General features: G+C 41.4%; 1 protein-coding gene across 1 annotated transcript; it reads left to right on the top strand.

The window, feature by feature from the left end:
• The first annotated feature begins 16,595 nt into the window (after positions 1 to 16,595).
• Positions 16,596 to 69,438, top strand: LOC140068103 (low-density lipoprotein receptor-related protein 2-like). The gene is made up of 35 exons (XM_072113975.1): positions 16,596 to 16,754; positions 18,981 to 19,094; positions 19,713 to 19,832; positions 21,934 to 22,161; positions 25,186 to 25,299; positions 25,540 to 25,659; positions 25,804 to 25,929; positions 27,290 to 27,499; positions 30,282 to 30,450; positions 30,907 to 31,075; positions 31,287 to 31,515; positions 32,252 to 32,377; positions 32,466 to 32,684; positions 32,860 to 33,165; positions 33,841 to 34,050; positions 34,128 to 34,247; positions 35,148 to 35,324; positions 35,456 to 35,671; positions 36,494 to 36,729; positions 48,112 to 48,241; positions 52,421 to 52,599; positions 53,026 to 53,212; positions 55,802 to 56,020; positions 56,122 to 56,305; positions 56,620 to 56,821; positions 57,111 to 57,275; positions 58,042 to 58,242; positions 58,436 to 58,979; positions 59,129 to 59,254; positions 60,081 to 60,188; positions 61,625 to 61,861; positions 62,865 to 63,306; positions 64,237 to 64,375; positions 68,273 to 68,303; positions 69,359 to 69,438. The coding sequence occupies exons 1-34, from the start codon at positions 16,673 to 16,675 to the stop codon at positions 68,282 to 68,284; spliced, it is 6,366 nt and encodes a 2,121-aa protein (XP_071970076.1). The 5' UTR covers positions 16,596 to 16,672; the 3' UTR covers positions 68,285 to 68,303; positions 69,359 to 69,438.
• The last annotated feature ends 2,651 nt before the right edge of the window (positions 69,439 to 72,089 follow it).

Genomic DNA, 72,089 nt, shown 5'->3' with positions numbered 1-72,089 from the left:
TGTGTGCGCATCATATCCGCCAGTCACATGACAGCCGGTCATGTGACCCGAGGATAATAATGCCGCATGCCGCAAACCCATTGTGAGAAACCGGCATCGTGCCGAGTCACATGACAACAGGTCATGTGACCAATAAACCGGCGCACGGCAAGGTATCTGAAGCGACATATATATGGCTGAGTAATATGTGAACTAAGGTAAAAAATACATATTTAAAATGCGTAAGTGCAAATATAAAAAGTAGTAAAAAAGGCCAATTCGGGAGATTTGGATCAAACCCACTTTCCTACACAGGTGTATATATATTAAACCCAAAAAGTGTCAAAGTATTTTTCACATGCCATAAAAGAACATATTATTACAATATACATCTATATATATATATTAGAAAATAATAGAACGAATTCACACGCTTACAGACACACATACATGGGCCCATGTACGCACACACACACATACAAAACAGACCACACAAATAAATAACTGTATACAGGTATCTATATCTCTATGTCATTAAAGGCAAATCCACAATTTTTTGATGTGCAGGCAGATCCTCAATGAAGGCTGAGAGGGACCCCTGGAGGGCCATAGAGAAGAATCCAGATATCTTAGGTAGATGTGACAGCGAGGACAATCTAACATGCGGGAACAAAAGGAAAAGGGGACATCCTATGAAGAGATGAGGGAGACGATGGTCCACCGGACAGGAGGAAAATCATGCTGCACTTTATAGTTATAGACCGTATATAATCCTAGGATGAAAGACGGTAGGTAAGTAGGTACATTTTACTAATTAAATGTATAAAAATCGTGTAAAAAGTGACATGCCAATGAAGTGAATAGACGTGAAAATGCTAGTGAAAAGTGAGTGAAGTAGAAAACGCGAGTGAGTGTGTGAACAGGTGTGGATGTGTTAGAGATGAAGAAGGAGAAGATGAAGAGAAAGAAAAAGAAAGAAAGAAAGAAGAAGGAAAAACAAAGTGAGAAGGACTGGGGATGTGGAGGTGTGAAAAGGATTGTGAGCAACAGTGAGGTTAAGGAGTCACAATAAATGCCAACCACAAAATAAGAGGAGTGACCCATAGAGTGAAACGTGAGTCAAAGTGTGAGTGGGGAAATGAGAGAAAGGGGACGTGACAGAAGACAACATATTTATATGTATGGAATGTGTAATGAGGTAGAACATGTGAATAGTGTGTAAGGGTGAGCCGCGTGTACCTTATTGTTTGTAAAATCCAGAAAACAACATGTCTTCATTAAGTCCTTGAGGGGACAGTGTGCCCAACCGAAAAATCCATCTTGCCTCCTGTCGTAGTAGTAACGGTGTTATGTCGCCTCCCCGGATATTGGGTTGCATTTTTTCTAAGCCCACTACCTTCAAACCGGTTGGATTGCCACGATGATAGGTATGGAAGTGCTTAGCCACCGTGGTCAGTTGTCTGCCATTCGCAATATCTTTTTCAACAGTATTGATGGTGGAAATATGTTTCTGCACTCTCTTCCGTAGCTCTTGTGTCGTCTGACCGACATACATTTTTGGACAGGAGCAAAGTAACCCATATATAACCTGACGCGATCGACAGTTAATGTATGACCGCAATGTGACTTTTTCTTGGTTGACCGGATTCTGAAAAGTACTCCCCTTAAGAATCAGGGGGCAAACTGTACAGTCCCCACAGGGGTAGGAGCCCAACAATTTGACGCCCCTACCAAGTGTCTGACTGGGTCTTTGGAAGTGGCTTTGGACGAGAGAGTCCCGTAAATTTCTGGCTCTTTTAGCAATCATCTTCGGTTGAGCTGTGATGTGTGGATATAACCGGGGATCACTTCTCAAGATACCCCAGTTCTTTTGCAGCAGTTTATACACGTCAGACCATTGATTGTTGTATGTTGTTGTCAGACATGATTTCCCATCCATTCTTTTAGTTTTGGGTGTGAATGTGTCCTCTCTTTTAGTCTGTTTGGCCCGCATATATGCTTTGGACACCACCTTTTTGGGGTATGCTCGATCGCGAAATCTTGTCGTCAAATCCAGACAGTGTTGCTGGAAATTCTCCTGGGTACTACAATTCCTCCTCACTCTTAAAAATTGTCCAATTGGGATCCCATCCCTCAAATGACGCGGGTGAAAGCTCGAGTAATGTAGCAAGTTATTAGTCGCCGTCTCTTTTCTGTAGAGTGTTGTCTCCATATGTCCACTCCGGTTGATGATCTGGAGGTCCAAGAAATTTACGTCTGTCTGGGAAAAAACAGGCGTTAAATGAATCTGCAAGTTGTTAGTATTCAGATCCGAGACAAAACCCTGGCAGGTCCCGAGCGAACCCCTCCAGAACATGAGCACATCATCGATGTAGCGATACCACCCAATGACGTGCTCCTGGAAGGTCCGCGAGGGGTACACGCTGGTCTCCTCCCACCACCCCAGAAAGAGGTTGGCGTAGGAAGGAGCACAGCGTGCACCCATCGCGGTACCCGAGACCTGCCTGTAGAACACCCGGTCAAAGACAAAATAGTTATGTTTAAGGACAAAATCCAGTAGTTCTAAAAGGAAGGAATTGTGCCGACAGTCCCCATATTGGTCCTTTCTCAAAAAATATGCCACAGAATTAATACCAACCTCATGTATGATATTGGTATATAATGACTCCACGTCCATCGCCACTATCCACACTTCTTCGTTGACTGCCCGTAAGTCCAATTTGTCGATTTGCCCTATAAGGTGTGAGGAGTCCCGTACATATGAAGCCAGCTTTGTTACCCGATTCTGTAGAAAGAAATCAATATAGGTACATGCCTTTTCACAGAGCCCTCCTATGCCGGCCACAATAGGTCTACCTGGTGGGTTGACAAGTGCCTTGTGCACTTTTGGCAACATGTAGAATGTTGCTACAACTGGTTTTTTAGTTGTCAAAAAGTTTTTCTCCTTGCGAGAGATAATCCCCGAATCATGGGCTGCTTTGATCAAACGATCCATCTTGCCCTTAAACACCTCCGTAGGGTCTGAAGGCAAGGAAAAATAATATTTTTGATTACTTAGTTGCCTCCTTGCTTCAGCCACATATTGGTCAACAGGCCAAACAACCACATTTCCGCCTTTGTCGGCTTCTTTGATAACAATAGTTGTATTAGAGCGCAACTTACTTATCGCTTGACGTTCCATTTTTGAAAGATTTTCGTATTTATACGGTTCCTCCTTCAACTCTCGAATGTCTGCCATCATGCACTCAAAGAAAATCTGTATGGCCGGAAAGAGGCGTAAATTTGGAGTAATTTGTGACGGAAGACGTTCTGTGAAATTAGGCCTACCTAGTAATTCTTCATTCTCATTTTCCCGCAAAAGGTCCAGCAAGTCCATAAAGATTTGTCGGTCCCCTTCTGGCATATTGTCTGCAAGTGATGGTTGATGGTACAGAAGTTTAAAAGATAACTGTCGACGGGCCGAGGGTTTTTGGGGCTGGGTAGGGAGGGGTTGTTTTTTCATGGACCGTATCATGGGTCCTAACCTCCCTTGGGTTTTGTATAGAGGACTTTTTTCCTTTTTAAATGTTTTTATTGGTTTTTTGGTTTGGTGTGCAACTTCTATGTTATGTTTATATTAAATAAAGATCACATATATTTTGGAATAGCACATGTTTCTTTTGCATGATTGTACAACTAGTTTCTCATGTGCCCAGCTTGCTACCTCTGTGTAGTTCCCCCTTATCTACTTTTACTGATGTTTGGAGGTTAGCCGTGTGCTTAAACCTCGTTGGTGGAGCATATAGCGTACTTACGCTTATTTACTGTTGGATATATATTGCAGTATTTTTCCTTACAGGAAGAATTTAATAATTTAATAATTCCTTTATTGGTGCTTTGCACAATTTTTTTCAGGCAGATATGGATTTGGAGGCTAGGGAACTAGCCTGGAGCAGTCAGACCGCCTCTCTTTTTGGCACTACTGACAGTGGTAATGTTAATTTGGAGTTTAAAACTATATCTGATGAACTCTTAAGTGCACATAGGAGTCTGACGCGGACATGGTGGAATATTCGCAGCCTTGAAGAGTACAAAAAATTACACATCATACCAAGAGGTTTGAGAGTTCAGATATTTCCCTCTTGGGAGGTCCAGGACGACTTTAAAGCCACTTGGGAAAATGGGCTTTTACAATGCTCCACCATTCTTATTGATATGCTCCTGACACATGACCGAGAGGCTTTGACACACATAAAGGAACGTATCCGAGCTTGTGAAACTCAATTGTCCACTTTTGATCAGGCTACTCTTGTCCAACCCTTTCGGACACAGCTCAAGGAAACAATTGAGAAGTATGAAAAAGATGTCATACAGAAAAAGCGCTCGAAGTTTAATAGAGACCAGGGTGACTATGATCGCAAGAGAGCCTACAGATGGACTCATGCTGGGAATAGAAGGAGATTCACTAGACCATCGGCAGCACCGACAATAGCCAATGAGACCTCATCAAGCGATTTTTTATCATCGGACACGAGCGATTTGGACGGAGATCCAGGAGGCACAGGAGAAAATGGACCCAATATGCGCAAGAGGGGCCTAAAAAACAGATGGTCCCCCAGCTACAAACGAGGTCGACAGAAATACAAAAAGAGCAACTAGGCCAGCAGGAGGAACAGGGTAAGGAGAATTTACAGATTATCAATTTATCTGACTATGTTTTGTCTGATGCTGAAAAGAATGTTCTTAATCGTGGTCTGAGCTTTTCACCGATGCTAAGACTTGACAAATTTACCCTAGTCAAAGATATATATCTGTTTTGTCGACAGTTATCTTTTAAACTTCTGTACCATCAACCATCACTTGCAGACAATATGCCAGAAGGGGACCGACAAATCTTTATGGACTTGCTGGACCTTTTGCGGGAAAATGAGAATGAAGAATTACTAGGTAGGCCTAATTTCACAGAACGTCTTCCGTCACAAATTACTCCAAATTTACGCCTCTTTCCGGCCATACAGATTTTCTTTGAGTGCATGATGGCAGACATTCGAGAGTTGAAGGAGGAACCGTATAAATACGAAAATCTTTCAAAAATGGAACGTCAAGCGATAAGTAAGTTGCGCTCTAATACAACTATTGTTATCAAAGAAGCCGACAAAGGCGGAAATGTGGTTGTTTGGCCTGTTGACCAATATGTGGCTGAAGCAAGGAGGCAACTAAGTAATCAAAAATATTATTTTTCCTTGCCTTCAGACCCTACGGAGGTGTTTAAGGGCAAGATGGATCGTTTGATCAAAGCAGCCCATGATTCGGGGATTATCTCTCGCAAGGAGAAAAACTTTTTGACAACTAAAAAACCAGTTGTAGCAACATTCTACATGTTGCCAAAAGTGCACAAGGCACTTGTCAACCCACCAGGTAGACCTATTGTGGCCGGCATAGGTGGGCTCTGTGAAAAGGCATGTACCTATATTGATTTCTTTCTACAGAATCGGGTAACAAAGCTGGCTTCATATGTACGGGACTCCTCACACCTTATAGGGCAAATCGACAAATTGGACTTACGGGCAGTCAACGAAGAAGTGTGGATAGTGGCGATGGACGTGGAGTCATTATATACCAATATCATACATGAGGTTGGTATTAATTCTGTGGCATATTTTTTGAGAAAGGACCAATATGGGGACTGTCGGCACAATTCCTTCCTTTTAGAACTACTGGATTTTGTCCTTAAACATAACTATTTTGTCTTTGACCGGGTGTTCTACAGGCAGGTCTCGGGTACCGCGATGGGTGCACGCTGTGCTCCTTCCTACGCCAACCTCTTTCTGGGGTGGTGGGAGGAGACCAGCGTGTACCCCTCGCGGACCTTCCAGGAGCACGTCATTGGGTGGTATCGCTACATCGATGATGTGCTCATGTTCTGGAGGGGTTCGCTCGGGACCTGCCAGGGTTTTGTCTCGGATCTGAATACTAACAACTTGCAGATTCATTTAACGCCTGTTTTTTCCCAGACAGACGTAAATTTCTTGGACCTCCAGATCATCAACCGGAGTGGACATATGGAGACAACACTCTACAGAAAAGAGACGGCGACTAATAACTTGCTACATTACTCGAGCTTTCACCCGCGTCATTTGAGGGATGGGATCCCAATTGGACAATTTTTAAGAGTGAGGAGGAATTGTAGTACCCAGGAGAATTTCCAGCAACACTGTCTGGATTTGACGACAAGATTTCGCGATCGAGCATACCCCAAAAAGGTGGTGTCCAAAGCATATATGCGGGCCAAACAGACTAAAAGAGAGGACACATTCACACCCAAAACTAAAAGAATGGATGGGAAATCATGTCTGACAACAACATACAACAATCAATGGTCTGACGTGTATAAACTGCTGCAAAAGAACTGGGGTATCTTGAGAAGTGATCCCCGGTTATATCCACACATCACAGCTCAACCGAAGATGATTGCTAAAAGAGCCAGAAATTTACGGGACTCTCTCGTCCAAAGCCACTTCCAAAGACCCAGTCAGACACTTGGTAGGGGCGTCAAATTGTTGGGCTCCTACCCCTGTGGGGACTGTACAGTTTGCCCCCTGATTCTTAAGGGGAGTACTTTTCAGAATCCGGTCAACCAAGAAAAAGTCACATTGCGGTCATACATTAACTGTCGATCGCGTCAGGTTATATATGGGTTACTTTGCTCCTGTCCAAAAATGTATGTCGGTCAGACGACACAAGAGCTACGGAAGAGAGTGCAGAAACATATTTCCACCATCAATACTGTTGAAAAAGATATTGCGAATGGCAGACAACTGACCACGGTGGCTAAGCACTTCCATACCTATCATCGTGGCAATCCAACCGGTTTGAAGGTAGTGGGCTTAGAAAAAATGCAACCCAATATCCGGGGAGGCGACATAACACCGTTACTACTACGACAGGAGGCAAGATGGATTTTTCGGTTGGGCACACTGTCCCCTCAAGGACTTAATGAAGACATGTTGTTTTCTGGATTTTACAAACAATAAGGTACACGCGGCTCACCCTTACACACTATTCACATGTTCTACCTCATTACACATTCCATACATATAAATATGTTGTCTTCTGTCACGTCCCCTTTCTCTCATTTCCCCACTCACACTTTGACTCACGTTTCACTCTATGGGTCACTCCTCTTATTTTGTGGTTGGCATTTATTGTGACTCCTTAACCTCACTGTTGCTCACAATCCTTTTCACACCTCCACATCCCCAGTCCTTCTCACTTTGTTTTTCCTTCTTCTTTCTTTCTTTCTTTTTCTTTCTCTTCATCTTCTCCTTCTTCATCTCTAACACATCCACACCTGTTCACACACTCACTCGCGTTTTCTACTTCACTCACTTTTCACTAGCATTTTCACGTCTATTCACTTCATTGGCATGTCACTTTTTACACGATTTTTATACATTTAATTAGTAAAATGTACCTACTTACCTACCGTCTTTCATCCTAGGATTATATACGGTCTATAACTATAAAGTGCAGCATGATTTTCCTCCTGTCCGGTGGACCATCGTCTCCCTCATCTCTTCATAGGATGTCCCCTTTTCCTTTTGTTCCCGCATGTTAGATTGTCCTCGCTGTCACATCTACCTAAGATATCTGGATTCTTCTCTATGGCCCTCCAGGGGTCCCTCTCAGCCTTCATTGAGGATCTGCCTGCACATCAAAAAATTGTGGATTTGCCTTTAATGACATAGAGATATAGATACCTGTATACAGTTATTTATTTGTGTGGTCTGTTTTGTATGTGTGTGTGTGCGTACATGGGCCCATGTATGTGTGTCTGTAAGCGTGTGAATTCGTTCTATTATTTTCTAATATATATATATAGATGTATATTGTAATAATATGTTCTTTTATGGCATGTGAAAAATACTTTGACACTTTTTGGGTTTAATATATATACACCTGTGTAGGAAAGTGGGTTTGATCCAAATCTCCCGAATTGGCCTTTTTTACTACTTTTTATATTTGCACTTACGCATTTTAAATATGTATTTTTTACCTTAGTTCACATATTACTCAGCCATATATATGTCGCTTCAGATACCTTGCCGTGCGCCGGTTTATTGGTCACATGACCTGTTGTCATGTGACTCGGCACGATGCCGGTTTCTCACAATGGGTTTGCGGCATGCGGCATTATTATCCTCGGGTCACATGACCGGCTGTCATGTGACTGGCGGATATGATGCGCACACACGCGCACTGCACCGGATATGACATCACGCGCCACAATTGCAGTCCGGCGCTCCACACCTGGTATCATCCATTTGCTCAGGTATTTATACCCAGCGATTTCCACACACCAATCACCCCTGATGAAGCCACTGTGAGTGGCGATACGCGTGGGGCTCTCCCAGCCCCTCACCCTCTGAGCCTGGTAATTATATTGATTATTCTTTTTTGTATATTTACCACATCCTCTTACTCTAGAGATCTTGTTTGATTATATACATATATTTTTCGGTGTATAGTTGTCATCTGACGGGCCGAGGGTTTTTGGGGCTGGGTAGGGAGGGGTTGTTTTTTCATGGACCGTATCATGGGTCCTAACCTCCCTTGGGTTTTGTATAGAGGACTTTTTTCCTTTTTAAATGTTTTTATTGGTTTTTTGGTTTGGTGTGCAACTTCTATGTTATGTTTATATTAAATAAAGATCACATATATTTTGGAATAGCACATGTTTCTTTTGCATGATTGTACAACTAGTTTCTCATGTGCCCAGCTTGCTACCTCTGTGTAGTTCCCCCTTATCTACTTTTACTGATGTTTGGAGGTTAGCCGTGTGCTTAAACCTCGTTGGTGGAGCATATAGCGTACTTACGCTTATTTACTGTTGGATATATATTGCAGTATTTTTCCTTACAGGAAGAATTTAATAATTTAATAATTCCTTTATTGGTGCTTTGCACAATTTTTTTCAGGCAGATATGGATTTGGAGGCTAGGGAACTAGCCTGGAGCAGTCAGACCGCCTCTCTTTTTGGCACTACTGACAGTGGTAATGTTAATTTGGAGTTTAAAACTATATCTGATGAACTCTTAAGTGCACATAGGAGTCTGACGCGGACATGGTGGAATATTCGCAGCCTTGAAGAGTACAAAAAATTACACATCATACCAAGAGGTTTGAGAGTTCAGATATTTCCCTCTTGGGAGGTCCAGGACGACTTTAAAGCCACTTGGGAAAATGGGCTTTTACAATGCTCCACCATTCTTATTGATATGCTCCTGACACATGACCGAGAGGCTTTGACACACATAAAGGAACGTATCCGAGCTTGTGAAACTCAATTGTCCACTTTTGATCAGGCTACTCTTGTCCAACCCTTTCGGACACAGCTCAAGGAAACAATTGAGAAGTATGAAAAAGATGTCATACAGAAAAAGCGCTCGAAGTTTAATAGAGACCAGGGTGACTATGATCGCAAGAGAGCCTACAGATGGACTCATGCTGGGAATAGAAGGAGATTCACTAGACCATCGGCAGCACCGACAATAGCCAATGAGACCTCATCAAGCGATTTTTTATCATCGGACACGAGCGATTTGGACGGAGATCCAGGAGGCACAGGAGAAAATGGACCCAATATGCGCAAGAGGGGCCTAAAAAACAGATGGTCCCCCAGCTACAAACGAGGTCGACAGAAATACAAAAAGAGCAACTAGGCCAGCAGGAGGAACAGGGTAAGGAGAATTTACAGATTATCAATTTATCTGACTATGTTTTGTCTGATGCTGAAAAGAATGTTCTTAATCGTGGTCTGAGCTTTTCACCGATGCTAAGACTTGACAAATTTACCCTAGTCAAAGATATATATCTGTTTTGTCGACAGTTATCTTTTAAACTTCTGTACCATCAACCATCACTTGCAGACAATATGCCAGAAGGGGACCGACAAATCTTTATGGACTTGCTGGACCTTTTGCGGGAAAATGAGAATGAAGAATTACTAGGTAGGCCTAATTTCACAGAACGTCTTCCGTCACAAATTACTCCAAATTTACGCCTCTTTCCGGCCATACAGATTTTCTTTGAGTGCATGATGGCAGACATTCGAGAGTTGAAGGAGGAACCGTATAAATACGAAAATCTTTCAAAAATGGAACGTCAAGCGATAAGTAAGTTGCGCTCTAATACAACTATTGTTATCAAAGAAGCCGACAAAGGCGGAAATGTGGTTGTTTGGCCTGTTGACCAATATGTGGCTGAAGCAAGGAGGCAACTAAGTAATCAAAAATATTATTTTTCCTTGCCTTCAGACCCTACGGAGGTGTTTAAGGGCAAGATGGATCGTTTGATCAAAGCAGCCCATGATTCGGGGATTATCTCTCGCAAGGAGAAAAACTTTTTGACAACTAAAAAACCAGTTGTAGCAACATTCTACATGTTGCCAAAAGTGCACAAGGCACTTGTCAACCCACCAGGTAGACCTATTGTGGCCGGCATAGGAGGGCTCTGTGAAAAGGCATGTACCTATATTGATTTCTTTCTACAGAATCGGGTAACAAAGCTGGCTTCATATGTACGGGACTCCTCACACCTTATAGGGCAAATCGACAAATTGGACTTACGGGCAGTCAACGAAGAAGTGTGGATAGTGGCGATGGACGTGGAGTCATTATATACCAATATCATACATGAGGTTGGTATTAATTCTGTGGCATATTTTTTGAGAAAGGACCAATATGGGGACTGTCGGCACAATTCCTTCCTTTTAGAACTACTGGATTTTGTCCTTAAACATAACTATTTTGTCTTTGACCGGGTGTTCTACAGGCAGGTCTCGGGTACCGCGATGGGTGCACGCTGTGCTCCTTCCTACGCCAACCTCTTTCTGGGGTGGTGGGAGGAGACCAGCGTGTACCCCTCGCGGACCTTCCAGGAGCACGTCATTGGGTGGTATCGCTACATCGATGATGTGCTCATGTTCTGGAGGGGTTCGCTCGGGACCTGCCAGGGTTTTGTCTCGGATCTGAATACTAACAACTTGCAGATTCATTTAACGCCTGTTTTTTCCCAGACAGACGTAAATTTCTTGGACCTCCAGATCATCAACCGGAGTGGACATATGGAGACAACACTCTACAGAAAAGAGACGGCGACTAATAACTTGCTACATTACTCGAGCTTTCACCCGCGTCATTTGAGGGATGGGATCCCAATTGGACAATTTTTAAGAGTGAGGAGGAATTGTAGTACCCAGGAGAATTTCCAGCAACACTGTCTGGATTTGACGACAAGATTTCGCGATCGAGCATACCCCAAAAAGGTGGTGTCCAAAGCATATATGCGGGCCAAACAGACTAAAAGAGAGGACACATTCACACCCAAAACTAAAAGAATGGATGGGAAATCATGTCTGACAACAACATACAACAATCAATGGTCTGACGTGTATAAACTGCTGCAAAAGAACTGGGGTATCTTGAGAAGTGATCCCCGGTTATATCCACACATCACAGCTCAACCGAAGATGATTGCTAAAAGAGCCAGAAATTTACGGGACTCTCTCGTCCAAAGCCACTTCCAAAGACCCAGTCAGACACTTGGTAGGGGCGTCAAATTGTTGGGCTCCTACCCCTGTGGGGACTGTACAGTTTGCCCCCTGATTCTTAAGGGGAGTACTTTTCAGAATCCGGTCAACCAAGAAAAAGTCACATTGCGGTCATACATTAACTGTCGATCGCGTCAGGTTATATATGGGTTACTTTGCTCCTGTCCAAAAATGTATGTCGGTCAGACGACACAAGAGCTACGGAAGAGAGTGCAGAAACATATTTCCACCATCAATACTGTTGAAAAAGATATTGCGAATGGCAGACAACTGACCACGGTGGCTAAGCACTTCCATACCTATCATCGTGGCAATCCAACCGGTTTGAAGGTAGTGGGCTTAGAAAAAATGCAACCCAATATCCGGGGAGGCGACATAACACCGTTACTACTACGACAGGAGGCAAGATGGATTTTTCGGTTGGGCACACTGTCCCCTCAAGGACTTAATGAAGACATGTTGTTTTCTGGATTTTACAAACAATAAGGTACACGCGGCTCACCCTTACACACTATTCACATGTTCTACCTCATTACACATTCCATACATATAAATATGTTGTCTTCTGTCACGTCCCCTTTCTCTCATTTCCCCACTCACACTTTGACTCACGTTTCACTCTATGGGTCACTCCTCTTATTTTGTGGTTGGCATTTATTGTGACTCCTTAACCTCACTGTTGCTCACAATCCTTTTCACACCTCCACATCCCCAGTCCTTCTCACTTTGTTTTTCCTTCTTCTTTCTTTCTTTCTTTTTCTTTCTCTTCATCTTCTCCTTCTTCATCTCTAACACATCCACACCTGTTCACACACTCACTCGCGTTTTCTACTTCACTCACTTTTCACTAGCATTTTCACGTCTATTCACTTCATTGGCATGTCACTTTTTACACGATTTTTATACATTTAATTAGTAAAATGTACCTACTTACCTACCGTCTTTCATCCTAGGATTATATACGGTCTATAACTATAAAGTGCAGCATGATTTTCCTCCTGTCCGGTGGACCATCGTCTCCCTCATCTCTTCATAGGATGTCCCCTTTTCCTTTTGTTCCCGCATGTTAGATTGTCCTCGCTGTCACATCTACCTAAGATATCTGGATTCTTCTCTATGGCCCTCCAGGGGTCCCTCTCAGCCTTCATTGAGGATCTGCCTGCACATCAAAAAATTGTGGATTTGCCTTTAATGACATAGAGATATAGATACCTGTATACAGTTATTTATTTGTGTGGTCTGTTTTGTATGTGTGTGTGTGCGTACATGGGCCCATGTATGTGTGTCTGTAAGCGTGTGAATTCGTTCTATTATTTTCTAATATATATATATAGATGTATATTGTAATAATATGTTCTTTTATGGCATGTGAAAAATACTTTGACACTTTTTGGGTTTAATATATATACACCTGTGTAGGAAAGTGGGTTTGATCCAAATCTCCCGAATTGGCCTTTTTTACTACTTTTTATATTTGCACTTACGCATTTTAAATATGTATTTTTTACCTTAGTTCACATATTACTCAGCCATATATATGTCGCTTCAGATACCTTGCCGTGCGCCGGTTTATTGGTCACATGACCTGTTGTCATGTGACTCGGCACGATGCCGGTTTCTCACAATGGGTTTGCGGCATGCGGCATTATTATCCTCGGGTCACATGACCGGCTGTCATGTGACTGGCGGATATGATGCGCACACACGCGCACTGCACCGGATATGACATCACGCGCCACAATTGCAGTCCGGCGCTCCACACCTGGTATCATCCATTTGCTCAGGTATTTATACCCAGCGATTTCCACACACCAATCACCCCTGATGAAGCCACTGTGAGTGGCGATACGCGTGGGGCTCTCCCAGCCCCTCACCCTCTGAGCCTGGTAATTATATTGATTATTCTTTTTTGTATATTTACCACATCCTCTTACTCTAGAGATCTTGTTTGATTATATACATATATTTTTCGGTGTATAGTTGTCATCTGACGGGCCGAGGGTTTTTGGGGCTGGGTAGGGAGGGGTTGTTTTTTCATGGACCGTATCATGGGTCCTAACCTCCCTTGGGTTTTGTATAGAGGACTTTTTTCCTTTTTAAATGTTTTTATTGGTTTTTTGGTTTGGTGTGCAACTTCTATGTTATGTTTATATTAAATAAAGATCACATATATTTTGGAATAGCACATGTTTCTTTTGCATGATTGTACAACTAGTTTCTCATGTGCCCAGCTTGCTACCTCTGTGTAGTTCCCCCTTATCTACTTTTCCAAATGACATGTCTACTTTATTCTTTGGGTTGGGACGATTATGGGGATACCATAGGTACTGTAGGTTTTATAATGTTTTCATACATTTACAAAAATTAAAACTTAAAAATTAAATTTGGGGGATTTTGCTGTTAATAACTTTTTCATACTTTGGTGTACGGGTGGAGTGGTGTCGTTTTTTGCAGCATTTGATGCCGTTTACAATGATATCATTTTTAGGACTGTGCGACCTTTTGATCACTTTTTATGGAATTTAATTTTTTTTTTAAATGTAAAAAAAGTGCCGTTTTTGAATTTGGGAGCGATTTTCCTTTACAGGGTTAAATGCAGTGAAAAAACGTTATTATATTTTGATACATCAGGCATTTTCGGAAGCTGCAACACCTAATGTGTTTATGATTTTTACTATTTATTTATATTTATATCAGTCCTAGGGAAAGGGGGGTGTTTTGAGTTTTTAGGTTTTTTTATTATAATTTTTCTTTTAAACTTTTTTTTAATTTTAATTTTTACTATTTTTCGGACTCCCTAGGGTACTTTAACCCTAGGTTGTCTGTATGATCCTATCATATACTGCCATACTACAGTATCGGAGTATATGGGGATTTTACTCCTCATTCATTACAATGTGCGGCTAATACATTGTAATGAATAGGTTAACTCGAAGACCCGAGGCTGCCATGGCAACGGATCACCACAACCCGATGACGTCATGTGGAGCGACGATCCTCAGAAAGATGGAGGCGCCGCCATTTTTATGAAGCCGCCAGCGGAGTTCAGCGCGAAAACACCTGCGATCGGTGCTGGAAACGCCTGCGATCGGGAACGAGCCGCTGGTGTTTTGCGCTGCTTTCATGCAAAACACCGGCGGCTCATTCCCGATCACAGGCGTTTCCATAAAACGCTGATGCGAACAGGCCACGGACCACCCTGGTGGGTGTTGTTTTGTCTGCGTTTGCAAACGCAGCCAAAATGCAACGTGGGACAGCGCCCTTAAAGTGTCTTAACTTTTCTCCCCTACATTTTTTTGTCTGTGTGGCCGTGGTCACATGATCCACTAGGTGTCTGTTCATAACGCGGCACTAGCGCACAGGTAGCGTACAGGTCCTCGGCCTGAACGCACATGCATTTTGCATGGGATTAATGAGCCGATCATGTGCGTTTCTCTGGAAACGCATATGTGTTCGGTCCGAGGACCGCCCCCTGTGCGCTAGTGTCGTGTTATGAACGAACACCTAGCGGATCGTGTGACTGTGGCCTTTTTTTTTTAGGGCGCGTTCACATGTTCTGCTAGCATTGCATTCATAACGCGACCCTAGGGCCCAGAGGGCGGGGCTCGTGGCGATCGCATATGCGCTTCCAGAGAAACGCATGCTATCGGGTTATCAATTGCATGCATTTCACGGGAAACGCATATGCGAGCGGCCCGAGCCCCACCCCCTGTGCGCTAGCGTTGCGAACGCCACACTAGCGGAACGTAGGAACGCACCCTGAGGGCGCGTTCACACGTTGCGTTTTGGTCGCGTTTTCATTGCGTTTGGAACGCATATACAACAGCTGATGTGAGGTGATTTGCCTAATTACATTACCGTTTATGTTTGTAAATGCAATGTTAACGCATGCGTTAACGCGTTGTTAACGCATGCGTTAACATCGCGTTTACGATGCATTTTGTAAACGGAAATGTTACCAGTGATGTAATTAGGCAAATCACCCCTCCTTAGCTGTTGTATATGCGTTTCCAACGCACTGAAAACGCAGGTCAAAACGCAACGTGTGAACGCGCCCTGAGGTCTGTTTTCATTGTGATTTTCAAAGCGGTTGCGTTTTTGAAAATGCATGCATTTGTGGTCTGTGTTTTGCAACACATGTGATTACACACACAAACAGCAGGGAGAAGATCACTGCATTCCGCTCGCAACGGTAGCAGAAAGTGTAATTGCAGCCTTAGGGTGAAGACACACATGGCGTTTTTGGGCCGTTTTTGGGCCGTTTTTACTAAATGCGTTTTCAGATCGTTAAAAACGCATGCGTTAAAAAACGCATCCGTTTTTGTCCGTTTTTCCGAAATTGCGCAATGAAAAACGGACAAAAAACGCAAGCGTTTTCAAAAAACGGATGCGTTTTTTAACGCATGCGTTTTTAACGATCTGAAAACGCACTTAGTAAAAACGGCCCAAAAACGGCCCAAAAATGCCATGTGTGTCTTCACCCTTAACATATTCCAAGAGACACAGTCTCTGCCTGCAATTACTGCACATCAAGCATTGTGTTTTTAAAAAAGAAAACACAAGCAAACATTTGAAAAATGCATGTGCAAAAATGCATCTGTTTTCAATGTGTTTGAAGTTGCAACAAAAACGCCACGTGTGTCACAGGCCTGAATAGATGACAACATATAAGTGAATGAAGCTACTGCTCCACTTTTCTTTAACGGTGATGCAACACGTGACGTTTTGAACACGTTTTTGGCCCGTTTTTAAGCAGTCCGTCAAAAAACGTATGTGTTTTTGACCAGTTTGAACAAAGATAATTGGTCAAACCTGTCAAAAACGTAAGCGTTCTTTTAACAGACTGCTTAAAACCGGGCCAAAAACGCCACGTGTGCCATCACCCTAACACCACTACGGGTTTGGATATCAAAAACTGCATTTGAAAACCTGTGGGAATGCAGCCTTGGAAAAATGATCCCGGGATAACTCTAATCATGTGTGACAAATCTTGGGCTAATTGCCAGCAACTCCCACAAGATAAATTATTGTGCTACTAGGACAAACTTGCTTTATGATTCTTTAGTTCAGTGTCACTTATGTCTGTCCTCTTTCTATGTTTGCATGCAATCTTGGAAAACCATGAGGTGGACGTATGTGGCATTGAGTTTAGTCCTATTTGCTGGATTACTGGGATGCTTACAGGGTAAGTAACTGTTTATGTTGTCTCTTGAAAACGCATCCGTTTTTGACCAGTTTGAATTAAGATAATTGGTCAAACCTGTCAAAAACGCATGTGCATCGTTTTTTACGATCTGAAAACGCACTAACTAAAAACGACCCAAAAACTGCGTTAAAACGCCACTTGTGTCACCACCCTGAGGCCGGTGCCACATGTACTGCTTTGTCTGCGTATGAAAACGCAAAGGCCGACAAAGCCGCACCCACCGTGGCGGGCCGGTCGCATCGGCGTTAACACAAAACACCGGCGGCTCATTCCCGATTGCAGGCGTTTCCATAGACAACCGCAGACAAAGCGGTACTTGTGGCACCGGGCCTTGGGGTGATGCCACACATGGCGTTTTGAACTCGTTTTTAAGCAGTCCGTCCAAAAACGCATGCGTTGAAAAACATATCTGTTTTTAACCAGTTTTAATAAAGATAATTGGTAAAACCTGTCAAAAACGGATGCATTTTCGAAAAACGCATGCGGTTATTTGACGGAGTGCTTAGACTGACCAAAAACGAGTTCAAAACGCCATGTGTGGCATCACCCTTGTCCTGCGTTTTCATTGCGTTTGAAACGGCTGAGGAGAGGTGGTTTGCTCAATTACATTACTGTTTACATTTGTTAATGTAATTTTAACACATGCATTAACAAAACACCTGCGTTAATGCATTCTTAACGCATGTGTTAACATTGTGTTTACAATGTTTTGTAAACTGAAATGTTAACAGTAATGTAATTAGGCAAATCGCCTCATCTCAGCTGTTGTAATCTAAAAACGGCCCAAAAACGGCCTAAAAACGCCATGTGTGTCTTCACCCTTAGGCCGGTGCCCGCGGCCCGATCGCATCGGCGTGTCTATGGAAACTCCTGCGATCGGGAATGAATGTTTTGCGTTAATTTAATGCAAAACACCGCCGGCTCGTTCCTGATTGAAAACGCCATCGAAACGCCGATGCGATCGGGCCGCGCACCGCGGGGGGGGGGGGGGCACGGCTTTGTCTGCATTTGCGTTTGCAAGCGCAGACAAAGCGCTACGTCTGACATCACCCTTAAGGTGAAGACACACGTGGCGTTTTTGGGCCGTTTTTAGTTTTCAGATTGCTAAAAAAAGTCATGCGGGTTTTGAAACGGCATGCGGGTGATGTCAGACGTGGCGCTTTGTCTGCGCTTGCAAACGCAAATGCAGACAAAGCCGTGCCACACATGGCGTTTTGAGCCTGTTTTTGGTCCGTTTTTAAGCAGTCCGTTAAAAAAACGTATGCGTTTTTGACAGGTTTTACCAATTATCTTATTAAAAATGATAAAACCCGCATGTGTTTTTAAAACCCGCATGTGTTTTTAAAACCCGCATGTGTTTTTAAAACCCGCATGTGTTTTTAAAACCCGCAGCTTAAAAACGAACCAAAAACGGGTTTGAAACGCCATTCATGCGTTTTTGAAAACCGTATGTTTCTGTAAACGCATCTATTTTTGACCGGTTTTTCCAATTATCTTAATCTTATCTTAATCTTTAATCTTTAACATCTTAAAACTGGTCAAAAACTGATGCGTTTTTCGAAAAAACGCATGTTTTTAACGGACTGATTACAAACGGACCAAAAATGGGTTCAAAACGCCAAGTGTGGCATCACCCTTAGGCCGGTGGCACACGTGGTGTTTTGAACCCATTTTTGGGCGGGTTTTTTGGGGGGTGGGGTGTTTTGAAAAACGCATGCGGTTTTTGACCGGTTTTAACAATTATCTTAATTAAAATGGGTCAAAAATGGATGTATTTTCAAAAAAGCATGCATTTTTTTTTTTACGGGCTGCTTAAAAACGGCCCAAAAACGGGTTCAAAATGCCACAATCCGACGCCCTTGGGGTACGGTCACTCATACCGCTAGCGCTAAGTTTACAATCGATATGCTAGTGCAATGGGTGCGTCTGACGATTGCGTTTGCAGTGAAACTGGAAATTCTAATGAGAACGGGCTGAGGCACAGAACCTTGCACTTGTAAACGCAGCACTAGTGGTATGTGTGACCGTACTCTAAAGCAGGTCTGCGAGGTAAGCTCTGCCCAGGACAAATGCCGCCATAGGGGCTGTTTTTCCCTGTCCCTTTTATAGTTTGTTTTTTTTAACACTGGAGAAGATAATTTGTTTATGCCAACAAATCTTAGTGATTTTTAGAAGTAATGAAAAATATTGCTATTTGTTTCCCAGATCCTTTGATGTGCAATGAACTGCAGCAGTCTGTATGTAAAGATCGGTGCATTCCAGTTTCCTGGCTGTGCAATGGAGAAAGGGATTGCCCTGATGGCACTGATGAGCAATGTGGTGAGTTCTATATATGGATTTTGTTATATATTTATTTCTCTTATGAAACTACCCTAAGGAAAATGTTTTTTTTTGGTGAGGAACATTAGGTATCCCCTATTCACAGATCACAGGGGATTTTGGGGGGGGGGGGGGGGTGTCTTGGCTGTTGAAAACGCTGCATTCAAGTGAATGGAGAACAGTAAGTTTTGGACTGCTTTGTGCAAATACCTGAACGGCCAGTACAAGGATCTCTCCAAAGATCTTTTTATACCTAGGCCTGTGACCAGGACAAGAGGGCATCCTCTGCACCTAGAGGAGAGGCAATTCTACCATCAACATAGACAAAGGTTCTTTACTGTAAGAGCAGTGAAACTATGGAACTCTCTGCCGCAGGAGGTTGTTATGGCGGACTCTATGTACGTGTTCAAGGGGGGCTTGGATGCCTTTCTGGAGAGAAAAATATCACAGGGAAAAAAGCATTTTGTTTAATTCCTACAGGTTGGACTTTATAGACTTTTTTTTTTTTTTTTAGCGCTGCGTACTATGATATTATATATTTAAATGATTACTGGGACACTGAATGTTTGAGATTTGTTTCATGTTACATTTTTGAAGCTTTTTTTTTTTTTTAAACAGATATCCCATGTCGAGGTGATATAAATGCTTGGCAATGTGACAATGGAAAATGTATTTCTAAAAGTTGGAAATGTGATGGTGTTAATGACTGTATGGATGGCTCTGATGAAATGGACTGCGGTATGTATAACATGTCTTTTCTAGTGTGTACTACTCTTGGACCCCATTCAAATTCCCATACGGGCCCTGTGATCCATCTGTGGTGAGCACAAAGCTGCTTGGATTTCAATGGGGTGGGGTGAGGAGCTGTGTGCTATGCCCCTGAACCCATCCGGGCAAGCATAGGCCACGAGAATAAGACCTAACCCTTTTATTCTTTGTTTACAAGGTTAAAAAAACTTAAATCTTTTTATAAAAATTGGATTTAATCCTGAAACATTAAGCACAGGTTACTGGTAAAGAAGACTTGTGTGTCAATGACTGCTATATTTTTACTGTGTGCTGCCCTCCTCTAAATTCACTTTTTACAGCCTATACCAATCAAATGACATAATTGCATATCCTGGCTAAAACAATCTTCAATGCTATAGCTCAATAACAGACTTAACCTCACAATAGTGTGACTTCATTAGATCACTATCCTTAAACATGCAGTTAAGATGAAACTCTTTTAACGTGTTTTACACAACATTTTTTTTTCTAGTTCAATTTTAATAACTTTAAGTGATTCTCTCCCACAGTTGGGGTTAGAACCCCACCACCTGTCCACCAGGCTTCCACTGTTATTTGCACTTTCCCGCAAATGTCCTCTTCCTTGATATGTAGGCTCGCCTTAACTCACAAGTGCTTAGTGTTCTAACAAGACTTCATTGGGCCCTGTAGCAAACTTTTGATTGGGGCCCTGTATAAATAAACCCCCACTGCCCTTATCCTACACATTACTTAACCCTTTCACGACCCGTGACGTAATCGGCCGTGGGTGCATGGAGAGGGCTCACGGCCCTCAAAAGGTTGTATGGTCCTAAAAATAACATTGTAAATGTCTTCAAAAACACGACACCTCCCAAAGCTCCGTATACCAAAGTATAAAAAAGTTATTAGCGCCAGAAGATGGCAAAATCCCCCCAAAAAATTTTGTACAGGTTTTAATTTTTTGTAAATGTATGAAAACATTATAAAACCTATACAAATTTGGTATCCCCGTAATCGCACCAACCCAAAGAATAAAGTAGACATGTCACTTAGGGCATACAGGGAAATCCGTAAAATCCAAGCCCAAAAGAATACGGCACAAATGCGTTTTTTTTTTTTTTTAAACAATTTCACTACATTTGGAATTTTTTTTTTCCCCCTTCCCAGTATGCGGCATAGAATATTAACCCCTTACCAACATGTGATGTAATATTACGTCACATGCCGGGTGCATGGAGACTGCTCACAGGCTGAGCCCTCTCCATAGCTGGTAAGTTTTTGCTGCATATTGCAGCAAGGGTTTACCGGTAACAACTGCGATCGGTGCCAGCACCGATCGCGGGTGTTCTCCCGTCGCTATGGTAGTCTCGGGTCTTCCGAAGACCCGAGGCTACTTCAGATTAACCTATTCATTACAATGTGCTACCAGCACATTGTAATGAATGAAGAGTAAAATCCCCATATACTGCCATACTGTTGTGAACTTTTCCTGCTTCCCAGTACACGGCATGGAATATTAAATACCACCATTTTGAAGTGTAATTTGTTACTCAGAAAATAAGCCATCACACAGCTCTGTACATGGAAAAATTAAAAAGTTAGATTTTTGAAGGTGGTTAATGAAAAATGAAAACGCAAAAACAAAAAAGGGCTCTGGGCTTAAGTATAGTTAGTGTTAAAATAAAAAAAATGAACCCTTGCTATTGTAGGTGCTAATACAGCATTTGTTCTAAATTATTTCATTAATGTGACAGATTGCCTCCAAAATCAAAGGAAATGGCTTTCCATCTTGCAATACTGCTGTGTTACCATGATCTTTATACAAGTGCATAATATTGCAATTTCATAGAGAGGACTTCTAGAATGTGCCCAGAGCAGCTGAATGTGCCCAGAGCCAACACCAATATGCCTTATGGCAACAGGGGGGCATTTGAGGCTCAGTACTACTATGGCTATCATGGAAACATGAGCACATCATAGAACTATTATTCTGTATTTATGATTTGTGGTAAGGTTACCCTATTTTTACTGTGAAGACAAGATCTTGCAACATAGTTAGGTAGAACTTTAATAGATATGTCTGTTCTAGCTTGCACAGGTAACAAAATCCAGTGTGCCAACAGCAGTGAATGCATTGATGTATGGGAAGTCTGTGATGGTTATCAGGATTGTGAAAATGGTTCAGATGAACAGAACTGTAAGACCCAAAGTTGTATGGAACATCAGGTGCAGTGCAAGAATAAAGTATGCATTATGGCGTCCTGGCAATGTGATGGAATAAACAGCTGTGGTGATGGATCTGATGAAGACTCCTGTGGTTAGTATTTTCAGATGAAAATTTTAGATTTCTGTAAAGTTATTTGTGAGCGCCACTATTATTCCACCCATAAAAAAAAAACAATACTTTTATCACCTTTAAACTTAAAGTTCACAAAATGGTATCAACAAAAAGCATCAGCTTGTGTGCTGCTAATACAGCTCTATACACCCATGTATGAAAGTTATGAAAATTGTTTTTGAAAAGCTTATAATATTTCTTCTGTAAAGGACTTAAAACTCTACAAATTTTGGTATATCTGTATTTCTTCCTCCAATCCGTAAAGGGACCATCTTAAATGGATGGGCAGGTTCATCAATTATTTAGTGTGGGTCTGGGAAGGTACGGAGCAAGAATTCAATGATGACACATTATAACACTAACCACATGAACCTCAAGTTCACACATAATTTTGTGGGGGAAAATTGTATCTATTCCTTACAGAAAAGAAACGGCAAGCAACTCTATTCTTCTGGCTACATCTAACCACACCAAGCATGTTGTTAACGACATATCGTATGGAGAAATGGTGAGAGCCAAAAGAAAAGGCACTAAATAAAACCTGGATAAAAAGATTAAAATGATTAGGGAAAGATAACTTGAAAGAGGATATGAAGAACAGGTCCTCAATGCAGTGGAGAGGAGAATCAGAAAACCACTAGAAACAGTCTATTACAGGATAAAAAAGGGAAACAAAGTATAGTGAGGGTAAAAAGAAAAAAAGCGCCTATCACCTTTTGTCACAACATTTAGTAGACAAAATTTCTCCTGATAATTTGTTTATTTTATCCCAAGACCCTGAATTACAAGAGGTAATATCAACTGGAATCTGATTTGTCTAGAAGGGCCCCTCTTTAGGATCGACAGTATCCCCTAGCCCAGTGGTGGCGAACCTATGGTACTGGTGCCAGAGGCGGCACTCAGAGCCCTTTCTGTGGGCACCCGGGCCATTGCCCCACCACACCAGACAGAACTCAAAGAATCCTCCTGCAGTTCCAAGCAACTTAAAAGATGCTACTTTGTCATGTTTTGATACTTACTTCATTACTAGGGACTGTAGGAAGAGGGAGAATGAGTAGACAGGGCCGAATTATCTTTGGAGGATCTTCTGCTGGCCCCACAACTCTGTGTACAGAGGGACACTGGAAAGAAGCTAAAATGATGAAAATTTTCCATCTTTCTTTCTACTATGTTACTGTCCTCAGGAGGCCAATATGATTGAAAGTTGTTGAACAGGGAGCAATAAATTACTACTTTAATTTTTGGTTGGCACCTCACGATAAATAAGGGGGGTTTGGGGTTGCAGTTTGGGCACTCAGCCACTAAAAGGTTCGCCATCACTGCCCTCGCCTGTTCTCTGGCCACAAAGTTTTTTTTTTTTTTTTATGGATATCTAAATAAAGACGAAGCAAGTTTTAACTCGCCAACACTGTGCTGGATGATAGTTTTTTCTTTTAAGATACGGTTTTGATCCGAGGGAAGGGGTGACTGTTTTATTGATTACGTGAGGCAGCAGAGCGGAGTGTGTCGTTGTCTTGTATCACGTGGACTAACGGGTCGGATTAGCACTACCCAATAAGAAACTTAAAGAAACTTGCAGAAACTTACTTAAAGAAACAGAAGCATACAGGCAAAAGGTCTAGTTAATAAAGAATGTTTTATTGGAAAAAATATATCACCACAAAGACAATAAAAACATTTAAAAATGTGACCATGTCACCACTACACTATTCCTCAGGACAGTGGAAACGCATGAGAACATCCATTGTCCTCATACTCCAGCTCCCCCTGCTGGCCAAGACCAAAAAATGCATAATATGCAATACTATGTAAGAAAGCGGCTGGAAACTGTTTTATATATGCATATGGGCAAATCAATACAAATCCTATACATCTAAATGAGAGCCCATAAAGCTCCTATGCCAGAACAATTCTGAATATAACACACTTTACCTGTACAGCAAGGCCCAACAGAAAAAGGGGGCTGGGGATGTGAGCCCCACGTGTATCGCTACCTTTTTTGTCTTGTATCTATCTAAGCACATTGTCAGCACAATCCTGAAGGGTCTGCTGAGCTAGCGCCCGCCCACACCCTGGAAGCTTACACTGACCAGCGTATTCAGAGAGGAGTTAAAACGGAGGTTACTAAATGCGGGGTTAAAATTGATTTTTAATGTGTAACATGACTGGGGAATTAAAATTGGAGAATTATCTTTTATGGACAAACTATTTTAATGTGGCATTTGGACCCCACAGTGAAAGCAGTAAAAGTTGTAAAAGTTATAAAAGTCAAACAAATCTATGGGGGGGTGTGTGTGTGTGGGGGGAATAAAGAATTCTTATCTGTAGCTTGTAGTTAGTCTCCTCACACTGCTGCTTGCCAGCAGGAAGTGTCTTTTGTGAGCTTGTCTTTGAATGGAGGGGCAGGAGGCAGAATGACAGACGGCGTGCAGAAAAGAGAAGCTATTCATGAGAAGAATCTGCCATGCCCAATCCTAGTCGAAAGATTTACTAGAATTGTGTACACTAGGACAGGTTGGATTTAGATCTGTGAAATAGTGTATTTTTAATGGTGAACTAGAGTGTTTTGATACGAAGAATGCATTTAATAATCTTTTTTAATTTTTAATTTTTTTTTTTTTTTTTTTTTTTTTTGGAATACCTCCAAGTCCCTTTCACTGTAGAATCTGTGGACTGTAAAATATATTTTTAACTGATGCCAAATCACTGATATTGAAAAGTGCTTAGATGTTAAATTGTATGTTACTCTCCTCTCCTAAATATAAATCTATATCCCTTTGAGGGTTTACAGATTCAAATATGGTTACGACTTTTTTTTATAATTTCCTACTGAGAATTGGTAGTGTATTCCTGCAGAGTAAAGTCCAGTAACTAGTAAAACTTCTAACTCATTAGCCTATTGGTTCAATGCTGTAGAAGAAAACTTGTGTGTGTGTGTGTTCAGATCTTGCAAAAAACAAGGTTTAAACAGAATTATAATCTGTTTTTTCTTTTTGCAAACAGAACTTTGTGCTCCTGGTTTTTATAAATGTGGTGATGGAAAATGTATAAATGGAAGCCAAGTCTGTAACAAAGAAGTAGACTGCTCCGATGGCTCAGATGAAACAAACTCTTGTGGTATATATTTTCTTTGTTTTTGATTTGGTTAACACTTTAAGTATACAGTACATTTACAGTAAATAACTGCACTGGTTTGTAGGTATGAGGGAGTTTTATTGCATTTTGGCCATTTACTGATATACTTCAGCAGTATTGGCTTATAAAAGTGTCCATGTATAAAGCAACTTTGTAGGTGCACACTATCGACTTTTGAGATGGATGTTGTCTATTACCTTGTGTGTTTCCGATTGTGCTCAGGTCGCCAGTGCTCTGAGGAAAATGGTGGCTGCTCACAGATATGTGAAGATACTGCATGGGGTGTCAACTGTTCATGCCATGAGGGATGGAAACTTCAACCAGACTACCATAGTTGTGCTGGTGAGATTTAAAACTGCTTTGTTGCATTGCAAAGTGGTTGTACATAAATGGAAAACCATGGTTGGTTCCAGAAATAGAGCCATAGCTCACCATAGCTTATGTTTGATATTGCAGCAGTCTGTCTGACTTTTTCATAATTTTCAGATCTTGACGAATGTTCCCTGGATTATAGTCCTTGTCAACAACTTTGTAACAACTCCGAAGGATCCTTCACTTGTGACTGCAGTAAAGGATTTGTACTTAAACATGGGACAGTTTGTGAGGTTATAGGTAAGCAAAATGCCTACATTATAGGTATAGGTCTTCAACAGTTAATTTTTTTTTTTTCTCAAATTACTTCAATTGCACATACCAATAAAATTATATTTAATCCAGGGGTCATATAGTAGACATACAGTGTATGTAAAATTCTATTTTCTTTCTGAGTTAAATATTTTTTTTTATTTGTATGAAGAGAACATTCTTCTGTTTTTTTTTTTGAGCAGCTCAGGGGGAAATATGATCTACCTAATAATCGATTCTATAACTATTTAAAATTGCACCATGCCCTCTCATCATTATTTCCTGAACCCAGTCTTCCCATCTCAGACTACCCACTCATTGGTGTTATCCATTCCCAGGGCCTGGGTGGACTAGTTTCATGATTTACTCACCTAATATGCATTAAGGCAGAGGCAATACCGCTCCCTGCGGTCACTAGATGGAGGGAACTGATGCCCACTCTAGAAGAGAATAGTAAGGCAGATCTCCTTTGTTCCTACCTACAGGTTTCACCAGCTGTGAATAACAAAATGATCCAACTTCATATTATCCACAAGTTATCTTACTCCACTAAGACGATTCAAGATGCACCGTATCCCATTCCCTGTATGCCACAGGTGCCACTTTGCACATGACACATTCTGGCATATATGGGATTGCCCCGTGCTACAATCATTTTGGTCAGAAGTGGTTGCTTTGCTTTCCTCAGTCCTCCAACTCCCAGTCCCATTATGACTAGAGGTGTGCCTCTTTGCACTTAGACAAGGAAATATAGCCCAGGTATGCTAAAACGTTCTTGGCATCCACCCTTTTCCTAGCCACGAAAGCTATTGTCCTTTGATGGATGGACCAGAGACCCCAACACTAAGCATGTGGAAAGGGATTGTTAATAATACAATTCCATATGAAAAAGTGTATAAAAATAGGAAGAGCCCAGATAAATTCCACAAGATTTAGGACTGGTGGTGTTCATCTGACCTGACCTTGAGATGTAATTAGGTGGTTACTGAGATACTTAGGTGGGCGAGTGTTTCCGGCGCTCCAGGAAAGGCGCAATGAGACGAATCTTTGTCTGCACCGAAATGGATCTTTTTCTTCTCTTGGTTTTAATTTTCTGATTTGTGTCTTCTTTGTTACGATTTATGTTAGGGTTACAGGCTCTTTAATTTGTGTACCTGCGTAGCACCTCTCAATAGAGTCCATTCATTAATCTGAATCAATAACCCACTGCATGGGTTTGTCCTGTTGTAAGATCCTGTAGCTATCTGCACATTACCAAATGTTCAATATTGTATTATTTTTGCTTGTACTTTGTTACAGTAAAATGAGTTTAAAAAAATATATATATTTTTTAAAATTCTTTCTGTAGGTAACGCTACAGTAATACTGCTTGCGAAAAGAGGTGAAGTTGGCATAGTGGATGCTAGGAGTGGTGACTACCAGCATCTTTTTTCAGTTCGGGGTCAGCCTTTCGCTGTTGCTTATCATTTGTTTAGCGAATCCTATTTCTGGATAGATGAGAACAAAACTCTGCAGTCCTTTGTGATTGGAGGAAAAAATTCTACTTCCCTCTATCCAGGTACAGCAATTACTTATTATGAAATAACTTGAGACAAAATTAAATATTAAGTTTTATGTTTGCATTCAAACTCCTCCTAATATTGTGAAATCTTCTGTGATCATAATACTTTTTAATTACTATGTGACCTCCCCTCCGTTTAACCATTTTACCAGTTCTATTACTCTATGGGCAAGTCAATTGATAAAGCGACATTCTTATGTGGTGCATTAAGAGGAGCATGTATTCTCCCCTTCTATAATAGTCCCCCAGAATTAGTGTTGTATTGCAATCAATGTCTGTTTCAATCTTTGGGCTGCACAGAGTGGCAAATAAGAGGCCTTATCTAAGGTATGGGAGGTTATGTGATTCACTAGAAGGCTGGATGGTTTCATTTAGTTTTACTTTAAATCTGAGATGATTCTTATAATAAGCAGCATCTTATAGTCTGGAAAATACGGTACATCAAAGAGAAAGTCTTTCAAAAAAGGAAAATTGTTTTAAACCAATTAAAATATCCCCGTTGGTCACACACAAGCACAGCACACACAGATCTGCTACATCCACACATTTTCACACATAACTCAGACACTATTTGCTCCAGGGAAGAATCAGGTTGTGACTTAAAATTCTTTGCTGCCTGTCACAGATGCATCATCTTTACAGAATTGGCCTTTGCGAAGGACAATGAAAATGAACTGCAAACATCCAAAAAGATGTACTGATAATTATAAATTACCCCAATTTTAGACAATGAGCATGTAATGTAACTGACATAAAAAAACTTTTAGGAAATTCAACCCTATAAAGGGAACCTGTCTTCAGAAATTGACCTAATAAACCACTACCAGTATGTTGCTGAACAACTTAAAGATCATATTTCTTTTTCATGTGGTGACATGAAAAAAAACAACTCTGAAGTGAGATGTAAATTGGTTGAGGAGGTGGAAATCAAGCCATCTCCCTCAGAATGGTCCTACATCACTAACCAGATCTCCTGAAGTCCAATGCACAATGTTAATCACAGAGTAGGAGGCATTCGGAGCTCTCCACCTTGATGTCTGTTAATCTTTCTGCCTCATTTACTTTATACAGCCAATTTACACTTCACTTAACAGTTAATTTTTCTGGATGATGCCACCACCCTGGGCCATGAAAGAAACAAAAACTAGGTGGTGTTACTCTACCAGACAATAGGCCAATTTCTGTTGACCGGTTCCCTTTACAGGGTATAAAGCAAAACAAAGTTTTAAAAAAAAAAAAAATCATTTTTTAAGGAATATATAATATATATTGGCCAAAAAATCACTTTCACCATTAAAAAATGGTGGTAAAATGCTGTATGGGCATTAAAGGAGCAGCATTGGTCTTTTAAAGAGCAGATCTGCATTGTCGCACTGTGCAGTCTACATATGCTGCCCCCTTCAGCTTACTACTTATTGCCTGCTACATTGGCTCACTGAAGCATTTTTTAAAGTGTCTACAACCTCATCCAAGAATTCTGGCAAAATTGTTGCAATGGATAAACTCCCAACAACCCGATACAGGCTCACAATCCAAAGCTAACAACTCCTTGGCCCCTGTGGCTGATGCTACACAGGCTGGTGCTGTCCACACACTCGTTAATTAATGGCATCTAGTATTTTACAGGATAGATCTTCTCCCTCAGGAAGACTTCATCACAACTTCTCCTGGCCAACTCCATGCAGCACATCAGCCTACGCCCCTAGAAATACTACAGTCACAGTATATTGATTAAATAAGTTATTGTATATCGTATACAGCGTCCACTAAGGCTGGGTTCACATGATTCTTTTATATTGCGTTTTCAAACCCAGTACAAATGCATCAGGCAAGACTCCTCAACATAGACATATAAATTTGCGTTTCAAAACACAAAGCAAACACATCGTTTGAGTACAACCTAATATACCTACATGTCCTCTAATCTTCATATGACACCCTGTTGTTGTGCATTACAACCCCCATAATTTATATACAGCCCTCTGACTACATGCAGTAATATAATGAATAATGTATATAAATATTATAAATAGCCCCTGTTATATTTTGTACAGCTCCCCATATACCTATAGCCCCACAGTTGCATTACATAAAACCCCCTATGTTAGTATCCACCCCTCCAGTACAATTTCAGTCCCAGTTATGGTGTGTGCTTGTATATAGCCCCTTCCATGTTAGAATCCAACCCCCACATACAGATGCCCCCCTCCCCAGGTATATTATATATAGTCCTTTCATGAGATATTGTATAAGAATTGTGGTCACAGGGCTTTGGTAAGGACATGTATCACCACTTTATGGGTGTTACTGTCCTATAACTCGTGCTCCTTACCTGTAGGGGATGATTTGGCTTTTTTTTCAGCTAGCTTCCAGGCTCCGTAATCGCCCATAAAATCAACTTATAAAGTTGTGTAAAAAGCTGGAGGCGCTCAGGAGCTCCTCCGCTTACTAATTTATGCACGCCCCAACTAATTCATATTCATTTCTACCGCAGCTCCCCTGCCTTCCCTGATGTCAGACGGCTTGTAAGAAATCTTGCACAGGCTCGAGAACTTGTCCCTTGCACAGCCGCACTGGTGACCGCACGGGCTGTACAAGGGACAAGTTTTCACGCTTGCTCGAGATGAAAAAGTGGGATTGAGTATGAAGTCAGTGGAGTAATGGTCGTAATCATCAAGGAGTAATGGTCGTTAAACCCTAAATGAAGTACTAGTGAAAAGCCTACAGTGGGCTGGGTCATGAATTTGAAGGCTAATTCAATTTTATGTCTTTATTGCAGATATTGGCAATGTCAACAGCTTATCTGTAGACTGGTACACAGGGCAACTCTATTGGGCAAGTAGCATACGCAAAACCATTTCTGTGGGATTGACTGATGGACGAGGTTATATCAACATACTTGAAAAGACCATTGTGCCTGATCAGCTCATTGTCTTTCCACAAAAAAGGTATGAGGGACATGCCAGCAGACATGAACTGAGAAAAACACTGCCTTGCATGAATCACGCACCTTTGTAAGCAAACTTGGTTGCATCCTGCCAGAAGTAGTGGCAATTCACAAAGTTAATTTTGTGGGGATAGAAACAATGCATTTTTTTAGTTAGATTTTCACTGATATACCTAATGAGACACACTGATGACTGGTTCTCTTAAGTTCTCCATATAGCAGGATGTGGCTATTGCACAAAATATTAAAATATGCCACTATAAAGCACAATTGTGTTAAGATAACATTCAAACAGCCCCCTGGGTAGTGGATGGCAAGGGTTTTCCCCTTTTAAAAGATTAAAAGCATTTGTGGATGAAGTTCCAAACAAGTTGTATTGATGCAGACATTGGTAAGTTTAAGCGTGCAGATATTGACAGAGGTTGCCACCTTTGACTTTTTTTAATGTTGTTTTCAGATACATGTACTGGGTAAATTATGGTAAAAATGGTAATAAGACTATAGAGATGGCAGGCATGGATGGATCAGATCGACATGTGATTTCATTTGTACCTATGGAACAACCAACAGGCCTCACTCTTGATTACATCGCATCCCGTTTGTATTGGATTAGCGACTACAAGGAGGTAACTTGTAACTCCATAAAAATAACTCTTCTTATAAGGTTGCCATTTAGTGCGTCCCTTTACTAAGTGCACCATTAATTCATTGCTGGTAGATAACTTTATATCATGTGTCTCAAGTTGAGGTCTTTGTAAGGCACCTTGAACAAGAGTAAAAAAAAAGCTATGTAGTTAATTTTTTTTTTTTCTCATGATATATTTTTTTTTCATACAGTCCATAGAAACCATTAAAACGGATGGCACTGGACGATTTACATTCCCAGATATCCTGCATAAAGATCAGAATGCAGTAGGCATGTCTGTTTTTGAAGGATGGTTCTTTATGGCTGATGAAAATGATCTCTTTTCTTTGTCAAGAAATAATCCTTCCAAGAGAAGGTTGTTGCTCAACACTTCAAATATATCTGCATTTACTGTACTACATGAGCTACAACAACCTACAGGTAATCATTCAATAGTTTATTTTTCTATACCCGATGCAAGCCATAGCAAGTTTTTATAGCCCTAGTACTCCAAATTGGTATTGATAGATATTGGTAATCCCTCTAATTGCCCCTACAGGCTTTACCCTCATGTACGGGACGAAAGCCAAATTAAATTCCAGTACTCGTCCCTCCCCATCAAGTTTCTCTGCACTCCACATCTGTCATACAACAGCTGTCTCCTTCTGGAGGAGGCTGAACACAAACAAGGGATCTAACCCATCCCACTAACAGACATTCCCCCTGACACTAGACAATTAAAGGTCGGCCTCTCCAGAATTTTTCCCTAATGTATATTATACATTATTGTAAGGAAGTACTGGGTTCTTCAGAAGCCCTTGAACCAACTCCATTCGAGGAAATTTGTTTTTGGGGCTCTGACTCGAACTGATCGGACCTTTTGCACATTTGAGCATACCCACAATAATTTACCAAAGTTAATCAGTACTTTGAGATTTCACATGTACTTTTAATGGCTAAAAGTGTCAGTTTAGTCTAAAATGGCAACTCATTATGATCCAATAAGTAATAATTAAATTCCTAAAATGGCATGTTAGAATGTTGCTGTATTAAGATTTTGAGGTGTGCTTCTGTGTAAAAGCATTGGTCTTTAATTTGTGCAGGGCAAGCCAGGCAAAAATACTTTGACGTATTTTTGTTTTATAACTTGAGTTTTTTTTTTTTTTTTTTTTTTTAGAAGAGCGATCTCCATGTTCTTTGGGGACCTGTAGTCATCTGTGTTTGCTGTCCCCTATTTCTGCTAAATCTTATAAGTGTGCCTGCCCTGCTGGATTATTTCTTCTGCCGTCTGGAAAATGTGAAGGTGAGTATACCCAAGCAACAATTTTTCACCTAAGTTGCTTTATTTATTATACATATTTGTAACTATAATTCCCCCCCCAATGTTTCAGGTCTAAAAATAATGTATGGAACTGATAATGGAATTTATTTGCTTGAACTGGGATTTCAAGGTGTCTTCACAAAGCAAACTGTCAAAAAGGCACCAAAGATTAATTTGATGGATGTTGACTGGAAACGAGACCTTATATACTGGACAGATGACCATGGACTTCTTTTAAGATCTAGTGGCCTCTTTGAAAATCCTAAAGTAATCCATACTGGTGGTGCAGGTATCAGTTTGCTACATCAGAAAAATATATGAATCTGATCTGAATTGGCCCTATTGTGTGCTTCAAAAAATTTTTCATAGTTCATGTAACTTTTTTTTTTTTTCCTTTTCGGTACTTTTTCATGTTTCTAGGTTAAACAATTTATAAAATATTACTTTTTTTTTTTCTCTCCTAGTGTGCATGGTGAAAATAGACATTTCTACAGGAAATCTGTATTGGCTTCCTTGTGAAAGAAACAAAGTGTGTTTGACCAGGCACACTGGATCAGGGACAAAGATAATTTATCAGTCCGTGAATTCCATCCAGCACCTACTACTTGACTCAGAAAAGGCATTACTTTATGTTGTGGAAGATGACAACCTAATGCGACAGATGAATCTAATTGGTGATGAAGTGGAGAATGTTTTGAATGGTACTGGATTTACACACATGAATTTGGATGTTAAGTCCCATAGTATTGTCTGGACATCACCAGATTACAGTAAGTAGCCTTTAGTAATTTGCCTTTTAGATTTCTCTATGCAGGCATCTATACTATGATGATGTACAACACAAGGGCAGTTGGGGATTGTCAATCTCTGCCTGCTGGAAAGAGTAGGTGATTCATCCTTTTTGCTGCTTATTTCCAACAAATATGAAGCTAGGAAGGCTGCTCTTTCCATTTTTACATAACTGTGATTTGAGCAATCATAATCTGTAGTAGCTTTGATGGGCATTTGTTCTACCCAGATCCTCCACAGGAGAGAGTTGCCCATTCAGTTAGGTTATATAGAAAACCTAGAGATTTGTATTGAGAGAATTCCGTAGATGAACATGATAACCTGGATCAACTGAAGTGTAGGATAACAGGAAAGTTTTGATGAACCATTAAAAGGTAATGTTGTCTGAATTATTTATATATTTAGGGGGATTAGGGGCAGAGCACAGAGTCCTTTTAGTACTATATCCATGCAGTCAACCTGCACACACATGCATGAAGCAATTGAAGATAGTATTGCATAGGTTCTTCAAAGTCTTTGACAGTGCAAACTGAAACGGTTTCTTTCAATACGGTGTCAGATACAATCTGTATAGGAAAATTCTATGGCTGAATAGTTGAATCATCATTTTTTTTTTTTCTGTAAAGGATTTCCTAGTATAATGTTTTTTATTCCAGGTTTGTATTCATTTGGGCTTCTGAAAGATAGACTTTTCCACTTAAAAGACAATTTCACAAGTATACTGATGGATTCCTATGAGCCCTATCTGATTTCTTATAATAAGACCATTGTTGAAATATGGGACAGAAAAACAATGAAGATTGTTTCCACTGTCAATGAAGCAAATGTGACAAAACTCATGATAGTGGCATCCAGTCATGTTAAAGGTAGATATGTTTTTACATACATTGTGTGAAAATTATTGGATTGGGTTGTTCAAAATAAACTTTAATTCTATTTTAAGGTAGTAACTCTGCATGCAGATTGGACAATGGTGGCTGTCTGTCAGAAGAAATTTGTGTGCCTGGTTCCAAAGGGGTTATACACTGCCTATGCCCAGATGACCGGGTCAACTGTGCTGATGGTAAGTTGGGTCTTCCTGGCTACCCTTCTTGTATAAGGTCTCATTCACATGCACATGAACATGCAATAGGCATGTATAAGCCGAGTTTTTAAGCACAAAAAAGTGCTGAAAAACCTCACATTGCGTTCTTGCCCTCCGAAGCCCCGGTGCTCGGCACTGCTCCCAATTTTCGCCACGGCTCCTCTTTTCTTCTCTTTGCTGTAACAGCCAACAGACGCAGATCATATGGACGTGTCTCTGCCGGCTGGTACGGAAAAGAGAAGCCACCACGAGCCAGGCCGAGCATCAGGTTGTCGGAGAGTGAGTATGTAAGTTTTTTTTTTATTTTTTATGTGCTTGGCAAACTGCTGGCTGTATAAGATATATGGGGCGGGCTGGCTGTAAACTGGGAGGCTATGACCAATGCATTTCCTACCCTAGTCTTATACTCAAGTCAAGTCAATAGGTTTTTCCAGTTTTTGATTGTAAAATTAGGGGTCTTGGCTTGTACTCGGGTCAGCTTATACTCAAGTATATACGGTATGTGCTCTGCCTGCAAACAAGCTATGATGTTATCAGGTGGCGCCCCTGCCGCATCATACATTGTGTGTCAGCCTGCATTGCTAACAGGAGCAGAGCAATGTGCAGGAAGCTTGGTGTTTATTTTTATGACACTGGTCTCTTTTGGGATATTTGATTAGTCAGGGTAGGCTGCAGCTGGGCAGGCTGTGTGGCATCTATAGTGTGTGAGGTAGCAAGAGTTTGGCTATTTGAAGCCCTGATGCAAAGTTCACACTGGTGTCTTTTTAGGCTGCTGTACAAAGCTTTCCTTTCAATGGGTACAAATTGCCCTCACATTTTTGTAACTTTGTTTCCACGTGTCTACATAAATGCATTTGTATGCTTTGGTGTGGTTTACAGGTGGAGAACCATTGCCGGGAAATGCTTCTTCTTCAATTTATTTGTTTTGTCCGCGAGCATTTGTCCCATGTCGAGATGGAAAAGAATGTGTATCTTCAGATTTTATATGTGACGGTGAGAAGGATTGCTTTGATGGATCTGATGAGGAAAACTGCACCAACTATTGTAGCAATACTGGTAAGTAAAGTTTGCAGTGTGTTATTTTTTTTTTTTTTCTTTGGTTTCCTTTAGTCTTCAGACATTGCTTTTTTTGAATACTATGTATTAGATTTTATAAATAACCTATCTTTTTTTTTTTTTTTTCCAAGGAATATTTAAGTGTCTAACTGGTACAAAATGTATTGAGGAACGGTACCGCTGTGATGGTGTACATCAATGCCTTGATGGTTCCGATGAGGAAAATTGCTGGAGGCCAACTGAACAATGTTTAATCCGCTGTGACAGGAACAGTCGTTGTGTTCCTCAGAGCTCTGTATGTGATGGAAAACCAGACTGCTTTGATGAGATGGACGAGGAAGGCTGTGGTAAGCTATTTTATTCTACGGGCAACAAAATGGTTTCTATTTGTGAAACTGCATTCCTGGAGCTTGTTGCTTTTAAAGTCCATTTACAAGCAAAATCCATCATGGTAAACCAGGGACATTTACTCATAGATCCAGGTGCTGTGGTAATCTTATTTGTTATCCATGGCTTCTTCCCTTCTAAAATGAGTGCTGAAGGAGCATTCATTTAACAGTAAAGTAAAGCCAGATCAGAGTAGCCCCTCATGCTCATTAGCCTAAATTTAAAAGTTGATTTTTAGAAGGATAATTAATATTAGATTACCACGGTCATAGTGCCTGGATATGAGGAAGTGCCCAATGCCTACAGCCTTTTAAAAGAAATCTACCAAGTGTATATCAAAAAGGCCATGGCTTATAAAGGATGCCAGAAATATTAACTTAATTGAAGAACACTTTAGAGTGTCACTTCAGTAAGGACATGACATGCAGCTCATTCTAATTCTGGCTAATGGGAATGACAGCCAACACCATGCACAATTGCGATTTAATGTCAATGGCTATATTTGATAAGGCCACAAATGGTCTAAATGCTGTGGTAACTTCAATTAGCTGAATGGTGCAAGTATTGGGTGTTTTGCACTAAGATTTGATAATTTCATCAATATTTTAGTCCTGGTCAAAACACAATTTGGTTTTCTGCCTTTAGAAATGCTAAGCTCTATGCTAAACTACTATGAAGCAGTATGAAACTACTATGAAGACCGATAAATTTAATCTACAAATTTTCTCATTTTCTAAAAGTTAAACCTAGGATTATTGTAAAAAATGTCTTTTGACTTTCAGAGCCTAAGGTGTGTAGCAGCAGCAAGTTCCAGTGTAAAAATGGGCAGTGTATTCCATATAGCATGCACTGTGATGGTGACCATGATTGTGATGATCGCACTGATGAAGTGAACTGCACGATCTCTAAACCTGTGCACTGTCAAAATGGGGATTTCAGATGTCAAGATGGTGAATGTATATTGAAGGAGTGGAAGTGTGATGATGCTAAAGACTGCAAGGATGGAAGTGATGAAAAGGTACGTTGGAGTTTCCTAACCATTTATGGTGACACTGAAGCTTGGTAGGCTTGGAAAAACAATGCTGAGCTTGTTAGATTTGGGTAATGATTAGATTTTGTCCTTATTTTCATGGTGAATCGTCACCAAAAATATACCGCATATGAAATGCTGTTAAAATATTTTCAAAGGATCCATGGATACCTGCCTCTCCCTCTTGGTTTCAACTTTCAATAAAATGTAAGTTTTAAAAATATATATATTTACAAAGGTCTATTCACATACAGGCAGTCCCCGGGTTACATACAAGATAGGGTCTGTAAGTTTGTTCTTAAGTTGTTTGTATGTAAGTCGGAACTGTATATTTTATCATTGTAATCCCAGCCAGAACTTTTTTGGTCTCTGTGACAATTGGATTTTAAAAATGTTGGGTTGTCGTAAGAATCAATATTAACACTAAAGCTTCATTACAGACACATTTGATAACTGTTACAGCTGATTATTGTAGCCTAGGACTAAAGTACAATAAATTACCAATATCCAGAGGTCCGTTTGTAACTAGGGGTCGTATGTAAGTCGAGTGTTCTTAAGTAGGGGACCGCCTGTATATGCAGTTTTGATGCCAAATTTTAAAAAATGATCAGGCTGCTTTATTGTATCTGGTTGGTTATAGAAATTGAAGGGGGTCCTCTGTGTTTTGTTCAATTCATGTTTTTAAAATAAAACAGGGTCCCCCCCCCCTTTCTATAACCAGACAAATAAAATAAAGCAGCCTGAGTGCACGGCATACACTGAAAAAAATATAACAATAACCATAGCTATGCAAATCCCTCCAACCATAGCCCCCTACACTTGTTGGGTTAGCAGGACTAGGATTCATTTCATTTGTACTAGCCATGGTAATCTAGCTAACCAAAAGACCACTAACCTAGTTAATACTTCCTTATGGCATATTCATTGCCTGATAACCCTAGCCTTATAAATATAAAAAGGATCCTCCCCCAATCTACTCAATCTAAGCCAGATCCATGCATCTCCCTTTGAAGCTCTGTTGTTGTCTTCATCTCAGGCGATATTGTGAGCCAAAACAAAGTGTGTTCGAACCCACAAGTGGCTGTCTTTCCATTATACCATGGCTATCTGTAGTTGATTTAAATGGTGTTGATTCACAGTAACAAATGCATATAAGTGAAGACATAACTGAGATGTGAACTGGGACCAAGTTTACCCCCTCACCACGTTGGCACCATGGAGAGAGGGGTCTTCCCCCAGGGCAGGAAACCCAGACTTTAAAAACTGCACTCCTTCTCCATGGCCTCAGTGGTTTCCAGTACCTGCGGGAGACCCAGTTGGAACCTCAGTGAGGTTCCTGGAGTAAGAACTACTATTGGTGCTCATGGGAGCAAGGCGGTCCTGGGTGTTGCCTGTGTCCCCTGTCGGCCATGTGCATACCCTGTAGGAGGCACTGGGAATCCCTATGACACCGGGCTCTCCATGTCTAGCCACCTCTTACTTAGCAGCACGGTCTAGGGGCATGGGAAGGACCTTTCTTTGAGACAGGTGTGCACTGATCGGGCGCTCGCTGGTTCCCGGACCATGTAGCCATGGGGACCCTTGCAGCATGCGGCGCCGCATTCCCTGTACATTTTTATGTGAAGATTCAGAATTGGGGCAGTGCATGTCACGTAATCGAGGGCACGAAATTCAAACTTAAAAAATGGTCGTAGCTCACTAGTCAGTGTGCAGTTCATTCTCCCAGCTGGCCTCTGGATAGTATCTCACCATTCCTGCTGCCTACTTTTAGTATGTATCCTTCCATGTGTGCATAACTGTATGTTCTCTGTACTCGTATTTTTATATATGTGCTAGCCTATCAGCATGAGTTCTACACTTCTGGAAAAAGCTTCAGTCAAGAAAAAGGGCTTCCCTGTCAGCCAAACGCCTAAAAAATATTTTTTGGCTGCAAAGAAGGTTTGTGCAAAACCAGTGAACTAGAAATAGAAGGCTGGAAGTAATCTAAAAGGCCAATCACTGTAAAAAAGAACATAGGGGGGCACTGCACTTAGACAAACGTAGCACGTTTCTGGCAAAAGACTGCGCTTTGCACAAAAAGAAGTGTTGCAGGGGTACCTATCCGTGTGTATGCCGGGGCGGTGCTCTAGCTCGAGCAAAACAATAGTAGCGTCAACAAAATGTCCATAAGAAGAAAAAGAGCTGGCACTCACCCAATTAAAACTTCAAGGCTTTATTTCATCAAGATTTAGATTAAAAAGACATCGTTGCGGGAGGGAAGAACACGAACTGCAGGAGCCCACAGAAGGCGACGGTCCGTTTCGCGCTGTAACATCGCTTAATCCTGTTACATCCTGTTAAGCAGGATTAAGCGCTGTTACAGCGCGAAACGGACCGTGCCAGCTCTTTTTCTTCGTATGGACATAATCTAAAAGGCCAATGGGGTTTGTTTAATGATCCTTTTTCTGACGCTTCCCAGAAAACTGGCCAACAGTGGCACCAGGTTTCGGTTGGGGGTCGACTTGATTATTTTCTTTCCAGAATAGGAAGAGATCTCAAAAAAATAAATGGGTGCTGTGTCATTAGAGGGACTATAGCTACCGTATATACTCACGTATAAGCCGAGTTTTTCAGCACAAAAAATGTGCTGAAAAAGTCCCCTCTGCTTATATAAGAGTTAAAAATACTTAAAAAATAATAAACGTATATACTCGCCCTCCGGTGGCCCCGATGAGCAGCGCTGCTCCCCCGATGTCCGCGCGGCTCGTCTTCAGGCTTCCGTGACAGTATTCTTTCTTCTGCAGGGCGCCGCCATTGTTCTTCTCCCGGGCGGCGCCTAGTATGACGTCAGCAGCGGCGCATCATACTAAGCGCTGGCCGAGAGAGAGAGCAATGGCGGCGCCTGGCAGAAGAAAGAAGACGGGCGCGGAAGCCTGAAGACGAGCCGCGTGGACATCGGGGGAGCAGCGCTGCACATCGGGGCCACCGGAGGGTGAGTATATAAGGTGTTTTTTTTTTTGTTTTTTTTTTTTAATGCTGGGGCAAGCTGTATACTACCGGGGGAAGGCTGGGCTGTATACCACACGGGGCAGGCTAGGGTGCTGTATACTACTGGGGGCAAGCAGTATACTACTGTGGGGCAGTGCTGTATACTACTTTGGGCTGGTTGGTTATATACTGGGGGGGCGGCTGTGTCTTCCCCCTCCAAACAGGTTTATGGTCACTGTGGTCACATGGTTAATTTCCAGGCACAAGATGCCCTTGAACAGGAAGTAAATCTCCTGTTACAAAAGGCGGTTCTAATCAGGGTTCCAGTCCATGAGGAAAAACTAGGGTTCTATTCGACCCTTTTTCATGTTAAGAAGCTGAATGGTTCCTTAAGGACAATTATTAATTTAAAACCATTACATTTTCTTTTAGTTGAAAAGTTCAAGATGGAGACTATGAAATCCAAAATAAATTTGGTATTTTCGGGTTGCTACATGGCGTCAATAGATTTATCGGATGCATATTACCATGTTCCCATTTAATTTTTCTTTTCAGAGGTACTTAAGGCAGTTTTCTTAAAAGGTATATTAACACACTTGCACTTCAGAGCCATGCCTTTTGGAGTTGCAATCGCTCCAAGTACCATGGGCACAACTCCATTTGCGGCAGCTTCAGCTCCATATGCTGAGATGCTGGGATGGTAATAAAAATAATTTAGATAAAAGTATTTTTCTGCCTGAAGAGGTTCGTAAATCTTTAGAATGGTGTTTAGTCGGTAAAAATCTATGTGGGGTTTAGTTTGGAAGTAGAAGGACCCCATTTTCCTAATAACGGATGCTAGCTCATGGGGTCGGGGTGCTCATGTAAATTACCAGGTGTTTCGGGGGCCCTGGCCTAACTCCATGGCGGGTAGATCCTCAAACTTTACAGTTAGCAGCAGTGCAAGAAGCCATGAAGGTAGCCCTTCCTGGTCTATCTAAATCAGATGTTAAAATTCTTTCAGATAATGCCACTACAGCCGGAGAACTCCTTGGCAGACTTACTAAGTCGAACCAAGCTGAAACAGGGGGGATGGTGCCTCAGCAGATACATTTATTTTCAAAAATAACCAGGCTATGGGGAAATCCATTAGTGGATTGGTTTGCTTCCTGACTCAACACTCAAGTCCAAAAATCAGGCGAGATCAAGCCATAGTAATCGTGATGACTCCATTCTGGCCAAGAAGAGCGTGGTTCTCAGTCCTCAGAGAACTGTCAATAGGAGATACTTGGATCCTCCCAGATATTCTGGAGCTCCTATATCACGAACCAATGCTTCATCTGATGGCTTGGCTCTTGACGTTAATACTGACTAAAAAGGGTCTCTCAGAGCAAGTCATTGATACCCTACAGAGGAGTAGGAAGCCTGTAATGTCTAAAATATATTTCAGAATTTGTTTTTTTGGGGGGATTTCCAAATTCAGATTGGGATCCTGACAAATATTACTAGGGTGTTAGAATTTTTACAAAAGGGAGTGGATAAGGGTGTGAAATTAGCGACCCTTAAAGTACAGGTCTCTGCATTGGGTTCCTTATTTGATTTCTAGTTAGCTTCTCACCCATGGATTATTAGATTTTTTTTTTTTTTTTTTTTAAGTGGTTTCTCGTATCCATCCTACTCCTAGGTAAATCTCTCAGTAGTGCTAAATTCTTTTACTAAAATTCCTTTTGAACCAATTGGTGAGATCACGGTTAGTCTTGACTCTTAAGGTAGTGTTGTTGGTGGCGATAACTCACCAACTTGTCTTGCTGTGGTTATCAGTAGAGATGAGCGAACACACTCGTCCGAGCTTGATGCTCGTTCGAGCATTAGCGTACTCGTAACTGCTCCTTGCTCGGACGAATATTTCGCCAGCTCGAGAAAATGGCATCTCCCACCATTTTGCTTTTTGGCGGCCAGAAACAGAGCCAATCACAAGCCGGGAGACTCTGCACTCCACCCAGCATGACGCGGTACCCTAACATGTCGATAGCAGTGGTTGGCTGGCCTGATCAGGTGACCCTGGAATAGACTAGCCCCTGCCCGCGCTGCTCGCATCATTCTCTGTCTGGATGCCGTGGTGTTATATTAGCTTACTGTTAGGCAGGAGTGAGTCTAGAAGAACCCAACAGCCCTTGTTAGGGCTAGAATAGCGTTTTATATATATATATATTTTTTTGTTTGCTTGTGGCTGGGCTTGCTGGCACTAGTAGTGCAGCTAGTACCATATTGTGAGGAATTTGCAGGGAGACTTGGGAACGTTCTAATTTAGCTCTTAGTGACACGCATATCCATCCCAACACCGAAGTGGGACAATTTATTAGGGGTTTGATTGAATTAGGCACAGTCTGCTGATTTTTTTTTTTTTTTTTTTCTTTTTATTTATTTTTTTTTTAACTCTTTTTGTAAAAAAAAAAAAAAAAAAAAAAAATACAAAAAAATTTAGTTTACTTTAATTTTGAAAATGTTGAGCCTGAGGGCTAGGGGTAGAGGACGAGGGAGTGGACGTGGGCTTCCAACTACTGCAGGGGTCAGAGGCCGTGGTCCTGGGCAGGGTGAGACACCACCTGCTGATGAGGGTGCAGGGCAACGCCGCAGAGCTACACTCCCTAGGTTCATCATGTCTCAAGTTACTGGGACTCGTGGTAGAGCACTGTTGAGGCCAGAACAGTGCGAAGAGGTGATGTCGTGGATTGCGGACAATGCTTCTAGCCATTTGTCCACCAGTCAATCTTCCACGCAGTCCACCCATGTCACCGAAATCGGCACTCCTCCAGAGTCACAAACCACTTGTCCGGTTGCTGCTGAGCTTTTTTCCGATGCCCAGGTTTTCCACCGGTCGCAGTTTGTGGGTGATGATGACATTGTTGACGTAGTGGAAGAAGTGTGTAAAGAGGTGTCGGACGATGAGGAGGCACGGTTGTCAGACAGTGGTGAAGTTGTTGTCAGGGCAGGAAGTACAGTGCAACCCACCCACACGCCCAAGCCCTCAACGTCCACATCTCCAAACTACTTAGCCTGGAGATGCTGCGCTATAGGCTGGTAGAGACCGAGGCCTTTCGCAACCTCATGGCGGCGGCCGCCCCTCGGTATTCGGTCCCCAGCCACCACTACTTTTCCCGATGTGCCGTCCCAGCCCTGCACCAGCACGTGTCAGAGAACATCATACGTGCCCTGACCAACGCCGTTTCTGACAAGGTCTACCTGATCACGGACACGTGGACGAGTGCTGCCGGGCAGGGCCACTATATATCGCTGATGGCCCATTGGTTTAATTTGGTGGAGGCTGGGACCGAGTCTGACCCTGCGGCTGGTAATATACTGCCGACGCCGAGGATTGCGGGGCCTACCTCGGTCCAGGTCTCTCAGGCCTACTATGCCTCCTCCTCCCACCCCTCCTCCTCCTCCTCCTCCGAATTACCATCCGTGGGCATGGCGCCATCAGTCACTAGCTCTAGGCACAGCAGCAGTGCCGTTGCTAAGTGACAGCAGGCGGTGCTCTAACTGCTGAGCCTAGGCGATAAAAGGCACACCGCCCAAGAGCTATTACAGGGCATCACGGCGCAGACTGATCTGTGGCTGGCACAGCTGAACCTGAAGCCAGGCATGGTTGTGTGTGACAACGGCCGTAACTTGTTGGCGGCTCTGCAACTCGGCAGACTGACACATGTGCCATGCCTGGCCCATGTGTTAAATCTCATAGTTCAACGGTTCCTCAAGACATACCCCAATCTGTCTGATTTGCTCACGAAGATGCGCCGCACAGTCCAGCACAGATGCTGCCACTCTCAGGGCAGCGCAGCGCCGCCTCCAACTGCCCGCTCACCGACTGTTGTGCGACGTGCCCACAAGGTGGAATTCAACATTAACCATGTTATCCAGAGTTTACCAGCAGCGCAGAGCAGAGCGATTGTAGACTGCCAGATGTCAACTTCCACCAGAACTGGTAGTAAGGCCAGTCAGCTTCCTCAAGTCTACAATGAGGAGTGGACGTGGATGTCTGATATCTGTCAGGTGCTGAGTAACATTGAGGAGTCAACACAGATGGTCAGTGGCGATGCCGCCATCATCAGCCTCACCATCCCGCTGCTTGGCCTGTTGAAAAACTCTCTGGTCAGCATGAAGTCAGAAGCTTTGCGCTCGTCACAAGAGACTGGGGATGAAAATTCCCTTGTTGATAGCCAAAGCACCCTCAGGTCTGTTTCTCAGCGCATATCGGAGGAGGTGAAGGAGGATGAGGAGGAAAAGGAGGAGAATGTTGGCGAGACAGAAGAGGGGAGCATTGCTCAGACCTTCACTGTTCAGTGTGTATGGGCAGAAGAAGAGGAGTTGGAGGAGGAGGAGATGGACAGTCAGGCCAGTGAGGGGAGTGAATTCTTGCGAGTTGGGACTCTGGCGCATATGGCAGATTTCATGCTAGGCTGCCTATCCCGTGACCCTCGCGTTCAAAGAATTTATTCCAGCACCGATTACTGGGTGTTCACTCTCCTGGACCCACGGTACAAGCAAAATCTTTCCACTCTCATCCCTGGAGAGGAAAGGAGTGTGAGAATGCATGAAAACCAGCAGGCCCTGGTGCACAAGCTGAAACAGTATTTCCCTTCTGACAGTGCTAGCGGCAGAGGGTGTACTTCTGCGGGACAAGTAGCGATGGAGAGTAGGCGAGCAGGCAGCTTGTCCAGCACTGGCAGGGGTACGCTTTACAAGGCCTTTGCCAGTTTTATGTCACCCCAGCTAGACACTGTCACCTGTCCCCAGTCTCGGCAGAGTAGGGCTGATCTTTACAGAAAGATGGTGAGGGAGTACGTAGCTGACCATACCATCATCCTAAATGATCACACAGCTCCCTACAACTACTGGGTTTCAAAGCTGGACATGTGGCACGAACTGGCACTGTACGCCTTGTAGGTTCTTGTCTGAGCGGGTTTTCAGTGCTGCTGGTGGCATCATCACTGATAAGCGTACACGCCTGTCGACTGACAGGCTGACGCTTATCAAGATGAATAAAGCCTGGATTTCTCAGGATTTCCATTCTCCAACAGGTGAAGGAAGCTCAACCTGAATAATGTATGCACTCCTCCTCCTCATTTTCCTCCTCCTCCTCATTTTCCTCCTCCTCCTCATTTTACTCCTCCTCCTCATTTTACTCCTCCTCCTCATTTTACTCCTCCTCCTCATTTTCCTCCTCCTCCTCATTTTCCTCCTCCTCCTCATTTTCCTCCTCCTCCTCATTTTCCTCCTCCTCCTCATTTTCCTCCTCCTCCTCATTTTCCTCCTCCTCCTCTTTGTACACTAAAGCAGAGGAAACTGACTATTTTTTGCCAGGGCCAACTGGCTCTAGCTATAGTACTCTATGTATTTAATTTTTCTGGAGGACCACCTACCTGCTCCTCTGGTTTGAAAACTTTTTTGGACTGCCACATACAGGCACTATCCAAATTTAATTGTCTCCATAGCAGCCTCCACACATCGTCTTTATAGCTGCATCCACACATTGTCTCCATTGCTACCTCCACACATCATCTCCATAGCTGCCTCCCAAAGTTGTCCATATAGCTGCCTCCATACATCGTCCCCTTAGCAAACGAGCTGTGTCAGGCAGAATTTTGGGTTGTTTTCATGGCTTCCACATCAAACTTGTTAACTGTGTCGCCACCCTGTGTGTTATCCACAAAACATACTGGCAAACTTTTATCATTTACCGATATTATTTCAGCGCTTCTTGCGCATCTGTTTACATTCCCCTCACCCGCCATAACCCAAACTTATAAGAACACTACTACACTTGATCTTATACAAAAGGTTCTTAGATGTGCTGTTTGGGGAGTAGCCGAGAGACAGGGGCTTGGACAGGCGAAAGCTCGCCTGGCAGCGGACCGCCAGGTCCTTCCCAAGATTCAACTAACAGTTTTAACTGCAGCACCTTTAATCTACTACTACTTTACTGCCTCCATACATCGTCCCCTTATCAAACGAGCGGTGTCAGGCAGAATTTTCAGGTGTTTCACCAGATACATAATGGAACTCGGCCCATCTGTCGCCGCCATGCTGGAGACCTGAAGTTTCAATCATCGAAGCAATATGGATGCCCCATACTGTTACTCTTAATCATGGAAGTTGTCTCCATGGCTGCCTCCACATGTCGTCCCCTTTATCAAACGAGCTGGGGCTCATTTTTCGGGTGTTTCACCAGATACGTTATGGAACTTGGTCACTATGTCGCCACCATGCTGTGTTATCGACTAAATATACCGTCAACCTTTTGTTGACATAGGAAATCAATTCAGCGCTTCTTGCTCACCTCCTTTGGTTCCCCTCTGCCACCCATTGGTTTAAAGCCTGAGTCCATTTAGGGTATGTCGCCATGACACACTCTAGCCTGCCGCTGCCTCTGCATGCCGTCCCCTATAGTGTCAGGTTCAATTATTGGATGTTTTAGATGCTATCTAGCTTCATTCTGTCACTCTGTCATGGCCATGCTGTTGCCCATAATTTTGGCATAATGGTGCGATTAAGCAGCCTCAGAAGAATCGAGGGTGGGATGGAAGCGGTGGGCGCACAACAAGACTCGATGTAGGTAATCTCCAAGACAAATTTATTTAGGATGAAGGAAATGGGTCACAGGTCATCACAACGCGTTTCGGGGAACGCAAGTCCCCTTTTTCAAGTGAACAATTCTCGGTCTCCGGGGGTTAATGGAGAGCGTCCGGAGGCTCTCCATTAACCCCCGGAGACCGAGAATTGTTCACTTGAAAAAGGGGACTTGCGTTCCCCGAAACGCGTTGTGATGACCTGTGACCCATTTCCTTCATCCTAAATAAATTTGTCTTGGAGATTACCTACATCGAGTCTTGTTGTGCGCCCACCGCTTCCATCCCACCCTCGATTCTACTGCCTAACTCCAACCGGTCTAGTCGCCCGAGTTTGGAGACCACTTTGAAGCACAGGCTGCCACAGACCTCTTCCACTACATACCTACACTGGAGTTGTGCCCTGTTTTGAGCACAACTCGATCAGGTGAGCAAATTACCTTACCTATCAAACATCCATAATCAAACAATATTACCCTATGAGCGCTATTTGTCTTTTCTATTATTTTCTAAGCAGCCTCAGAGGCATCCATGCATGCTGCCCCTGCTGTTTCCTGTCCATTTCCGTGGTGTTTCCATCCTTTTCTGAGGTTCCCAGGTGTTTGGCCAAGCTTCCCTGTGCAGACCCTTGGTCCCCTTTGAAAAATGCTCGAGTCTCCCATTGACTTCAATGGGGCTCGTTATTCGAGACGAGCACTCGAGCATCGGGAAAAGTTTGTCTCGAATAACGAGCACCCAAGCATTTTAGTGCTCGCTCATCTCTAGTTATCAGCTTTATCCTGTAAAGCCCCATACCTAAAAATTCTATATGACAGGATGTTACTCTTTACAGTTCCAGCTTTCCTCCCTAAGGTATCAGATTTTCACAGCTCTCAGGAGATGGGGCCCCCCCCCTCCTTTTGTTTGAATCCCTTTTTAGAAAATGAGATGTTCCATAACCTAGATGTCAGAGGTTTACTAGAATATCTATCACTTTCTCCAGGCAGCTGTTCTGTCTAATCTTTTCATTTTGTTCGGGAGACAGAAGGGCAGGAAAGCCTCTACAGGAACCATACCTAGGTGGATTAAATTGCCCATTTTCTTAGCTTACTCTGCAGCTATTTAACCACTGCCCTCAGATCTTAGAGCACACTCTACTGGGGCAGTATCTGCCTCCTGGACAGAATTTAGGGAAGTTTCAATAGACCAGATCTGTAGAGCCGTTACTTGGTCTTCCCCTCATACTTTCTTCAGTCACTACCGGTTGGATGTTGGGGGAGCAATGGATCTTTCCTTTGGTCGCAGGGTGTTATCTTCTGTTGTTCCTCCCTTTTTAGAGGTATTAATATTTTATTCTCTTGGTGGTGCTGTCATGGTGAGGGGGTAATGGGTAATTACATACCAGTAATTTTCTTTCCCAGAACCATGACGGCACTGCTTCGTTCCCTCCCGTACTTTTGAGGTTTTTTCGTGTGGTGTTATCCACCTAATGTGGGTGGTTGATTAGTGGGTGATTAACATACTGTTAAGTCTCATACAGCTCTCTGAAATACACTGAGGTCATGGAGGAGGAGTGGAGTTCTTAAAGTCTGGGTTTCCTGTCCCTGGGGGCGGACCCCTCTCTCGCGGTGGTGGTTTTGGAAAATTACTGGTACGTATTTACCTAAAGGTCTAGGCTGTGTGTATGGTCAATGGTTTGTAAACTCCTGTAAACTCTTCCTGGTACATGCAATCATGCATAATGTAGATCTAGTTAAAGCTAAAAACTATACATTTTTTTTATTTTTATTTTTTTTAATTTTCTCCTCTTTCATAGGACTGTAAACCAGAGACTCTGCCTTGTGAAAAAACCCAATGGGCATGTTCCAATAATAATCAGTGTATCCCATCTTTATGGAAATGTGATGGAAACGAGGACTGTAGAGATGGCAGTGATGAAATCGGATGTAACTTATTTTATTAACTAACATTTTTTTTAAAGTGGAATATTCCTTTTAGAACGTCATATTATATATATTTTCCCTCACTTGAGCCATTGGGGGAGCTTGGATACTTTAGTAATCACTTTATATTTACCTGCTGCAACTAAGAGGCAGAAACTTGGCCAAAAAAGTCATAGCTACACACCTTCTGCTATACCCTTCTTGCAGATGGTGACAATCTGGTTTAGCTTGGTTTGTAGTAGTAAGACTTTGGGACCTTGAAAAAATTGGAACACTGGATCTACTGGATCTGGATTTTCCCTACGAGAGAGAAATTGGCTTGAGGTTTCTTGCTGATGTGAGAAAATGCCCTCAGGTCGCACATGCAGCTGGTTAGCCATTGCTGCAAATGCAGCTGGTTCGCCATTGTGTAATCACAGGCAGTTAACCTTCTGCATCTTATAATGGCAACATACTGGGAAATATGGGAAAAAAAAAAAGTTTTCTATATTTTTCTGACTATAAAAATTGTAGATTCACACTGAAGGCATCAAAACTATGACTATGGCACATGTGGAATTATATACTTAACAAAAAATTGAAACAAATGAAAATCTGTTTTATATTCTAGGTTCTTCAAAGTAGCCACTAGAGATCTGCCAATCGATTCTAATGAAGTGGAATTTGTTTCTAATTTCAGGAAAACTCCAGGTTTTTTTTTTTTCCCCTCCTTTATTAGCAAAATGGCCGCGAGCTCAACTTGTTACATGGGGCAGAGCACTCTGAGCAAAAATCACTCCATCTCTTCCAAACGTCAAGGGTGTCAGTTTTTGGGATTCTGTATTCCTCAAATTTAAATTTTTTTTTTTTTTTTTTTTAATTTATTTTAAGTGTATAACAATAAATCTGTGTCAAATCAACATAGTTGATTAACCAATATGTCAGGTGGAGCAGGCACAGGTCACAGCACAGTAAGGGGAAATCACAGCAGGGGTGACTGTGAGGCCAGAACTGCCATTGTCATCTAGTGGCAGTGTGTTGATGAACAACCCAAAGGTTCTCGATTGGTTGACTAGGTCATCCACTTCTTCCCAAATGACATCTGACCGCCCCAGCCAAGAGTCCATGGGTTCGTCAGATACAACCCTTAGTTGGCATGACCCAGGAGCTGGTCAGCGGCCCTCACCTGTCTTCAACCAGCCTCTGTTCTGTTCATTTCCCTCAGCCAGAGATCTTCTAGCTAGTCTGGGCTCAGCGCCACTATACAGCGAGAACAAACTCTTTGAGGACAGTCAGCAGTTGCTTGGCAGTGAAGAGGTGGGGCAGACATCCGCTGCTTCGTGCAGTAGGCGGGAAAGTAGAGATGTGGTATGGGAGGTTATGTTGCGCTTGCAAGCAGTATGCACAGCCTGAGGAGAATTGCAGTGACACTTGGGAGCAGAGTGAAGCAAGGGCTTCACCATCAATGTCTCGAAGGTGTCAGCTTGCGTGTCAGGCAGCGAAGCAGGTCACTACCGTGGCCGTGAGACAGCAGGGCGCAGGGCCGCGGGGTACAAAACCCGCTTTGCAGGTCCAAGTAAGCGGTGGTACAGGGGCTGAGCGAGGCAGTGGCATTATTAGTCAGTGCAGAGTGTTGGCGGTAAAATCACCAACCTGGCAGTGTGGCAGTTTTTTGTTAAGACACCAGAGGAGCCGAGTGTATGTATATTTAGAATTTGCAGGCAGAATGTTAAGTATGGCCAGGGAGCCTAAATTGGCATGACGGCCTTGCGTCAACAATGGCCTGGGAGAAACATGTCTCAGATGTGGTGGTCCATCCTGCCACTGCCGCAGCAGCACCTAGTGGCACACATGCCATTTGAGCCAGTCAAGGCTCCAGCACCTCTGCCGAAGGGAGTTGTTTGTCTTTGACATCATCTCCCAATCCAGATGCTCCTGCTCCATCATACCACATGTGCAGGGCACAGCAGTGTTACGTAGTTCTTCACCTGGTTTGCCTGGGTGAACAAAGTCACACAGGGGAGTAACTGCTCCGCTTCATGGAAAACGAAATCAATGTGTGCGACAACTGCAAATCGGAACCATGATGACAGACAATGGGAGGAACATGGTGTCTGTGCAGCACCAAGGAAGTCTTCCACCCATCTGTAAGACATTCTAAAAATGACCAGGAAACTGTGCGTGCACCTCAGCCATTCTTGCAAACCCAAGCACACCCTCCTCGAGTTGAAGCGGCAGAACAGCCTCCCCCAACATAGACTGATATGCAATGTTTCCACCCGTTGGAATTACAGCCTCCATATGTTAGAACGGCTGTTGAACAGAGAAAATCCATTAATGATTTTTTGATGATGCAAGCAGACAGAAGTACTCCCCAGTGTAACTATGATGTCAGCCACTGGCAGGTCATGCTTGACACCTGCCTTCTGCTCAGGGCCTTTGAATAACGTCATTCCACTGCTTCCTATCCTGGAACAGATGCTGCAAAATTTGTCTGTTCAGGGCACTCTAGCCCCGGCACCCCTGAGGACGCCACTAATGTGGCGAAACATGTGGGGGGGGGGGGGGCGTTAGTGTGAATAATTTTTAAATAGCAGACAAAGTGTGTGTGTGGCAAAAATTGCTTGAATGAATACTAGGGTAGAAAACAATATAGGTGAAACGCCACCATAGGAACGAGTCTTAGCTTCATAGGATCTCATCATTATTGTGTTGGAGTGTAGTAATTGATTTCGCAGTGAATATTAACTGCAAACGACTCAAATATTGGCTCACTCCCAAATAATGTATTGGGCACTTAAAGAGGCCACACTAAGGTCATGCGTGTACATTAACTGACACTCTTAGACCATCGATACTGTATTAAACTAAGAACTGCAACATTGTAGCAACACTATCATTATATAATACCATCAGTATCAATCATTGTAATTGAGGGCTGCAACATTGTAGCAAAAGTATCTGACAAATAAAACTAATTATCAAGGCAAGACTAAGAGCACAATATTGACACCTAGTGGCCATCTATATTAAGATCCTATGATTTTCTGAAGTTAGTCTCCCTAGTCTTAGCAAATACCACACAACTAAGTTTCCACGATGGTCTGCATAATTTTAATATAAGCCAGACATATGTCATAGTTAAAATATTTCACTTTAGTGGCTGACGGTCACAACCTTATTTTAAATACTCAAATAAAGGTGAAGTTTTAAAGACGAATGACGTAGTATTATGTCACATGTCGGTAAGGGGTTAAACCAGTGGAAATCTGCAATGTGGTCAAATGAGTTCAAATTTGAGATCTTTGGTTCCAACCACCGTGTCTTTGTGCAACACAGAAAAGGTACAAGCCTGGTTCCCACCTTGAAGCATGGAGGAGGTGGTGTGATGGTGTGGGGGTGCTTTGCTGGTGACACTGTTGGGGATTTATTCAAAACTGAAGGTATACTGAACCAGTATGGTTACCACAGCATCTTGCAGAGTCATGCTATTCAATGCGATTTGCGTTTAGTTGGACCATGACCTCAAACACACCTCCAGGCTGTGTAAGGGCTATTTGACAAATGAGAGTGATGGGATGCCATGTTAGATGGCCTGGCCTCCACAGTCTCCAGACCTGAACCCAATCGAGATGGTTTTGGGTGAGCTGGACTGCGGAGTGAAGGCGAAAGGGCCAACAAGTGCGAAGTACAGTATCTCTGGGAACTCCTTCATAACTTTTGATCAGCTTTCAGGTAGTCACCTGAAATGGTCTTACAAGAGAATACCAAGAGTGTTAATTCATAATGTTGATGCCTTCAGTGTGAATCTACAGTTTTTTTTATAGCCATGAAAATACAGAAAAGTGTGTGTGCTGTAGTTTGTGGATTTCTCTAGTCATCTGATTTTCACTGTTGATTTCAATGATTTTCTCCTTTAAATATGATCAGATCAAAGTATTGCGCTATAGAGACTTTTGTGGCAAAATTCTGCTGTCAGATGTACACTGATGTGACTTTGAAATTAGTAAGGGACTGTACCATTGATACCACTAACTTTAATACTTGGACTCTTTAAAATGCTACTTTTTCCCTGTGTATATTTTAAAACATGCATTTTTACATGGCTTGCAAATTGGTTTGTAAAAAAAAAATATGCAAACACTAATATGTTGCATATTTTACTCTAAAATTTAGAAATGGACTCTTTCTGACATTTTTCAGGTGTACCGAAAAATTGCAGCAATTACATGTACCAGTGTGCAAATTTTGACTGCATTTTAACTGATCTAGTTTGTAATGGGAAACTTGACTGCTCGGATGGCTCAGATGAAGGAGGGAAATGTCACATATCCTGTGAAGAGGGGTGTGCCCATGCCTGCCATACTTCTCCTCTTGGGCCAGTAAGTACAATTGTCAGAATTGGAGTCCAATGTAAACACTAGTCTTGGAATACACCTGATTTTGTTTTGATGTAAAGTATCAAATTAAATGGGTTGATATCTATACCCATTAAGGCAATCAATATCAATTCACTGGTTACTTGACACAAAATGCACAGTTGCAGCTTGGCTTCCATTAATGTAAATGGGAGCAGAGCTTTATTAGTGGTGTGCTGTATCCACAACACAAAGTACAGAACTGTCTACAACTATATACCAAGTACTGTGGGGGGACTGTGGGGTTACAAGATGGCAGGCCCCAACACCTCTTTTGTCATGATTTTTTTAAAATTTCTTTTCAAGAATTGGCCATAATGGTACTTTCGAGTTTGTTTAGGAATTTGTTTAATAGATGCATTTACAAATGTTATTTTCTTTATATTTTAGAAGTGCATGTGTGATAAAGGCTTTAAATTAAGTGGTAACAGAAGTGTATGCATTGACATTAACGAGTGCAAAGAACTTGATTCATCACCATGCAGCCAATCCTGCATCAATTTAAATGGCACCTTCAACTGCACTTGTCACCCAGGTTATGTTTTGCAACCAGACAATCGTCAGTGTAAAGTTGCAGGTAAAGTGACTCCTTTGTTACATTTATGCATGTAGGTTCCTCTAGTGTGTGGTGTGTTTTTTTTTTTTTTTTTTTAAATACTTGCTAGTGTTGAACCTTTCAAACATCTGCATGGGAATAAATAGAATTTTTTTTTTTTTTTTGTCACAAAGATTTCAGTTGGAGGAAGATGTCAACAGAAATACATTTGAGTAACTTTAGGGCATTAGCACTATATGTGATGTCATCTAAGGTCCTTTTACCCCACTTAACATTTGCAAAGATCTACTCGATGTATGGATCTGATAACATGAAATCACACCATGGCTTCATGGACTTCTACTCCTCCCCAAGCCTCCATGGAGCCATGCTGCGATTTCATGTGATCAGATCCATACATGGGGTAGATTTTTACAAATGTTAAGGGGTAAAGAACCTTTTACCTGTGACGTGTTGAATGATGTTACAGCTCTGTGTTCCAGTAAGGCACACTGCAAAATGTGACATCCTTTTAATGCTCCATCTGCAAGCATGTGGAAACTTTCAGCAGAAATGTTTTCTTTATGCTATAATCTCTGAGGTAATTTAATGGTTTTATAGTACATTATGTTTTATCCATATGTTTGACCCTATTTTTGTATATCATGCCTATGTTGGGGGCAGTTTGAAGATCCTCTTGTACCTTTTATAAGTTTCAGCAATTTGTCTTTGTGCAAATACCCCTTTAATGGAAAACTCAGTTTTGACAACTGAGTTATCCATTAAAGGGGTATTTCCACGAAGACCATATTAAATATACTCAGGATAACAAAAAAAAAATTCTCCAATTCACTGTTATAAACAAAAATACAGCTTTTCAGATATAATTATTGGTTGCCCCTTGACCCGACTCTGGATCTTCTGAGTTTAGGGATGGCAGCAGGGGTGTAACTAGATGAGGCTGGGCCCAACAGCAGATTTCTGCATGGGGCCCCCTCTTCCCCTTTAAAAATAAATATATACATATTTGAACACCTTCATATACACATACAAGGTTCTACACTCATACATGATTTAATACACTTTTACACATATAAATACATGTATACAATTATACGCAAACATTTATACATTCACAAATAGAGTATATACAAATTTATACAGTGTACTTATTATATACACTTATACAACCATAGTATATACACATCAAATTTGCACAAATATTATATAGTACATGCACAGATATTATATAGTGCATGCACATTCTATGTATACATCATATACTTAAACATATAGTGTGTACCCACTATATATCCACATGCATGCAATATAAACACGCCGTATACACACATAGGTGCACATTTATCATATCCTGACACTAAGCCTCCACCAGCACACTACATAAATCACAGCTTGTACCGGTGTACAATAAATAACAAATGTGCCATATACTGTGTATATATACATATAGCATATAGACGTCATGCACACATACAGTACATACACCATATATAATGGCATATATGCATAAATGCTCATATGGCATGCATTTACACATATATACACTCATACAGGATGCATACACACACCATACAGCATATACATGTTTACAGAGATGTATGTGTATATGTCAAACCCCCCCCCCATCTAAAGATAAAAATGGGTACATAAATTATCTGTCAATGAGATGGGCGGTCGGCCGCGGATGGGAGAAGCTGGCTGGAGAGTCGGGCTGGACACCCCCAGTGGCTGGGCCGAGGAGGGGGGCCACAGATCGGAGTGCCGGGCTGGGACCCCGCAGTGGGTGCACTGGAGGTGCGGACTATGGATGGGAGAGACAGGCTGGGTGGCCGCGGGCAGCGGACAGGAGATTCGGCCCACAGATGGGAGAGGCTGGCCGAGCAGCTTAAGACCGAGCCATCGGGGCAGTCGCAAATTAGGAGTCTCAGATGAGGTGGGCGAACAGGGGATGGCACAAGGGTGTTCCCATCGCCCCAGTCCACCCCGGGCCAGCTGCTACGGTTGTTGTAATGCCACTGATCGTCAGACTTCTTGTTTTTCTATCTTATGATATTTTGTTATATCCATCTTGTGGATCTCATCACCTGTCACCTTTTCTGTGTCGTACTAGTACAATGTTCAGAAGCTAAATGAGTATGTAAACCTGTACCCTGATGATCTAATCACATTGTCGTCACACAGAACTAGAGACCTCATAATGTGTCTGCTTAGACTAACTCTAAGTCTCTCATATAAACAGCACATGGAGAAAACTGAAGATTTTCTCGTACCCCATCTCATAGAAGACCTCAAAGAAAAGAATAGAGTTTTATGGATGTGTCTGACTCGCAATGCTACAGCTTATGTCATTATTATGTCTTTCCTCCTCTTTTGGCATATGTTCACTGTCCTTCTTAGACATGCCATGAGACCAGTAAATGGGAGCAGTAAAGTGTGGGGGGGGGGGGGGTTTGTGTAAAAAAAACACAACTGTAATGGACAAGAGGACCTAAGCCAAGACATACCTGCCACTAAGTGACAAAATTTCAAATGTCATTTATTTTGGTGGATGGACTTTATTGGTAAAGCAGAAGTGAATTTTTGTTTTTGTTTTTTTTTTTCCCTTTGTAGGTACAGAACCAATTTTGCTAGTAGCAATTCAATTTGATCTTCTCTTATATAAATTGAGGTCATTGGATGAGGAGATTCTTATGTCCACCGATAAAAGCTCAATGATATTTTCTGTGGATTATGATGTAATGGAACGCAAAATTTTCTGGATGGACCTTAACGCTGAGAGTATAAAGTGGATAACTATGGGCACAAAAGCAAAAGGAACCATAGTTAAAGGTAAGGGCTAGTCTTCACATGGCTTGTGTAACATTTTTGTTCTTCAATAGCAATTTTAAAAGGCAGGTTTATACTACTCGCTTTGTCATTCTTTAATTCAGGCGTGAAATCCGACTGTATAGCTGTTGATTGGGTTGGCCGTAACCTCTACTGGACTGATGGGGTAGCTGGGCAGATACTTGCAACAGGTCTCAATGTATCTTGGAAGGGATTTCCAGAATACACAGTTATACTGGATGAAGATATAGACCAACCACGCTCTTTGGTTTTACAGCCACTAAGTGGGTGAGTTGTATACACAACACTGCTCTGTTGAAATCTACCTCCTATGAATCTTCCCTTCACGTAATTCCTATTTTTTCATTTAAGAGAAGGTCTTTAAGTGGCTTTAGCTGTTAAATATTCCACTTTATTTAGCATGTCAAACTTGCTTCTCTGGCCAGTTACCATTTTTGACTGAATAAAAGACAAGCTCTTAAATGACTGGAACATAAAAAATCATCTTATTGAAACAATGAAATATATTTATATATAATATATTGTTAGAACTTTCTTTTAAAACCAAAATTAAAAACTGTAATTTACAATCTTTCATTCAGACTAATGTACTGGTGTGAAATTGGAATAGAGCCACAAATTGAGCGTGCCGGTATGGATGGAAGCCGCAGGAAAGTTCTAATTACAGAACAACTTGGGTGGCCAACTGGATTGGCACTTGATCTGCTGAGCTGGAGAATTTACTGGTCTGATGAGAAGCTTCACTCTATTGGCTCAGCAAGTTTAGATGGTACAGATATTAAGGTAGGTACTAATGCATTTTATTGAAGCTTGCCCATACATATCTATTTGTTGACTGAACTACTGTTCCTATAAAATTGATATAACATTTCTTGTGGCTATGGAACAAATATTTGGCACAACTGGGAATATTAGCAGATTAGTAGATTGCTCCTTGGAGTGAGCCACCCAAGTCTCTGATCATTGCAACCCTATTAAAGTATGCAGTCATTTTTGGGCTATATTTTATTAATATTATATAAAAAATTTGCTCAGTTTTACCTTGAAAACCTTGTGTTTTTTTTTCTGTTAGGTGATTCAACTCAAAACCATTCAAAGTCCCTTTGCATTGACTGTGTTTGAGGAGGAGATCTATTGGTCTGAAATAAAGGCAAGAACTGTGCAAAAAATGAGTAAGAGGACTGGTAAGAATTTCTCTGTTCTGATAAAGCGACATGGACAACCATATGGACTCAAGGTACCTTTACAAATCATGCTGTTCACACTTGTAGGGCAGATGCCACACTACAGTTTAACATCTGAAAAGTACTGCAGTCTTAAAAGTTGAGTTTGACTACTCTGAATTATTTGAATTCTTCAGAACGAAATGCATGTATATAATGCTCCAGATTAAGGGCTCTTTCACATTGGCGTTTTTTCATCTCTGTTGTTCAGTGATTTTTGCATGGATGCCTCGCAAATCCATTGATTCCTATTAAGGTTTTCACATTGGCTTGTATTTTCACTGATATATTTTTTTCATGGATGCATATCACAGAAGGCAATAGTCCTATGGGTCCACAAAAAAATGGAACATCTTGTTTGTTTGTTTGTTTGTTTTTTTTATTTTTTACTAATGCTGCAAAAAAAGTGATGCTTTCAAGCAATGTTAAACCTTTTAGTTTGTTTTGTGGACACTGGGACAAAGCAGAAAAAATGCACACAATGGGGACAAAAAGCAACAAATGTGCAACTGAAGCTGAGCACCCACCCCAATGCGAAAGAGCCATTAGGTTGCATCCACATATGGCGTTAACGCATGCATTTTCATATGCATGGACGCTGCCTCAGTGCTCTGCATTGTAAATTAAATCCATTTTTTGCGTTGAAGAGAACTCTAGAAAGGGGATCCTTTGAATGTTTGGGCAGATGATTTAACTATACCTCCATTTTGGTAATGGTTCTATTCATGGTTGGTGGATTCCTTTTTAATGGCTTTATTTTTTTAATTTTCTTCTTTTTAGGTAATGCATGAAGTATTACAACCTACTACTGATAATCCCTGTCAAAAACTGCCTTGTTCTCATTTGTGCCTGATTGGTCCCGGAATGATTGGAAGCTGCCGATGCCCTACAGGATTTGTGCTTTCAAATAATTTACTCGATTGCATTCCACTGAAAGATTTGCCTTTTCTTCTAATTGCAATGGCTTCAACTGTCAATCAGGTACATAGCATCAGAGGCAAACCGAAATATCACTATTGATATTGATCAGTAGGGTTGTACATGGGTTGAGCTCTTCTCCCAGTTACAATAAAAAGGCAGCTTAAAATCATAATTTTGACTATTTTGCCTGGTTTCTGCCATTCCAGATTTAATGCAAGCTAGAGCTTTCTCAAATTGTTATGTTTCCCTTTAGGTTGATCTTCAGAAACTTAACTTGGTGGACCAAAAGGTTCCAACCATGCATCAGATTGCAAAACTGAAAAACGTTCACCTGATCTCTTCAATTGACTACATCATACAAGATCGATCTCTTGTTTTTTCTGTTAAACAAGGTGGATATATAGCCTCAACAAAAGCTAAAGATTCTGATTTTACAGACTGGAAAAAAATAGTTTTTGTTGATGACAGTGTATCCTTCATTGCTGTGGACTGGACAACTGGAAATATTTTCTGGAGTAGCACAGTCAAACAATCAATTCAAGTGGCAACTGCAAATGGCATGTATACAGCTTCAGTGCTGGAAGAGGATTTGTACAAGCCAACCTGTCTTGCACTTTATCCACCTAGTGGCCTATTGTGCTACTTTGATGCAGGAATAGAAAGTAAAAAAAACAGCCTTAAGATAGAATGTGCAAATATGGATGGAAATAACCGGAGAGTACTGTGGAAAAAAAGCAAAGCTGTGGTAGGACTGACCTTTGCTGACTCTGGAACTAGACTTTACTGGGCTGATAGAGGTAAACTATAGATTTTATTTATAATAACTTTTTTGTTTTACACCTTTCTAAAATGCAAGAAAACTGTCTTGTTCCCATGACAGAGATACGTGACAATTTTTATTCCATTGTTTTAAACATAAGTAAATGAGCTCCTTTTTTACTTACAGGATATGGTACCATTGAATCAATTAAGGTAGATGGATCAAGTTATAAGCTGGTCCGGAGTGGGCTGCGTGGCATTAACACATTCACTGCTGGAAATGGTGTTTTGTTCTGGACAACTTTTGATAATGGTATGATAAATTACAAATTTCATTTTTTATTTATTCGTTACACTCTAATTTAACAGATTGACTATTAGTTACAGCTCCTACTGTGTGCTGTGACTTCCTCTTCTGACATGAGTTGACATAAGGGTTAAGGAGGAGGGTTAAGACAGTAGAATAGCCTGTGAAGCCAGTGCATGGCTCTGGTAACATCCTTTTGACCCCCCCCTGGCTCATATTTAAATTTTGGGATTTTCAATTTTCGAATGAAGGAAGCCATGGGTAACAAACATAAGATTACCATCAAAATCAAGCCGGTGACTGTGGTAGATTTTCTTTTTAAAGAGGAGAGCTGGGTCACTGGCTGGGAGAAATGTCAAGATTCTTCACTAAATCTTTGTCATGCAGAGGGCATGGTTTACAATTGTCTGTCAGACTAGAATTACTTGCAAAATACTGTTGTCCCCTCTATTTAGTATCTTTTTATTGGCAATGGTGATTCTATAAGAATTTTTATATTTCATGGTAGAGAGAATTGAAAGACAGTGGATGCACCAGCTTGCATAGCAGCAACTTTGGTGCAGGGAGAAGTACAGCTGCACAAAAATGAGGGGGAGCAAGTGTTTTGATGACTTTGTGCAAAACCACAGAATTTTTAACTTCAATAATGTTACCCTGAAAATGGATTGCTTTTACATTGTTTGGAAAAAGCACAATTAAAATAACCTTTTTTGGCTGATTTTGGAAGGTGGTATATGACTTATTTTAAAATTTTGCAATGGTCAGGTTTGTCTTTCCATACAAATATATGTATTGCCTTTTATTACAATTCTTCTAAACTTTTTCTCTTTAGGCACCGAAAGAGTTTGGTTCAGTAAAACTGGCACAAGTGAAGATAAATATTTAGAAATGAACCAAAAGGTGGTAGATATAAAAGTATATAGCAGACCAGACCAGCAAGGTAAATAGTTGTGTAGCTTCATGTATGGTGTGTATATGTATATATTACAATAGGACAAAACAAACCTATTAAAATCTATTTTAGACTGAGTGGTATAGCTTTAAACCACAGCTATGCCTTGTTTTCTTCTGTGTGTCAATGATTAGCTTTAGGCAGATTGTAATAGGCCCCATCGCTAGACTGTCTAGAGACTTGGAAACCCTGATGCAAGTTGTCCCAACTCCTTTTCCAGCAGTTCCATCAGTCAATTGACAAAATTATAAGCTCAAATACCATATACAACAGGATACTATAAAAAGATAAGCTCCCCATGTAATGAACACTGATGCATAAAAGGGTTGTTCACTTTAAACAAATTCCAGCAGATAATTAATACAGGCAGTCCCCGGATTACATACAAGATAGTTTCTGTAGGTTTGTTCTTAAGTTGAGTTTGTATGCAAGTCAGAACCGTATACTTTACTATTGTAACCCCAGTCAAAAATGTTTTGGTCTCTGTGACATGGGATTGTCATTGTCACAATTGGATGTTGAATTGTCACAAGAACCAGGATTTATAATGAAGCTTCATTACAGGCACCATTGATAACTGTTATAGCTGTTTATTGTAGCCTAGGACTAAAATACAGCAAATTACCAATATCCAGAGGTCCGTTTGTAACTAGGGGTCGTATGTAAGTCAGGTGTTCTTAAGTAGGGGACCGCCCGTATTGTTTGTGTGATTATGTTAAAAATCTTTCCAATACTCTGTATCAATTCTTCAGATTCCAAGATTTCTGCTTGTTCGCTGTCATGCAACAAAAAGCTGCATCATTTACTTCCTGTAGATAAACAGGGGTCCATGGTCATGTGATCTCACAAAGGGGCATGGCTTGATATAATACAGTGTAATCAAAGCTGTATGATGCTAACCATCGATACACCTCTGTAACATCACATGACCATGGACCAGTGTTTATCTACAGGAAGTAAACAAAAGCTTTCTATAGAAAGAAAGCAAGCAGAGTTAAATTGACACAGAATTGATAAAGTATATTGTAAAATGTAATAACGTCTTTACACAAACAATATTAGAGGTAATGTGCTTACAGTAGACAACCCTTTTTCTTGTGTAGTGTCATCTGCAACCTGAAACCTCACAAAATTAAAGACTTATTCTATATCTATCTGACCTCTGATTTTATATAGTGATGTTCTTGGACATGCCCTTGCCCCCCTTCCAGGTGAAGTAGCTGTTGTGGCTCAGTACCTTTTACTGTTATACCAAAAAACCCAGTCAACCTTTTTGCATGGGACAGTAGAAAAAGAAAATTTGCTTTCTTCATTATACCTCCAATCTACCTGCTGTTGAAAATTCTTAATATATGCTTTGAAAACTTTGTGATTCATAGGATGTGTCCTTACATTTTATAGACATCTGTTTTCTCTTGTAACAGCCAACAGTGGATGTTCTGCAAATAATGGTGGATGTAGCCAAATTTGTCTAGCAAATCGTGAAGGTCGTACGTGCCGTTGTTCACTAGCTCATGAACTAGTAAATGCAACATTGTGTCTCGAGGTGCCCAAATGTCACAAAGGATATTTGCTTTGCAAAGATGGGTTAAAGTGTGTACCGGATAGCAAGATATGTGACCACAAGAGGGACTGTTTGGATGGCTCAGATGAGAGAGGCTGTAAGTGGTTATAAATACAAACGTGTCTGGAAAATCTCTAAATCATTTCTATAAACAAGTTTAGATGTTATACACTGTAGCTTTATCTGGCAAAAACTGGTGTTGGGTTGATGACCTGAAGAAGTGAATCATATCTTTGTGTATACAACAGGACTATGAACACTGCATTTATATTACAAGACTGGAACTGGACTTGGAGTACTGGAAAGCACTCCTGTACAAGATTTCCTAACTAACCTGCTACACTTCCCTTTATCCTTTGTTGAGTTAGAAGCAGCTGACTACTGGTTAGGTATTACAGTGGAGATTAAGGGGATAATTCTGGTTTATACATATATTTTCAGTCCTGCTAAGAGTACACAAACAGGTATGGTTACACAGCTCTTGTCTGCAGTCTTGTATGGGTCATAACAGGTGACACTCAACTTGAACAAATGTTCTCTAGAAGTTTACATAGTATGGATACACATTTCTGAAAAATGGTGGTGCCTCTGGTACCTCTTAGCTTCTCATGCCCTTATTTATAATTGAGCTCTTAGGGGCTCAAAGCTCAATTAACAGCTATGGAGCCCCTCATTTGCATTATTTTAAAGCCTTTTTAATAAAAAAAAAAAAAACCAAGGGCATGAGAAGCTGAAGGGTGGATCCTGTCAAAGTGGGCAAACATGTTGGAGTGCTTGGTTTAAAATCCTTGATCCTGGTGGTAGATTTCCTTTACCCACATCATGAGTCCATAGACTTTCTTTCCTAGTTTAACTATCAGATAATGCTGGAAGTATTGGAACTTGCAGCCTACTTTCATATGTTTACTGTGACCCCAGTTCCGATGTGTCAGTTAAGCCAGGAAATTATATGAATGTATTTGGGCAAGGAAACCAGTCACTGGAATAGACCATTTAGATGGGTTTATAGTTTAGTGGAATCAATGTTCTGACACCTCACTGTAAAAAAAATAGTACCCCATAAAAAATACTTGATACCAATTATATTTTGTTCTTTTCAGGCATATATGGTGATGAAAACTTATTAAAGCCTGTCGTCTCACCCACAAAATCTAATATGCCCATCAAGGTCATGGGTCATCCAAGACTTCATCAAGGAAAAGTAGAAATCTTGTTGAACACAGAATCCACTATTTTGGAAAGCAAAACTTCCTCTGAAGATTTGAAAGAGCTTGAGGATAACAGTCTGACAAATGAAGATTTTGGCAGAAACATGGAGTCTAGGCCATGTACCAGTGAGACTTGTAACATGAGGGGAGAATGTATAGTAGATGCTGGTGTTATCAAATGTAAATGTTTTTCAGGCTACAGTGGAGACTTTTGTGAAGTGGGGGTAAAAGCCCTTGCTGTTCCCCTCACGGTTGGCACAGTGGCAGTTCTACTTGTATTTGTACTGGTGGCAGGAATCTTTGTGTTTGTGACGCGAAGGAAAGCCTTGCAAAGGTATGAATTTCAAAAATATCTAACATTTTGCCAAACTCTGAAGCATCAAGATTAGTGTGTAGATGACTGATAAGGTTCAGTTTGGGGGTTTCTACTACGCTCTCAATTTTAGTAGAGCATAACAACTAAACAGAAGGCCTTTATTCAACTTCTGTTAACCTTCAGTACATTAAGGTCTTTGCAAATCTTCCATTTCACTTTTGTTTTATAGCAGAAAGGTGATGGCTAGGTACAGTTTTTTTTTTCTATGGATAACAAGCTAAGATCGCATCTGCATTCAGCAGAATCCTTCATGTGAATTCTATTCTTCACTACAGATTACATATCTATGCAGCGGGAGAGGGAGCAGAAAGTGACACTTAATGAGATTTGGCAAGATTGTAATACCATCCAGGGTGAAAGTAGATTAGGAGGGAAGGGTAAGGACCAGTTGGTACGGAAGGAAGGGCTTTGCAGGATTAATATATATATTTTTTTTCTTTAATTAGTAAGGTCTCAGTATGGTTCAAAATGCTGGTGGCTATTCAGGAATAGTGATTTTTGTCATTCTGATGTGACCTTGTAAGGAAATGGCAGCTTTCAAGGTGACAAACGCCTGTTGATTTCAGACGGCTATTGAGTCCTTCCTACAGTGTCACTGCTTGGTACTTGGTGCTTAGTAGGAACTAACATTTATGACCCTTGGTCTTTCCACCCCCCAAATACATTTTTGAGGGGCATCACCAAAATTCTATTTATAACTTGCTACAAGTTTTGCTTTGAAAGCTTGTCAAGCTCATGGATGGCAAAGTCTGTTAATTTATGCCATTTTGAGATCGATTAACTATGTCAAAGTCTCAATCATATTTTCTATTTTACAGAACATTGTTGTATTGATTCTTCTTGTATTAACCTTTCTATGCATATTTCCCTGTAACTGCTTTCATTTAGGACTTCTAGCTCTGCGTCTTCAAGGACACTGACAAGGCAAGCAGCTAAGGATATGGAGCCACTGGAATTTCAAAAGAACGAGTCTTCTGAAACATTTCTTAATGATGCATTTGAGTCCGGAGGTACCACTACTGATCAGGTATTATTGTTTCTAGACTTTATAGCTTGCTTTATACCTGGTTATTTACCCCTTTAGGACTTCCATATGACTGTGTCCAGATGCGTTCAATTCGGGTGTCCTATTAACCCCTTAAGGACGGAGGGTTTTCCGGCTCATTTCTCGCTCTCCAACTTCAAAAATCCATAACTTTTTCATTTTTACGTGTACAGACCTGTGTGAGGGCTTATTTTGTGCGTAACAAATTTTACTTTCCCGTAATGTTATTTATTTTAACATGCCGTGTACTGCGAAGCTGAAAAAAAATTCCAAATGTGGAAAAATTGAAAAAAAACTGCACGTGCGTCACGTTCTTGTGGGCTCAGTTTTTACGACTTTCACTCTTCGCTCCAAATAACACGCCTACTTTATTCTTTGGTTCGGTGCGATCGCGGTGATACCAAATTTATATAGGTTTTATTGTGTTTTAATACATTTTCAAAAATTAAACGAATGTGTACAAAAAAGAAAAACATTTTTTTGCCATCTTCTGACGCTAATAACTTTTTCATACTTTGGCGCACGGAAATGTGTGAGGGGTCATATTTTGCGAAATGAGGCGACGTTTTCATTGCTACCATTTTGAGGTCTGTGCGACATTTTGATCATTTTTTATTTCATTTTTTATGTTATGTAAAAAGGTGTAAAAGTCGCATTTCGGACATTTGGGCGCCATTTCCCGCCTCGGAGGTCACCGCCGGCCGTAACCGTTTTTATATTTTGATAGATCAGGCATTTTGGGACGCGGCGATACCTAATATGTCTGATTTTTACTGTTTGTTATGTTTTATATCCGTTCTAGGGAAAGGGGGGTGATTTGAACTTTTAATATTTTATTAATTTTTTTTATTTTTTAAACTTTTTTTTTTCTTTCACTATTTTTTAGACCATCTAGGGTACAATAACCCTAGATGATCAGATCGCTCCTACCATATACTGCAATACTACAGTATTGCAATATATGGCGTTTTTGCAGGTCTTACATTACAATGAGCCACTGGCTCATTGTAACGAACCTGCATAAACCATGTAGCCTCGTGTCAAGAGAAGACCCGAGGCTACCATGGTAACCGATCGCCGCCCCCCGATGACGTTCGGGGGCGTGGCGATCGAAAAAAAGATGGCGGCGCCCACGCGACTTTGCGGGCGGCGTTTAGAGGGTTAATAGCCGCGATCGGTGCAAGCACCGACCGCGGTTATTAGCGGTGGGGGTTTTGTGCAAAATGCAAAAACCCCCACCTCTGTATGAAGAGGACTCAGCCCGTGAGCCCTCTTCATACATCCCTTATACCTCTGCGCCGTAGAGCTACGGCGCAGAGCGTTAAGGGGTTAAAGAGAATCTCCTGTTTACTATAATTTCATTGTTATGATTGTTTTTCTTGTGGAAACAGAACCCCTTAAGGACGCAGGTTTTTTTTGCTCATTTCTCGCTCTCAAAAATCCATAACTTTTTCATTATTCCGTTTATAGAGCTGTAAGAGGGCTTATTTTGTGTGTAACAAATTTTAATTCCCATGTTATTTTTTTCCTGCTTCCCAGTACACGGCATGGAATAATAACATTCCAAATGTGGAAAAATTGCAAAAAAAAAATGCATGTGCGTCATGTTATAGTGGGCTCAGTTTTTAAGACTTTCACTCTGCTCCAAATAACACCTCTGCTTTATTCTTTGGTTCGGTACGATCACGGTGATATCAAATTTATATAGGTTTTATTGCGTTTTTATACATTTTCCAAAATTAAACGAGTGTGGCCGAAAAAGAAGAAAAAAATGTTGCCATCTTCTGACACAAATAACTTTTTCATACTTTGGTGTGCGGAGCTGTGTGATGTGTCATTTTTTGCTAAATGAGCCGAAGTTTTCATTGCTACCATTTTGAGGACTGTGCGACATTTTGATCCCTTTATTTTTTTTTATGTCATGTAAAAAGGTGTAATAGTCACATTTCAGACATTTGGGCGCCATTTCCTGTTTTGGAGGTCATCGTCAGCGGGTCATTTTGGTACGCGCCAATACCTAATGTGTTAGTGATTTTTACTGTTTGTTTTATATCAGCTCTAGGGAAAGGGGGGTGATTTGAAATTTTTTCTAAATTTTTACATTTTTCCTTTTTTTTTTTTTTCACCATTTCTTAGACCCTCTAGGGTACAATAGCCCTAGATGGTCAGATTGTTCATACCATATACTGCAATATTACTGTATTACAGTATATGGCACTTTTGCATATGATTCATTACAATGAGCCACTGGCTCATTGTAACGAATCTCCTGACACCATGCAGCCTGACGTAGACCCGTGGCTGTCATGGCAACCGATCGCTACCCCCCCAATGACGTCCGATGGCGCTGCCATGTTTTAATTGCCGCCGGTTACTCTGCCGGCGGAAGAGAAGAGGTTAACATCTGCAATCGCTACAAGCACTGACCACAGGTGATAGCTGTGTGTCTTTGCTGCAATATGCAATAGAAAAAGTATTAAAGGGAACCTGTCTCCAGGGACCTCATTTTCACTAAAGACAGGTTGCACACCTGCAGTTCAAATCTGCCTTTTTCTAAGCATTTGCATTACAATATAATTGTGTATTATAACTTGCCTTGCACCCTGACAAAATCCTCTGTTAAGTTCTAACACACAATGAAATTATATTCAATACGGTTTATTTAGTTGAAGAGTGTATGCATACAGTTCAAGAAGCGGTAGTGAACATTTTTGGTAACAATGACAGTATACATCCCAACAGCAGCAGGACACGCAGGACCCAAAAACAGTGAATGTGAAAGGGAGACCCCCGCATGCAGCAAGCTCACTGCAGCGTGGTGGCGACGTGCCAAATCCATATATAAAGACCAACTCTCTATTGTTTCAGATTGTTTATAATGAATAAGGATGAGAATGTAACCAAATATAGAGTCTTAGATGTTACATATTAAGTGCGTTCAAGACAAATAACACACAATGAAATTATAATGCAAATGCTTAGAAAAGGTAGAAAGACAGGTGTGAAGGGCTTCTGCAACCCGCCTTAAGTGTAAAATGAGGTCCCTGGTTACAGGTTCCCTTTAGGCCTTGGAATATTACATAGGTGTAGTATGCCCGGGAAGAAGCCATCAGGTGAAGCTCTGAGACAGGTGGGAGCTTTTTGTGCTTGAAAAGCAACCTTTATTTTTATGCAAGGTCTTTTTTAATGCTTTCTTTTTCTCAAATGATATCAGACCCAAAACTGAAAGATAAATGAAGGGAATGCTTATCTGTTGGACCATGGATATCAGGCTACTTTTGTGTACAGTGATTGGGATCACTGTGTAGGATGAGGTTTCCCAAAACGGTCCTATAGAAAATTCAATCTTGTCCTGCAAAATAGTTGAGGCATAAAAAGTTTGTTGGACATTAAAAAAAACCTAAAAAGGTATGATTCAAAACTCTCCAATTAAAAAAAATAAATTGTGCTCTGTGAACCACAAATGTCAGCATTCCAAACTATGAGATTTCAATGGTTATTTATATGAATAAAATTCCATAAAAGGGTTAAGGATTTTAAACCACTTTATGGTTATTAGCTTCATGGAGGGGTCAGTTCTGGGGACTCCCACTAATTTGGTAGAAAAAAATTATAAATGCATGTTGGGCATATTGGTTATTGGTGACCTTGAGAATGTTGGGGGGGGGGGGGGGTTTGTGGTACTAGACGATCCATCTCGGAGGTCTCATTTTTACAGAATTTGATTCATTTTTGAATAATTTTGTACAATTAACCTAAAACCCCTCCCAATTTTTTACTTTTTTTTTTTTTTTTTTTAAATTTCAAAGCAGACTATTTTCTGCCATTCAAATTTGGGTGGACACTGAAAGTTATCTTTTCTTCCCCCTGAAATTTTAGGATCATATCTGAGACTGTATTGCACAATGAGGTACGGCATGTTTTTCCACTCTTCTTGTACAATTTCTACTTAAAGTTTTATAATTTTCCATAGTTTTAATGCTATATTTTTTTGGAGCTATGCAGTGGCTAATAGCTAGGATTGCTGTCAATTTTGTTAATGGGGGGGGGGGGGGTACAACTATTGGCATTCCAATTAAAGAAAAACTGTCAGGTCCTCTTTAAGGGTGATGTCACACATGGCGTTTTCAGATCGAAAAAAAAGCATTCGTTTAAAAACGCATCCGGTTTTAAAAAAAACACATCAGTTTTTAAAAAACAGTGCATTTTCAGATTTTAAAAACAGCCCAAAAATGGCCTAAAAACGCCATGTTTGATATCCCAGCAGTCCATTCCTAAATCTGTATGCAAATGACCTGAGGTCCAATGAATAATCATATTCGGCTGTCCAGCTTATTCATGAGTGGGAGGCGCAGCTGGTTCCTCCGTGCTTCCTGCCACACAACCTCAGCCTGTGTGTGTAATCAACAGCTCCAGGATGCAGCCATGTGTACAGCAGAAAATGTGTAGCTGATGTCAATGCTTTACTATACATTACACACAGGCCTTAGCAGGGGGGGGAGGGGTAACAGGGGCCGACATCAGTCTGCATGTGCCCCGCCTCATTTACATAATAAAGAAAAGATGATTTTAGAATGATTAGTGTATGAATTAAGTAGACAGACTGGGATGGAATCCTTGTGGGCGGCTCCAACAGTTGGTAGTGACGCCACACAGCCACACTCTAGACTACACCAACCTTTCGGATTGCAAAAGGCAACATGTAGAGCAGTTGAGCTGACCTCCTATGGGTGGAAACTACTCTATTTAGTTTGTTAGGCAGTACATGCTGTTCACATGCTGTGTTTGCATTTAGAAATGTAATGTTGCATTATTTACCAGCAAAACATTGTACTGCTTGTTGCTGATCGCTTGCATTTGGGTATTAACGCACACACATAGCAAAGTAACTTGGTAAAGCCGCCTCAATCTTGGATAGATATCAAGCCTATGTGAAATAATTAACTTTTCATTTTCCACCCACAGGGAATGAACTCGACGAAGATCAAATTTATGCATCAGAAAATCTAAATATATATTATGTGAATAAAAATTTAAACTATTCAGACGGTTTATTTGTCCCCTTTTTATTATTGTACATATATTCTTTGTGATGGCACATTCAGATATTTTCAGGAAAGCGTACAAAAAAACTTGCCTCCCCTCGCCCACCCCTTTGCACTACCGCTCAAAAGTTTGGGGTCACTTATTAATCTTATATTTTAAAGAAAAGCACATTTTCTTTCAATGAAGCGAACATTAAGTTTTTTTTTTAAATCAAATAAATTTTTTATTAAACATTTTCAAGTTTTACTTACATTAAAACAGTATCCCCCCCCCACCCCCTCCCTTCCAACAACTCCCCCTCCCCACCTGGTTACACATATAGTCTCATAAGTATATTGCTTTACGGTTCACTCAATGAATTTTTAACAGACAGTAAGAAGCCTGGTTATCAATGACCAATTTCTAATCGATTTCAGGATATAATGTCACATTTTAACAATTCCTCATTCTATAGTCAATATATCACGACCTCGCTCCCGGCCACTCTCCCCAAATCTTATTGAATTCTTTAATAGCTTTCCTCTTAAGATAAACCCCTTTTTCCATTTGAATGAGTCTAATCATTTTATCCTTATATTCTTTTAAGGTAGGTGGGTCTGGGCTCAACCATTTTTGAGCTATCAGCTTCCTAGCTTGATATAATGATCTTTTGAGCGCTAATCTGAGACTCTCATTACCCGGTAGTTCCTCAACATATCCCAGGACACATTGTAAAGGATTCTTGGGAATAGTCAGTTGAAATATGCTTTCCAGATATGTAAGCACTCCACTCCAGAAGTGACCCAGGAATGCGCATCCCCAGAACATGTGCATATGATCAGCTGGGCCCTGGGCACATCTAGGGCACACATCATCCTGCCCAACTCCAACGCGGTAGAGGAAGGCAGGAGTTCTGTACACCCTATGAACAAGATATATTTGTGAAATCCTTAGGGCCTCAGATGTTGACACCTGAGGAACTGATGCTAAAATTCCCTCCCATTGGTCATCTGAGATGGGTCCCAAGTCTACCTCCCATTTCTGCTTCAAATTGAGGGGAAAATTCTTTAGGTAGGCTTCAAGCAAATGACTATACAATAAGGAGATCAGGCCAGCAGTTTCCCCTTTGGCGGCCGTTATTGTGATCACAGGAGCAGTACCAGTGGTAAGTTTTGTTGTGGTCACCTGTGTATCCCACGCATGTCTTAGCTGTAAAAATTTGTAGAATTGGCTATGTGGTAATTGGAATTGCTCCTGTAAGTCAGAGAATGCCTTAAAAGTACCCTCAGAGTGCAGCTGATGGATAAACTTCACACCCGCCTGTTACCAGGGAGTAAAGCCCTCCAGCCTAAAAAATTCTGGTAACCTTGGGTTCTTCCAGATGGGGGTGAAAGGAGTGCAACCTTCAACCTCCATCAATTGCTTGACTTTCCCCCAGACCTTTACCATAAGCGTCAACGTGGGGATCCTAGCTCCTCCCTGTCCCGGAAACCCAGCTTCAACGGCTGCTAACAAGGGTCTGTGAGGTGTCATTTCACTAACTAAAGCCGCAACAGCCCCACTCCCCTCCTCCACTCCCCAACCCCTCAGACGTTGTAATTGTGAGGCCAAAAAATAAATCCAGGGATTTGGAGCCGCCAGACCTCCAGCCTCTTTAGACCTCTGCAGCGTCTCATATTTAATCCGCGCCACCCCTTTTTTCCAGGTTAATTCTCTAAACAAAGACTGTAATTTATGGAAAAATCTAAGGGGAATCCATATAGGGGTGTTATGTACAATTTACAATAGTTGAGGCATCAATATCATCTTAGTCAAATTGACTCTACCAATGACCGAGAGTGGTAGCTTACACCATGTCGTGATTTTATTAGCAAATCTCGCAATAAGAGGGGTCAAATTAAGCTGCAGGTAATCTTGGACTCTAGCTGAGACCTGAGCTCCAAGGTACTTGAATGTATTAACTACTTGAATAGGAGTGTTGGCTACCGTGGAGTCTTCTGAGAGGGGATCAATAGGTAATAATACTGACTTCAGTTTATCCGGAGCCCGGAAAAATCTCCAAACTGCCCTATAGTAGTGATAGCACTCTCTAGCGATATTCCTGTGTCACCTAAAAAGAGAAGCAAATCGTCTGCATACAGAGCTACTTTCTCCGTATGCATGTTATACTTGAGCCCTGTAATCGACTGGCTGTCCCTCAGCATTTGCGCCAATGGCTCGATTGCCAAAGCAAACAGCAAGGGTGACAGAGGGCACCCCTGCCTTGTCCCCCTGGTTAGATCAAAAGGTTGAGACAGTATCCCGTTAGCCCTCACTCTTGCTTTGGGGCAAGAATATAACAGCTGCACCCATTTCCTAAAGTTGGGACCCAGACCCGCTTTCTCCAGGACCACCCATAGGTACTCCCACTCAACGCTATCGAAGGCCTTCGCAGCGTCGAGTGAGAGCACCGCCCGGCTCCCAACATTGTCTGGCTTCGACTGGAGGTTAAGGAAAAGCCTGCGTAAGTTAATTGCTGTGGAGCGATTGGGCATAAAGCCAGATTGATCACTATGAATCAACCCATCTACAACAGTTATTAAACGTCGCGTCATAATTTTGGCCAAGATTTTAATATCCACTGTCAATAACGAGATAGGTCTATATGATTCTGTCAGTTGTGTATCCTTCC

Source organism: Engystomops pustulosus, chromosome 1, assembly GCF_040894005.1.
Source record: "Engystomops pustulosus chromosome 1, aEngPut4.maternal, whole genome shotgun sequence".
Taxonomy (NCBI): Eukaryota; Metazoa; Chordata; class Amphibia; order Anura; family Leptodactylidae; genus Engystomops; species Engystomops pustulosus.
Note: the sequence above shows the minus strand (reverse complement) of the source record. Positions and strands in the feature narration are given on the sequence as shown.

What these genes read in the sequence shown, in the direction of transcription:
- LOC140068103 (XM_072113975.1), top strand. Translation starts at nt 16,673, where the DNA reads ATGCAATCTTGGAAAACCATGAGGTGGACGTATGTGGCATTGAGTTTA. An exon ending in TGGCACTGATGAGCAATGTG is followed by an intron (nt 19,095 to 19,712) that starts GTGAGTTCTATA and finishes TTTTTTAAACAG; the next exon opens with ATATCCCATGTCGAGGTGAT. An exon ending in GGCATCCAGTCATGTTAAAG is followed by an intron (nt 34,051 to 34,127) that starts GTAGATATGTTT and finishes TTCTATTTTAAG; the next exon opens with GTAGTAACTCTGCATGCAGA.